The 72,089-nt window shown below is 36.8% G+C and overlaps 2 pseudogenes; both read left to right on the top strand.

Moving 5' to 3' along the window:
• Positions 1 to 34,036: 34,036 nt before the first annotated feature.
• Positions 34,037 to 34,999, top strand: LOC110259624 (olfactory receptor-like protein OLF4; annotated as a pseudogene).
• A 16,736-nt stretch (positions 35,000 to 51,735) lies between these two features.
• Positions 51,736 to 52,689, top strand: LOC100512890 (olfactory receptor 7A10-like; annotated as a pseudogene).
• Positions 52,690 to 72,089: the final 19,400 nt, after the last annotated feature.

Raw genomic sequence — 72,089 nt, 5'->3', positions numbered from 1 at the left:
CCTGGCATTGCTGTGGCTGTGGTGTAGGCCGGCAGCTGTAGCTCCTATTAGACCCATAGCTTGGGAACCTCCATATGCCGTGGGTGCAGCCCTAAAAAGACAAAAAAAAAAAAAAAAAAAAAGAAAAAATGGGAACATATGGGAACATGTTTATATAATTCCAGGTGTAATATACCAGTGGCAATTAACTGATGCTGCAGAAGAGAAGAGATTTTCTGAAACTCTATCCTTGAGTAGATGTGGGCCCATGTGGAGATTTTGACTTTCACTGTCTTTCAAGTTTTACTACACAGTAGCTAAGCGTTTTACTAGCTTCACAGCTTTATCAATTCTACTTATTTATTCAGTACTTGCATAAACTAGTTTAGATGTATTCATGAGAGAAGAATTGATTGCACTTTCCTTCTATGTCAGATTTTTATTCCTAGGGAAAGGAGATATAAAATTAATAAAAGACAAATTCCTGGACATTAAGAAAAATTACTTCTTCGATTATTAAGAAACAGATCACTTTTTGTTTGATTTAGCTTTTCATAAAAATCTTTTTTGTTTTATTTTTTTATTTTATTTTATTTATTACTCAAATGAATTTATCACATCTGTAGTTGTATAATGATCATAACATAAAAAAAACTTTCTAACCACATGCATTAATAGCAATGATGATGTTTTGTGGAGGATTTCATGTTATCATTAGGGGATTTTGATGGTGACCTGAGATGCTTAAATGTCTAGGTACTAAACTGAAGTGAAAACAGTAGTTTAATTCAGGGACAAGCACTTTCATCCTTTTCTTTACTGTCACTACTATCTGGAAATGCAATCTTAGTTTCAAAGTAGTCATATGCATGCACCAGTAGATTACATTACTGAAGAGCTTCTTTGAATTCAGAATCCAAGCCCCTCCCCGCCAGACCTGCTGAATCAAAATCTACATTTTAACAAGATCACCTGGAGTTTCACATGTACATTAAGGTTTTGGGGTTTGTTTGTTTTTTAATTTACATTTTATTGTTATTTCCCCAACACTCTTGTTTTTCCCCACTGTACAGCGTGGGGACCCAGTTACACATACCTTTATACATAATTTTTTCTCCCATCATCATGCTGCATTGTAAGTATCTAGACATAGTTCTCAATGCTACACAGCAGGATCTCATTGTAAATCCATTCCATGAGAAAGAGTTTGCATCCATCCACCACAAGTTCCCAGTCCATCCCCCTCCCCCTCCCCCTGGGCAACCACAAGTCTATTCTCCAAGTCCATGAGTTTTTTCCTGTGGAAATGTTCATTTATGCTGCATGTTAGATACCAGATATGAGTGAGATCATATGGTATTTATCTTTTTCTTTCTGACTTACTTCACTCAGGATGAGAGTCTCTACCTCCATCTATACTGCTGCAAATGGCATTATGTCATTCCTTTTTTATGGCTGAGTGGTATTCCATTGTGCATATATACCACATCTTCCTAATCTAATCATCTGTCATTGGACATTTGGGTTGTTTCCATGTCTTGGCTATTGTGAATAGGGCTGCAATGAACATGTGGGTGCATGTGTCTTTTTTAAGGAAAGTATTTTCTGGATATATGCCCCAGAGTGGGATTTCTGGGTCATATGGTAGTCCTATGTACAGATTTCTAAGGTACCTCCATACTGTTCTCCAGAGTGGTGGTACCAGCTTACATTCCCACCAACAGTGCAGGAGGGTTCCCTTTTCTCCACCCCTCCTCCAGCATTTGTTATTTGTAGACTTATGAATGATAGCCATTCTGACTGGTGTGAGGTGGTATCTCATAGTAGTTTTGATTTTCATTTCTCTAATCATCAGGGATGTCAAGTGCTTGCTGGCCATCTGTATATCTTCCTTGAAGATCTGTCTATTCTGGGCTGTGGAGCTCTCCCCAAGGGCTGCTTGTGCTGGGTGGCTTGCTCCTCAGGAGTGCAATGCTTCCCAAGGGCCAGCAGGGCTAACCAGCTGGCTCTGAGGCAAAGGAGTGCTTCCCAATGGCAGTTGGGACTGGCAGGTGTGCACCACGGTGTAAGCACACTTCCTGTGGCCAGGTAGGGCTTGTCCTGGTGCTCCTGGGCTATGGAGCCCTTCCTGAGGGTGGACAGTGCTGGGAGGCTTGCTGCACAGGAGTGTAGCACTTCCTGAGGGCATGAGGGATTAACTGGCTCTCTCTGAGGCAAAGGAGCATTTCCCAAGGGCAGGCAGGACTGTCAGGTGCACACCCAGGTGGAAATGCACTTCCCATGGCTGGTCAGGGTTTGCCCTGGTGCTCCTGGGCCATGGAGCTCTTCATGAGGGTGATGGTGCTGGATGGCTTGCTCTGCAGGAATGGGGCGCTTCCTGTGTGAGGGCAGGCTGCCCGGGGAAAGACACAGTGTTGGATAGCTTCCCGAAGGTGGTGAGGCCAGTCCACAGGGATGGCAGGCGGCTTCTGGCCAGGCCCATGTGGGGTGGGGAAGTGGGGATGGGCTGGAAAGCTCTGCTCTCTGCTAGATGGTGGGCAAGCATTCACTCTAGGGTGCAAGGAGGTGGCCAACCTCTCCTCTTCTCCCCTCTGGAACAATGGTGCCTTGTTTCTCCTGTGGGTCCGGACCTTCTCCCAGGTACCCTCTGTTGTGGCTTTCCACTCCCCAGCCCTTAGTGTATTGCTCCCTCCACCCACAACACACTGTTTCCTAATCCCTCAGGCTGTCTCCACACCACCAACCCCAGTCCGCTCCCAGGGACTAACCTCCAGGGCCTAGGTCTCAGTGCCCAGCCCCAACTCAAGCATCTCGGTTTTTTATGTCTGTGCCACTGGTTCAGATGATCTGTGTAGCTCTCACTCTGCTTTTAGATCTCAGGCCTGCTGCTGGGCTTTTCTCAGAGTCTGGAGATCCCTCCAACTCAGTTGATATTTCCTTCAGTTAGGTGACCTTCTGGGGTGTGGGTTTCACCTTTCTCCTTCACAGTTCCCTCTCGGGAATGCCAGTCCAGTCCTGATTCCCTTTCTCTCTCTCCTCTTTTCTCTTGTTTTACCCAGTTATGTCAAGAGATTCTTGCCATTTTTTGGATGTTTAAGTTCTTCTGCCAGCATTTTATTGTTGTTCTGTGCGAGTTGTTTTACATGTAGATGTATTTTTTTTTGTTGTTATATTTGTGGGAGAGGGTGAGCCCGTTCCCCTACTCTTCCACCATCTTGCTCATCTCTCTACATTAAGCTTTGAGTAGTGTTCCTCTAGAGCATCTACAGCTTCTAGTCTTTCAGCTTTTATGTCCTAACTTTTGTTTCATCAACACCTTCCAACTTCACTATTTACCATGTGGGCAAAAATAGAAGTTCCATAATTATATTTTTTATACCATTAAGTTCATATTTTGGAGTTAAGTTCATATTTTGGTATGATCTATTCCAAACACGGTTTATGAAACCATTGCTTATTGTTCAATGCCAATGTAAATAATAGTCATGATTTATATTTCTTACATAACCCTATATTACACCATTTTATGGTTTTCTTTTGTGACACTCTATTCTGTGTCCTTGGAAAGCCATTATGTCACCCATTATGCCTTTTTTCTTAACTTTCAGTGGAATTTCTTAAGGTAGAGTTTTCAAAATTAATATAAGCATTACCTATTAGGAAAATACTATATTAGGGCATCATTTAAGATTAGAGTCAGTGTTTTTGTAGATGAGAATACCTGGACACACATATTTTAAAAAGTATGGATTAGGAGTTCCTGTCATAATCCAGCAGAAATGAATCTGACTAATATCCGTGAGGACACAGGTTGGATCCCTAGCCTCACTCAGTGGGTTAAGGATCCAGCACTGCAGTGAGTGGTGGTGTAGGTCCCAAATGCAGCTCAGATCTGGCATTGGAGTGCATATGGTATAGGCCAGCGAGTACAGCTCCAATGTGACCCCTAGCCTGGGAAACCCCAAAGGCTGTGGGTCTGGCCCCCCAAAAAAGACAATAAAATAAAATTTTAAGATATAAAAAATAAAAAGTATGGATGAAAATGCAACATCTTATGCTCAGTGAAGGAAAAGGAACACAGAATATATATCATATAATAATACCATAGAGACATACATAGAACTGTGTTGCAGTAGGCTTTGAACAGTGTAGCTGATGGGGAGCAAGTAGATCTAAAGAAATAGAAGTTTGGCTAGTTATTGAAGTCTTCTATTATAATTGCAAATCCACAAGCATTGTGGTTCTTTGTCTTATAGGTATCACTTCTTTGGTTTTGACCTCCGCTCTGAAGAATGCTCAAAGAAACAATATCAGAGTCTCTGATCTGGAGTTTCTCCACACTCAAAGGGATAGATACACACATTGGCTCAAAGATGATTGAGATTCATTAAAATATATGGTAGTACCTCCTGAGCACACCTAAATCCTAAGAGCAGCCCCATGTCTTTCATGTTGATCCACTGAGGGAGGACCCCAAAAATGGGGAAATCATTTCAAGTGGGAGAGACAAAGAGAAACATCAAGGCCAATGGACTGATTCACTGGGGGTCTCTTGGAGCCTCCCATATGAGGTGTCTCATGCATCTGAAATCTAGCAACAATGTGCTTATGTCACTAAATTTACAAAATGGATGAGACAGATTTTTCTTATCAAATTCATGAAATATTGATATATCTAAATATAGCAAAGCTCTACGAAATATACAAAGGCAAGTTTTTCCAAACACTCAATTTGAATATTAAAGCAGGATCATACAGAGATATGTTAACTGGAACCACTAAGTTAATGTTAACACAGGAAAATGTCCTCTACCTAAGGTGGTGCAATAAGTCTTTACTACTCAAGAGTCTGAAATCTCTTGTTACTCAGTTTGGATTCACACTTTTAACTCTGGGAAAGGTTTACTGCTGATTTTTACTGTGAAATGCCTTAATACCTGAGCCATGATATATTGTCCCTGCCTGTCTTCTCCCACAGTTTTGGATGTCTCTAGCCTCCTTAAGAAGTAATTCAAGAACTTAAAATGTCTTTGGATTCTCTGAAGGGTATTGGCAGGGGACATTGCTCTTTCCACCACAGAGTGTGACGATTTTGTGAGAGTCAGAGAGATCAATGACTCTTTTGCCTTAGTGTCAAGAAGGGCCATGCTGCTATCAAGCAATTGTTTCTTTTCATGGTATGGATACTGTCCATCTTTTCATTGATCATTGCAGATTTGCTATCCAACTTTTCCATTCCCCTCTTCCCTGTTAAAATAACCTGATTATATTTGAGCTAAGCAGACATAAGGAAGTCTCAGTTCTTGTTAGGCAAGGAGACAGGACTTGAAATTGTGCTCCAAGATGGAAAGTGAGAAGAAAGAGTCTTGCAGTGATGTGCTGTTAGAATGCCCTTCAGACCCAGGGATATGAACTGTGAAGGATTTTGAATCTGTTTCATAATCTCATCAACCTAACTGTTCTCCCAGAAGATGTATCTGATAAATCTTTCCTTCCATCCATCCCGCCTTCCCACAGTACTTACTGGATAATGGTTGTAGCAAGTGCTTGTTCTAGGGTGTGGTTGCACATCTCAGAGAAGCACAGAGAGAATTCTCTTAGCTGGCAAGGATGAGGTGCAGGTGAACTCTGCAGAGGAGAATCCAGATGCTGAATTCTCAGAGTGCCTCATTAAATACATTGTTTTATTATTACTCAATCCTCTGAACAATTCATTTCCTTTGATGACAAGAAACCATTAAAGAAGGAGATTTTCCTGCCTATCCAGTCTCCCTGGGTTCACCTTAGCCAGATACTTATTCCCTTGGCTACTGGTCCATCTCCCCTGGAATGAAATCTCCCCAGTGCATATAACCTGTTATGCAGGCTGCATTGAAAAGACCACCCATGAGTTTCATTAATGCCTTTGAGTCTCCTCAATATAGCTATTGCCTGATAGTATTCATCCTAAATAAGATCCTCTCTGGAGCTTCATCCTGATTTTGAAAACTGGAGTTAGATTTTTTTTAAAAAATGTATGGCTAGCTTTATTTGATGGAGGGTTTTTTATTTGTTTTTGTTGTTGTCTGTGTGCTTTTTTAAAATATTTGGTCTGTAAATACATCATTTCTTCACACAGTTTCCCTGGATCTAGTTATTCAGTTTTTTCATCATGGGTAGAGGCATTCATATCTTTAAACGCACATGGGTAATTTTTTTCTGGCTGTATACTAGGTACCCGATTTATAGCATTCCTTTCCAGTGGGAAAGAATGTATGATATCACTTACATGTGGAATCTAAAATATGGCACAAATAAACTTATTTACAAAACAGAAACTGACACACAGACATAGAAAACAGACCTGTGGTTGCAAAGGGAGAGGAGAGAAGGAAGTTTGAGGTTAGTAGATGGAGGCTGTGAAGGAAGAAGAGAGGGAAGATTGAGGCTGGTAGTTTGAGGTTGGTAGATGCAAACTATGACAGTTAGAAACGATAAGCAATGAGGTCCTACTGTCAATGTTCCAAGCAATGAGGAACTGTGTCAAATCTCTTGGGTGTGTGTGTGTGTGTGTGTGTGTGTCACTGGGTCATGTCAATGTACAGCAGAAATTAGCACAACATTGTAAATCAACTAAAGTTTAAATAAATAAATAAATAAATGTTTTAAAAGGAAAGTGTATGTGGAAATAACACCAGTACCTGTTGGTGACTTAGAAAAGGCAATGAAATAACGGGTTGGATATTAAATATTTTAGGCATTGAGGGGCATCCGTTTCAATGGAGTTGTCAGTTGCAGGGAAGATAAGTGTCCTGCACTGTACTGTGGAAGCAGCTGCAGGCCATATCTACACAAATGGGTTTGACTTCAGGTATTTAATTTCTGTAGATCCTGTAACAATTAACCACTAACTAGATGTCTTGAAACAAGAACAATTTATTCTCACACAGTTCTTGAGACCAGAGGTCTAAAATCAAGATGCCAGAATCAGGAGTTCCCTTATGGCACAGTGGGTTATAAACCAACTAGTATCCATGAGAATGAGGAATTGACCCCTGCCTTGCTTTCTGGGATAAGGATCTGGCATTGCTGTGGCTGTGGTGTAAGCCTGTAGCTCTGATTTGACCCCTTCCTTTGAACTTCCATATGCCTCAAGTGCAGTCCTAAAAACCAAGAAAAAAAAGAGAGAGAGAGAGAGAGAGAGATTCCAGAAGGATTTTAGTCCCTCTAAGTGAGCCCATTCAACTTCTTCTTTTAGTGGCTCCAAGCATTTCTGGATTTTGTGACTGTATCACTCCATTCTCTGCATCCACAGGTACATGTCTTCTCATCTCTGTGTGTCTCTCTGCTCTGTGTCTCTTTTAAGGGCACTTGTCATTGGATTTAGTGTCTGCTTGTAAAATTTAGGTTGGTCTTACTTCAAGATAATTATATCTTAATGACAGTTTTTCCAAATAAGCTTACATTCACAGGTACTGTGAATTAGAATGTACACAGATCTTTGAAGAGTCCACCTTTCAACCCAATACATTATGTTCCAATAAAGCCTTTGACAAAAATAGGCTGTGAGTCGAATTTGTTCTGTGGGCAACAGTTTTCTGACCTCTGATTTATAGTATAGATTCGTACAAAGGAAGTAAGTAAATCATTAGTACATTAGAAAGAAAGTAAAGTAAATAGAAAGTAAGTAAATACAGTACATTAGAAAGAACATGAAATATGTCTTCTTTTCTGCCAGTGAGTTTCACATACCAGAAGTGAAACTGAGCAAGAAAGTGGTACAATCTCCTCTCTGTTACTTGCTTCTTGTTTGTAGGAAAACCTTTCATCTCCTAGGTTTTCCCTAAGTTTTAAAGAGTAGGCTCAAATACTTAATGATTGGAGAAGTGTAAGACATTGACTACATGGTGAGTACAAGAAGATAGAAGCCAGAGTGGTTGGAATCACAAGACTGATGACTAAGGTTCTTCAAAACATCACCCTGTTACCTCACCACCAACTAAATAATCAGAAAAATGTCCATTAACTTATCACACACTCTGCAAACTTTATTTCTGAAACTTACTTTTAAACTTCTTGCCTGCCTAGAGTTTTATGGTATTTGGCCTTATGTATAGGTCTTTTTCCATTTTAAGTTTATTTTTCTGTCTATTGTTAGAGAATGTTCTAATTTCATTTTTTAAATTAGCTCTCAAGTTCTCACAGCATCATATGTGGAAGAGACTATCTTTTTTCATTATATAATCTTGCTTCCTTTGTCCTTGATAAGTTGAACATGAGCGCATGGGTTTTTTCTGTGGACATTCTAGCCTGTTCAGCTGATCTGTATTTCTCTTTTTGTGTCAGTACCATACTGTTTTATGACTGTAACTTTGTATTGTAATCTGAAGTCAGGTAGCCTCATTCCTCTAGTTCCATGTTTCTTTTTCAGTGGAATAGCTTTATCTATTCAAGGTCTTTTATGTTTCTATACAAAGTTAATTTTTTTGTTCTAGTTCTGTTAAAAATTCTATTGGTAATTTGATAGGGATTGCACTGAATCTGTAGATAGTCATTGTGATGATATTTATTCTTCCAATCTGGGAACATGATATATCTTTCTGTCTGCTTGTGTCGTCTTAGATTTCTTTCACAAGTGTCTTGTAGGTTTCAGGGTACCATATTTGTGCCTACTTAGGTAGGTTTATTCCTAGGTATTTTACTCTTTTGGTGTGATTATAAGTGGGATTGTTTGATTAAATTCTCTTTCTTATGTTTTGTTGTTAGTATATAGGAATTCAATAGATTTATGTGTATTAATTTTGTATCCTACAATTTTAGTGAATTCAGTCATGAAATGTAGTAGTTTGCTGGTAGCATCTTTAGGATTTTCTATGTATAGCATAATGTCACCTGTAAACAATGACAATTTTACTAATTTTCCAGTTTGTTTTACTTTATTTCTTTTTCTTCTCTGATTGTCATGTTTAGGACTCCTAAAACTATATTGAATTATAGTGGTGAGAGTGGACATACTTGTATTTTTATGATCTTAGCGGAAATTATTTCAGCTTTTCACCAATGAGAATGATATTACCACTAAGACTTTCACATATGACCTTTATTATGTGGAGGTAGCTTCACTCTATGCCCACCTTGTGGAGAGATTTTATCAAAAGTGGGTATTGACTCTTGCCAAACTTTTTCTGCATCTATGAGATGATCGTATGGATCTTATTCTTCAGTTTGTTAATGCAGTGTATCACACTGATTGATTTGTGGATATTGAAAAATCCTTGCATCCCTAGGATAAAGCTCATTTGATAATTTTGTAGGATCCTTTAAATAAACTGTTCGATTTGGTTTGCTAATATTTTTTGAGAATTTTTGCATCTATGTTCATCAGTGATAATTGTCTTGTAATTTCCTTGTTTTGTGGTATCTTTGGTTTAGGTATCAGGGTGATGGCAACCTCATAAAATGCACTTAGGATTGTTATTTTTCTGCAGTTTTTTGGAAGAGTTTCAAAACTTTAGGTGTTAACTCTTTTTTTAACTGTTTGATAGAATTCACTGTGACGCCATCGGGTCCTGAAATATTTTGGATTTTTTTTTTCTTTTATGGAGGCACCTTTGGCCTATTAATGTTCCCAGGCTAGGATTTGAATTGGAGCTGTAGCAGCAGGCCTATACCACAGCCATGGTAACAAAGGATCCAAACTGCATCTGTGACCTCTGCCACAGCTTGCAGCAATGCCGCATCTTTAACTCACTGACTGAGGCCAACTAACAAACTCACATCCTCAGAGAGAAAATATCAGGTCCTTAACCCACTGAGCCACAATGCAGACTCTGTGTTTTTTTTTTTTTTTTTGAAAATTTTTAAATCAGAGCTTCAATTTTAGTGCTTGTGAGTGTCCTATTTATATTCTCTATTTCTTCCTGGTTCTTTCTTGGAAGATTGTACATTTCTAAGAACTTTCTCATTTCTTCTAGGTTGATTATTTCATTGGCATGTAGTTGCCAATGAATCTTATGATCATTTGATTTTTGTGGTGTCAGTTGTAACTTATCCTCTTTCATTTATAATTTTGTTGACTTTATCCTTTTCCCTTATATCATGATGAGTCTGGCTAAAGTATTATTAATTTGCTTGATCTTTTCAAAGAAAAAAAACTTTTGATTTTTTTGTTCTTCTCTTTAGTTTTATTTTTGTTTCTATTTCATTTATTTCTGCTTGGATCTTTATGATTGCTTGTCTTTTGCAAAGTTTGATTTTTTTCTTCTTTTCTAGTTGCTTTAGGTGTAAGTTTAGGTTGCACTTTGGGATTCTCTTGTTTCCTGAGATGACAGTGTATGGCTATAAACTCCTAGAGGAAAACATAGGCAGGACACTTTCTGATATAAATCACAACAATATATTTTTAGATCCACTGGCTAGAATAAATAAAATAAATACAAAAATAAACCAATGGCACCTACCTAAATAAACTTTAAAAAGCTTCTAAAGTGCAAAATAAACCATTGACAATGAAAAGACAACCCAGAGAATGGGGGAAAGTATTTGCAAATGGAGCAATTTATAAAGGATTAATCTCAAAAATATAAAAACATTTCTTGTAGCTTTATATCAAAACAAATATCTAAATCAAAAAATGGGCAGAAGGGAGAGGATTAAGACGGCAGAATAGAAGGACTGGATCTCAACTTCTCTCCTAAAAACAGCAAAATTCACAACTAAAAGCTGAGCAATCCCCACCCAAATGGACCAGAATCCTTAAAAAAGATACCCTACTCCAGAAGAACAAGAGGAGGCCACATCAAGAGGTAGGAGGGGCGATTTTGTGATATAAGCAACCCCATACTTCCCAGGTGGGAAGCTCCACAGACTGAAAACTAATTGGTTCACAGAGAGAGACTCACCTATAGGAGTGAGAGTTCTGAGCCCCACATCAAACCCTCATGAGTGGGGATCCATCACTGGGAGAAAGAGCCCCTGGAGCATCTGGCATTGAAGGCCAGTGGGACTTGTGCACAGGAGCTCCATAGGACTGGGGGAAACAGAGATCCCATTCTTAAAAGGTGCACACGGACATTCACATGCACTGGATCCCAGGGCAAAGCAAATTCTCCATGGGAATCTGGGTCAAACCTGATCACAGTTCTTGGAGGACATCCTGGGAAAACAGGGGTGAATGTGGCTTGTTGTGATGGTGGGACATTGAAGGCAAAACTCTCGGGAATATTCAGCAGCTGCCTTTCTCTGGAGGTGGCCATTTTGGGGAAATCTGGCCCCACCTGTCAGTCAGTGCTGAGAAGCCCCAGGCCAAACAACAATCCAGGTAGGATCACTGTCCCACCCCTAGGTAAACAGGCTACCTAAAGTCCCCTCAGGCACACAGCTGCCTCTAATCTCATGCAGAGACTAAGTCCCACCCAACAGAGGAATTAGAATCAGCTCCACCTACCAGTGGGCAGGCATCAGCCTGTCCCATCAGGAAGCCTACAGCAAGCCCCCATACAGACTTCAGCCACAAGGGGGGCAGAAACCAGAAGTAAGAGAGGCTACAACCCTTTTATCTGTAAAAAGGTCACCACACCAAAAACCTACAAAAATGAAGAGAGAAGACTATAACTCAGATGAGGGAGAAAGGAAAAACCCCAGAAAATCAGCTAAGCAATGAAGAAGTTCTTAACCTCCAGGAAAAAGACTTTAGATTATTGATGCTGAAGATGATGCAAGACATTGGAAATAAACTGGAGGCAAAGACGGATACTTAGAGGAAACACGGAGCAAAGAGATACAAGATAGAAAACTTAAACAAGAAGAGATGCAAAGTACAATAACTGAAATAAAAAATTCACTAGAAGCAACCAACAGCAGGATACAGGAGGCAGTGGAATGAATAAGCGAGGTGGAGGACAGATTAGTGGAAATTACGGATGCAGAACAGAAAAGAGAAAAAAGACTGAAAACAAATGAAGAGAGTCTCAGAGATCTCTGGGACAATGTTAAACACAGCAACATCCGTATTATAGGGGTGACAGAAGGAGAAGAGAGAGAGAAGGGGACAGAAAAAATATTCCAAGAGATAGTAGCTGAAAACTTCCCTAACATGGGAAAGGAACCACTCACTCAAATCCAGAAAGCACAACGAGTACTATATAAAATCAACCTAAGAAGGAACACCCCGAGACACATACTAATCAAACTGACCAAAATTAAAGACAAAGAGAAAATCTTGAAAGCAGCTAGGGAAAAGAAACAAGTAACATACAAGGGAACCCCGATAAGGTTATCAGCAGATTTTTCAGCAGAAATTCTGCAGGCCAGAAGGGCGTGGCATGATATACTTAACGTGATGAAAGGAAAAAACCTCTAACAAAGATTACTTTACCCAGCAAGGCTCTCATTCAGATTTGAAGGAGAAATCAAAACCTTCTCAGATAAGCAAAAGTTGAGAGAATTCAGCAACACTAAACCAGCCTTACAACAAATACTAAAGGAACTTCTCTAGGCAGAAAAGAAAAGACAGCAACAGGAAACAAAAATTCCACAAATGACAAGGCTCACCAGTAAAGGTATATATACAGTAAAAATATGAAATAATCCATGCACGATTATACCACCAAAATCTGAAATCATGAGAAGAGGTGGGTACAAATGCAGAACACTGGAGATGAACTTGCAATTAAGAGAACAACAACTTAAAACAATCTCGTATACATATAGACTCTTACATCAAAACTTCAGAATAACTGCAAACCAAAAATCTACAATTGATTCACAATCAAGGAATCTCTGAAGGGGAAATATATCTCATAGTAAATAAGTGCATAATCCACCATGAAGGGAGTCATTTGACATCATTCTTGGAATGCTGAAGTCTTCTTACATCTGATTCTGATTTCCTCTCCATCAAAGAATTTATGATAATTATAATTAAATAATACAACCATACAATTAAATAATATAGGTCTACAATTGTATTATTAATAACCATTTCTCTCCATGGTACAATGTAAAGTCTATAATGTCTTGTTTATCACATCACCTAGAATGGTGTAATGCCTTTATTGAAGAATCAATGAGATGTAACAAATTGTGAGGACATATTTATATAGTTACACTGTTTATTAACCAACTTATGCATTTTATATTTTACTTATTTTCAGAGGGTGTATTATTTTTGTTATTCTTAACCAGTTAATTTATTCTTTATATTATGCTATATAAAATATTTAATGTTATATGACTTTCGTCTTTATAAATTTTAGTTGCATAATACACACAATTTTAATATAATGCTAATTTTTAAAGAAAAATTGAAATGTAATAGATAATACTAAATAATAAAGATGAAAGCCATTCAAAATGGGATAAAGTATAGAATAAACTTCCTATTTGTCTCAGCATATTTTCCATTCCACTTCTCCAAAGGGAGTCACTTAATATGTTTCTTAAGATCCATGATATAATAATCTGTGTGAACGTAATTGTGTTTAAATGTATTTTATTTTGTAAAAAAAAAAAAAATTAAAGAAGAGGCATTCTTCCTAAACCATGGAAACCAATCGCTAGATATTATTGAACATGAAAAGAAAATTGTATACAATGATGAATATATCTGCTTTGGAATTAGTTCACTAGCTAGTTACCTATAATTATAAAAGAGCTATGAAGATACAGCTGAAGGGTGAGATTTAAAATGTTCTTTAATATCTGTATGATAGATAGTTTCTTACCACTATACACTCAGAATTCTCAATTCAAACTGTTCCCAATTTGAATTCTACCAAGGTTTCTTAATTAGTTTCTAACAAGATTTGCCTCATTTAATGGAGTTTTTATTATTGTTGTAATTAAAAATAATTATGGAATATGTGCACACTCCTCAAATAGAAAAATAAAAAATAAATTAAAAAAAATGGGCAGAAGCTGTAAATAGACATTTCCCCAAAGAAGAAAGACAGATGGCCAAAAAACACATGAAAATATGTTCAACATCATCAAATATTCGAGAAATGCAAATCAAAGCTCCAATGAGGTAGCACCTCACACAAGACAGTATGGCCATTGTTAAAAGGTAATCCCTATCAAATTCCCAATGACATTCTTTGCAGTACTAGATCCATATATTTTCAAATTTGTATGGAAATACAAAAGATCCCAGAAAGCCAAAGCCAACTTGAAAAAAAAAAATGGAACTGGAGGAATCAGCCTCCTTGTACTTAGACTACACTACAAAGCTATAGTCATCAAGACAATATGGTACTGGCACACACAAAAAGGAAACATAGATCAATGGAATAAGATAGAAAGTGAAGAAAAAAATACCAAGTACCCATGGCCAACTAATCTATGAAAAAGGAAGCAAGAACATACAGTGGAAGAAAGATAGTGTCTTTGATAGATGGTGCTGAGAAAACTTCAGACTGCATGTAAAAGAATGAAATTACATACACAAAACTAAAATTGAAATAAGTTAAAGACCTAAATGTAAGGCCAGATACTATAAAACTCCTAGAAGAAAACGAAGGAAGAATGCTCTTTGACATCAATCACAGCAACATCTTGTTGATCCACCTCCTTGAATACAACAATAAAAACAAAAATGAACACATGGGACCTAATTAAACTCAAAAGTTTTGCACAGAAAAGGAAACAATTAAAAAATGAAAGGCAACACACAGAATGAGAGAAAACATTTGCAAATAATTCAACTGGCAGGGGCCTAATCTCCAGTACAGAGGTTCATTTAAAAAAAGAAAACTAAATATAAAACTACTCTATGTTCTAACAATCCCAATACTGGGCATCTATTCAGAGAAAAGCATAAGTACAAAATAATGCACCTCGATATTCACTGCAGCACTATTTACAATAGCGAAGACTTGGAAAAAAACTAAATGTCCATTGAAGAATGAATGGATAAAGATGATGTGGTATTTGCGTGTGTGTGTGTGTGTGTGTGTGTGTGTGTGTGTGTGTGTGAGTGTGTGTATACACGATGGAATACTACTCAGCTATAAAAAGAATGAAATAATTCCATTTGAAGCAATGTCTATGGACCAATAATTTATCATATTAATGAAGTAAGTCCTGGAAAGAAAGATGAACAAGGACCTACTTACAGCACAGCATAGGGAGGTCTACTCAATGTTCCATAATAACATATATGGGAAAAATGGATATATGTATATGTACAACTGATTCACTTTGCTGTATACTTGAAGCCAATATAACACTTTAAAGCAACTGTACTCCAATAAAATTAAAAATAAACAACAAAGCATTGTCCAAAAGCCATCAGGGAGTTCAGGGATTCTGAGATTTATATGATCATACTCCTTTGTTGATGCCTACTTTTCTTCACCACAACCTGCTTGTGAGTAAACTGGCTTTGCTGCACATCAGATGAGTGAACTTGAGTTCAATCCAGGAAACTTTTATCACAGATTCTCTGCAGTCTCTTTGGGAGATATCAGGAGCTGTTGATCCTCGAAATAACAAAATACTTTAGGGGTCCACAGAACATAGTCAATACAGATTCCTTTGTTGCATAGAGGAGAAAAAAAAATAGCTCAATTTTAGGATAAATTGCAAGGAGGTTTGCACTAGCCTCTGGAAGGCAGCTGAGTTCATCAGGAGTGATTAAAACTGGACTCACTTGACTTCTAACCTGGTCTACTGGGAACAGAGTATCAGGAGGAAATATGTGGTCTTTCCCATGTTCCATAGGGAAATGATGTGTTTAAAGGTGGGAGTATCAATGGAAACAATGTCTAATGAATAGACTATAAATATCTCCCCTACTGAAGTCCCTCAGGCTATAAAATCTTGACCTGGAAGGGACATTGCTGTTGCTTTTGGAGTCCTACATTTGGCTGGGGGGACAATACTTCACTCCTTCCTTCTGACCTGCCTGGGATAAAAGTTTGACTTCACCATCACCCATCCACAAAAGAACTCAGATATCGACACAGAGACTTTGCTCTCATAAACCCCATCCAGATGAGTCTGGGAGTTAAATAGGTACTGCAGGAAAAGTTCATAGAGAATAGAATTGGCAAGATTTTATCTGAAATCCACTGTGAGCCTAATCAATCCACCACAGAACCAAGATATTAGCCATGTTTGTTTTCTAATTTGACTCATTAACATATAATTTATTTATCTTAATAGAGATGTGTCTGTTCAACTCAGCAACTCAGGGGTCATTGTTGACAAGTGACGGCAGTGGAAGTCCATTTGGGTGAGAATGAGGGAAGCATTTGGAGCACAAACTGGTTCCAGTAAAATTAGAGCATGTTAGAGTAGTCTGCAGGTAAGAGGAATAAGAAAATTAGGTTTTGCAGTATGTGTAGTGAAATAAACAGATTTTTGTCAGCTTTTAAAGATGGGATGGATATTAACTTTGTATCCTGCAACTTTACTGAATTCATTGATGAGCTCTAGTAGTTTTCTGGTAGCATCTTTAGGATTTTCTATGTATAGTTATCATGTCATCTGCAAATATGACAATTTTACTTCTTCTCTTTCCATTTGAATACCTTTCATTTCTTTTCCTTTTCTGCCATGGCTAGGACATCCAGAATTATGTTGAACAAAAGTTGTGAGAGCAGACATCCTTATCTCATTCCTGATCTTAGCAGAAATATTTTCAGCCTTTCACTGTTAAGAACGACTTTGGTTGTGGTTGTCATACATGGCCTATATAAGATTACAAATATAAATTAAATTAAGGAAACAATTCCATGTACCATCACATCAATGAGAATAAATACCCAAGAATAAACATAACTAAAGAGGAAGAAGAGCTCTACTATGGAAACTACAAGATGCTGATGAAGGAAATCAAAGATGACAGACACAGAGGGAATGATACACCATATTCTTGACTGGGAAGAACCAATGTTTTAAAAATGACTGTATTGCTCAAGGCAATCTACAGATTCAAACCCCTATCAAATTATCAATGACATTTTTTGCAGAATTGGAACATTTTTTAATTTGCATGGAAATAGAAAGGACCCTAAATAGCCAAAGCAATGTTGAGAATGAAAAATGGAACCAGAGGAATAAGTTTCCGTGACTTTTACCTATACTACAAAGATACATCATCAAAACAGAATGGTGCTGGCACAGAAAGAGAAATACAGATCAGTGGAACAGCATAGAAAACCAAGAAATAAATCTTGCACACATGGCCAATTACTCTTTGACAAAGGAGGCAACAATATACAGTGGAGTCAAGACAGTCTCTTCAATAACTGGTGCTGGGAAAGCTAGACAGCGATATATAAAAGAAATTAGAGCACTAACACCATACACAAAAATAAACTCAAAGTGGAATAAAAACCTAAGTGTTAGACCAGATACTACAAAATTCCTAGAGGAAAACATAGACAGAATTCTTTTGACATAAATAGCCATAAACTACTTTTGGGTCTACTACTTAGATTAATAATAAATAAATAAATAAATAAATAAATAAATAAATAAATAAACAACTGGGACCTAATTAAACTTAATACTTTTTGCACAGCAAGGGAATCTAGTAACAAAATGAAAAAACAAAACACAGAATGGGACCAATATTTGCAAATGAACTAACAATAGATTAATCACTAAAATATACAAACATCTCATGCAGATTTGCATAAAAATACCAACCTAATTAAAAAATGGTCAGGAAAAAAAAGACATTTGTCCAAAGAAGACAAACAGATGACCAAAAAGCACATAAAAAGATGTTCAAAGTCACTAATTATTAGAGAACTATAAATCACAACTACAATGAGGTATGACCTCACTCTGGTCAGAGTGGCCATCATCAAAAAGCTTTAAACAATAAATTCCAGGAGTGTGGAGAAAAGGGAATCCTCTTACACTGTTAGTGGGAATGTAATCACTATGGAGAACAGTATGGAGGTTCCTTTAAAAAAACTAAATATAGAACTAATACATCATCCAGAAATTCCACTCCTGGACATCTATCTGGAGAACACCATAATTTGAAAAGATATATGTGCCCCCAATATTCTTTGCGGTACAATTTATAATAGCCTAGACATAGAAGCAACCAAAATTTCCATCAACAGAAGATTGTATAGGGAAGATGTGGTACATATATACAGCGGAATATTACTCAGTCATAAAGACCATGCAATAATGTCATTTACAGCATCATGGATGGACCTAGAAATTATCATACTTAGTGAAGTAAGTCAGATGGAGAAAGATCAATCCTATATGAGATCACTAATATGACAAATCTAAAGAATTTATACAACAGAACACACAGAACAGAAACAGATAATAATTTCTAAACCAAACTTATGTTCACCAGATAGGAAACATGGTGGAGAGGATAAATTATGGGGTTGGGATTGATTTATACACACTACTTTATATGGTACAGGTAGGTAATTGGACCTGCTGTATTGCACAGGGAAATTTACTCAGCACTGCATGGTAGCTTGTATGGGAAAAGAATCTGGAAAGGAAATATATATGTATATGTAAAACTGCTTTACATTGCTTTATGCCTGAGTTTAACATAACTTTGAGAGACAACTCTATTCCAATATAATTTAAAAATTTAAGCATTGCTTTAAATATAAATTGATAGACAGATGATGGAGAGATAGATAGATAGATAGATAGATAGATAGATAGATAGATAGATAGGAATGCAATCACTAGAAGCTTGTTGAATTAGAACTTGCATCTGAACTACAAAATTGGTGACTTGTATGCAGAAAGAATTTGGAGAAGTGCTGGTCTAGAATAACTTCACAGTGTTGACATTTGGGGCAAGATAAGTATTTCTGTTGGGTGTGGTCCTGTGGTTTATATGAAACTAGTAGCATCTCTTCAGTCATAACCAAATATTCTTGAGGAAAATCACATCCAGTTGAGAGAATCATTGCTCCAGATTCAAGCACTGAGGGCATCATGACAGATTTTAGTCAAGATCTTATCCCTTACTGGGTCAGTGCCTTACAACATTAAATACCTCTAAGTCTCATTTCTAAAATAGAGGATGGAGTTTATAAAAGTACCACCTCTCTAAAAGAATTCTAAAGGAGTACATTTAAAAAAATTAAATCTGTCAATCCCTACCATATACTAAGATAGTTTATGGTGTATTACATATCTAAATATGTCTCATAATTACAAACATTTTATAATTAGAGACTAAATGACTGTCAACTTCTTCTGTAAGTATGAATCCTCTAATTGGTTTGGAAAAAATATCATATATCCAAGTAGTAAATAACATAAGGTTTTATATTAACGTAAGAGCAAAAACTAAGAGCAAAGTTACCATACTTTTTGAAAATGGGGGTAATATTTTTAAAGAAATTTCAGGGGTCATCTCTCCCACCAAAGCTTTGAAGACCCAAGCAGACTGTTCAAGACAAATCCTCAATATACTTTTTAGAAAAATTGAACTAGGGGATGTGATAATGTGCTGGGAGGCTTAAAGCTTTGGAACAAGGAAAGTTCATGGAGAAGGAGCAATAAAAACTGAATTCACCTAGCTTATAATGTAGTCTCCTAGAGAAATAGCAGAAAAATTCCATCTTGTTCATACTAGCATCTCCAAAGGAGATCATATAGTTAGTGGGTGAAGTAATAAGAGGAAAACAAGCCTAATGAGCAGACATACGAAGCTGTAAATATCTCTGTGCTGCAGTCCCTCAGCCTCTGCAACTTTTGCTTGGGCAGGGCATGGCCCTTGCTGTTGCAGTCAAAGTCTGAATAGGAGCCCAATGCTTGATCTCCTCATGTTGTCTTGTTTTGAGAGAAAACTTTGGTCTGCATCACCAGACCAACTTCCTCCAATTTAGGGAGAAATTTTGACTTCTGCAAGGAAGACTTCCTCTCAATGTCTGCACATAGGTAAGTCCAAGAGCTGAACATACACTGTAGGACAGGATCAGAGAGAATGGAAGCCAAGAATATGCACCTGAAGTCTCCTGAGCACCGATCTAGCACAGCTCAGATGCTTGAGATCACTCTAGTTTTTCGTAGCTTTTCTAATTATGTATTTATTTATGATGCTGAAAAAGTGAACATTACACTCGGCAATACAAGGGTCAGCATTGACAATTAAATAGCATTCATGGAAGCTCAATTTGTAAAATGAATGGGAAGCAAATACCACCTCCAGTAAAAGGAGAACCAAAGTCCAAGGATCTTATTAATTAACAAGAATAGACAAATAGGGAAAAGGCTCAGGAAGAAAGAAGATGTCTACCATGTCATAGAAATTATACCCAACTTTGTATTTTGTATATTTTCCAACTTAGTTTATGCCCTTGATTATGTTCTTCTTGGGGTATTCAATTGGTAAATTGTTTCATATCATAAAGATGGAATTGTGCACGACCAGTAGGGGAGAAGGACAGGTCTTCTATCCCTCTAAAGATGTGAAACACTTTACAAATCCTGGAAAAAAATACTTACTATTTTTCTAATCATCAAGAGGATATTATTGGATTTGGAATGATGTCAAACTAAGGAGTCTTTTCTTCATCACATTGTGTCAAGGGACATATGAGTTTATTAGCTTTATTATATTATTATCTTTTCCCCCCTAAAGTCCAGTATGTCCATTTCATCTCTCTCCCTCTCTTTTTTTCCTCTCTGTCTATCTTAAAAAATTCTCTCTGTCTTTCTGTCTACTTAAAAAAATTATTTCTATACTGAGCAGAAGTGCCCTACTAAAAGTAATTTCAACTTTTTTGTTACCTGGGAACCTTATGAACTGGAACTTTATATACTGTTTATATATTCTTTAGGTGAAAGGCAATCTGATATGACCATTTTGAGCTGTAGCCACTCATGGAGTAAAGAGGTTGTTTTTGAATGAGAAATGCGTGATAGTAACTCATCCCAGAATTCAACAAATAGATGGCACTGAAGGGTGGCATCCTCTTTAATTCTCAGGATGCCTTTGCACCAGAATTAATAATATGCAGAGAACAGCATGTGAACAAGAGATTCTCTCTGTACTGAAGTTGTAGCTGTAGCAGGGAGCCTACATTATCTGTCAACATCCTCTGACATCATCTCTCATCACTCCTCCTTTTGCTCATTCCTCTGCACCACTGGCTTCGTTGCTTGGATTTGAAGATATGAAACAAGAATCTTCTTTATGTCCTTTGAAGTGACCATTCCCACTGCCAGGCACACACTTCTCCTTATAGCATACTAGCTCTTTCTCTCGCTTCCTTGAAGTCTGTTCAAATATCACCTTGTTTGTTGGCCTTACCTGAACATTCGGTACAAATAACATCTCCTACCACTCTCTCCTTTACACCTGAATTTGTATTCTCCATGGCATCTGTCACCTTCTGACATGTTTCACAATATTTTTATTTGCATATCCTTTTTCATTATCCTTGGATTGTGGGATTTTTTTTCAGTACTCTATATTTATTATCAATATGTGCTTGGAACATAGTCTGTATGCAATATGTATTTCTCAAAAGCGTAGAAGAATTTCTTATTAAAATGATAAACACATCAATAATTCTGGCATATGTTAAAAATTGGACAAAAATTCCTAGTCAGAGATGAAATAGGGATTAATTCAAGGAGAACTTATCTATATCCAAAATATTAAAATCAAATTCTTGGTTGCAATAGGGAAATTGCCCCACTTAGGCTATATGCGCTATGCCCATTTGTGCAAAAATTAGTCATGTCATATTCTCTTCTCCAAGTATTCACCTCCATCTATGAAACAAGGGAACAAAACAGAAATTGCAAAATTTTTTCTCCTGGGACTTTCAGAGGAACCAGAACTGCAGCCCCTCATATTTGGGCTTTTCCTCTCCATGTATCTGATCACTGTATTTGGGAACCTGTTCATCATCCTGGCTGTCAGCTCAGACGCCCACCTCCACACACCCATGTATTTTTTCCTCTCCAACTTGTCCTTTACAGACATCTGTTTCACCTCCACCACCATCCCAAAGATGCTGTGGAATATTCAGAACAAGAGCAAAGTCATAAACTTTGATGGCTGCATCACCCAGATGTATTTTTTACATATTGTTTGCAGGCTTAGATGACATTCTCCTGAGTGTGATGGCCTATGACAGGTTTGTGGCCATTTGCCACCCCCTGTGCTACTCAGTTATCATGAATCCCAGACTCTGGATTGCTGGTTCTGATATCCTGGACACTGTGTGCTGTGTATTCCTTTTACATACCTTAATGGTGTTTTGACTGTCCTTCTGCCCAGATTTGGAAATCCCCCACTTTTTCTGTGAACTCAATCAGGTGGTACAGCTTTCCAGTTCTGACACATTTATCAATAACATGGTGATCTATTTTTCAACTATCCTTCTGGGTGGTGGTCCTTTTGCTGGTATCCTTTATTCTTACTCTAATATAGTCTCTTGCATAAGTAGAATCTCGTCAACTCAGGGGAAGTTCAAAACTTTTTTTTTTTTTTTTTTTTTTGTCTTTTTTTTGCTATTTCTTTGGGCCGCTCCCACGGCATATGGAGGTTCCCAGGCTAGGGGTCGAATCGGAGCTGTAGCCGCCGGCCTACGCCAGAGCCACAGCAACGCGGGATCTGAGCCACGTCTGCAACCTACACCCACAGCTCATGGCAACGCTGGATTGTTAACCCACTGAGCAAGGGCAGGGACCGAACCCGCAACCTCGTGGTTCCTAGTCGGATTCGTTAACCACTGCGCCACGACGGGAACTCCTCAAAGCCTTTTCTAACTGTGTGTCTCACCTCTCAGTTGTCTCCTTATTTTATTGTACTGTTCTAGCTGTGTACCTCAGCCCTTCTACTACCCAGAGGTCACAATCCAGTGCAATTGCCTCGGTGATGTACACTTTGGTCATGCCCTTGATGAACCCCTTCATCTATAGCCTGAGGAATAAGGACATAAAGAGGGCTCTGTGGAGATTCTATTTGAAGCCAGATTCAAAGGCCCAGTTACCCTGGGGGTGATCTAGTGCTCTTATTGCATGGCTTATACCTCGGAACAAGCAATTGTTATTCTTTGATAATTGTAGAATAAAATTTGTTCCTTTCACTTGTTTCCTGAGATATTCATTTTTTTTTACTATTTAACTTTTCTATACAGTTTCAGCATCTCTTTTATTGGTTTTTTGCTTGTTTGTTTTATATATTAGGCATTTTTTACTTTTTCCTACCTCAAAGCTTTCTTGACTTTTGTTTAGAAGTGTTTATAAATTTTCATTTCTTTGATAAGGCATATTATATTTATGTAGAATAATTACTTCTGAAATTAAATATATCCATATCAAATAATTGCCTCTTGTCTTTCTGAAAAAGTAATCACAAATTGCATTACTCATATGAAAAACATACAGATGACAACCAAAGTAAATTGCATTATTTTTAATTTGGTTTTATTAGTGGATATGGAGAAGGGACTAAAGTTATTATGAGGAAGTTTAATTATGCAGTGGGTTTATGTCTCAATTCCTTGTGTTAGTTAAGGGTCAAGTTTATATGTACATATAATTTTATGTCATCATGATCCAAGGATGGCTCACTGGAGAGCTTGAATGACTCTCCAGTCATGTGGTTCAGGGCTACAGTTTAAGGCAACAAACAGGTCTTCCAAGTTTCTTCTTATCTGGAATGGAAGCTAGTGGAGTCATTTTTTAATGCAATTATCTGAAAAAACTTTAAAAACAGAGTAATTAGGAATGCTGTCTTTAAATATGAGAATAAATGCCTAGAATGAGAAGGTTGTTGTAATTTCTCTCAGTTTATTGACTTTTATTTTGCAATAGTTAACTATTGCTGCATTAGAACTCATCCTAATAACAAGTATTTACTACAATGGCTCTACTATCAAGTGAGACTGTACTGAGAGGAGTTGTTCTCATCTTTGTTGGGTTGGGTGCTTCTTTAATGTACATGCACCTGCAAATATCTATGTTGTAATTTGAAAATTCATCTCTGATGTTGTATACAGCTGTATTGTATTGCTTTCTTCACTACTATGTGCTAGTTGACTCCATTTATATGTGTCGGTTAACTTAGATTTTATGTAAAAAAAAGTAGTTTATCATTCATAACGTCAGCATCATGGTAAATTAAAAACTCCCTTTGTCTTACCTCTTCAATATACTATTAGTAAAACATCTCTAACTAAAGAAAATCTTCTCTGGCCAACACCTAAGGACACCAGAGATTCATACAGTCACACATCTGAAGGTGGCTGAATTTTAACACATAAAGGGAGGTGGAAGCAGGGGAACAGTAGAAATAGTGCCCCTGATCCCAGTTCCACTGCTGAGGAAGTTGCGCCAATAGCAGCAGAAAACATGGTAGCACTGATAGAAGTGGCACACATGACTGGCCTCCTGGATGCAGTAGCACCTACAGCCATAGAGAACCATGCAGCAGGGTCATTATTGCCTTTAACCCAGGTCATCCTGGATGTGGTAATATTGCCCACCATCTTGGAGTCCCCTCCCCACCCCCAGCAGAGAAGCCATCCCTAGCATGGACTATCATGGCAAAACTGGCTGGGGCTTGGGACCTGGGACCCTTACTGCACTGCTTACACCTGGACAAATGCCTCCTACAGCAACAAAATACAAAGAAACTATAAGAGAATAAAACTATAAGTGAATAAAAACAACTGAGTGTATGCACAGTTGCAGCTAAATCTGAACAAGATATAAAAAGACCGAAAACCACACTGCCACTTCTGAAGAGCCGAGAGGTAAAGCAGGGTACTGTGCATGAACTCTGTATACAGCACCACCAAAGGGGTGGCAAGACCACCTAAGCCACCCCAAAAGCCCAACCCCTAGATCTGTCCCTAACCTAACCCTATGTAAGAAACCAGCTCATGGCCAACCCCCACAGAGAGTGAGAAGGGGAAGCTGTTCCATAAAAAAGGAATAGAATAATGGCATTTGTTGCGACATGGATAGACCTATAAATTATCATGCTAAGTGAAGTTAGTCAGACAGTGAGACACAAATATCATATGCTATCACTTATATGTGGAATCTGAAAAAAAAAAGTGTGTGATGAACTTATTTGCAGAACAGAAACTGACTCACAAACTTAAAAACTTATGGTTACCAAATGAGACAGATTGTGGATGGGATGGGATGGGGGTTTGGGATGTAAATGTTGTTTTTTCTAATATTTATTTATTTATTTATTTGTTTATTTATTTATTGTCTTTTTGGGGCTGCACCTGTGGCATATGGAGATTCCCAGACTAGGGGTCCAATCAGAGCTATTGCTGCTGGACTATGCCACAGCCACAGTAATGCCATATCCAACCCACATCTGCAACCTACACCATAGCTCACAGCAATGCCAGATACTTAACCCACTGAGCAAGGCCAAGGATAGAACCTTCAGCCTCATGGTTCCTCATCAGATTTGATTCTGCTGCACTATGACAGTAACTCTTTGGATGTAAATGTTGTAAAATTGAATTGTGATGATGGTAGTACAACTATAAATGTAATAAATTCACCAAGTTAATAAAGAAAAGTGTACCCTATATCAGAATAGACTGTTAAACAATTATAGTATAATATTTAGGGAAAAAAACATTAAAAATATCTATAGCTACTTCATGCAGCAACCAAATCACAACAGGAAAAGTAATATTTTCTGAACTGGCCAACTGCATATAAGGGATGAAACTGAGCCAGATCATTATACCATGTAACAAAAATAAACTTAACATAGATTAAAGTCTTAAATATGGGGCCTGAAACTTTAAAAAAATCATAGAACAAAATACATTGGTATTAGAAATATTTTGGTTGATATATTTCTTCAGCCAGTGGAAATAAAAGCAAAAATAAAAAAAAATGGGACTACATCAAACTAAAAAGCTTTGCACATTGAAGGAAACCAGCAACAAAACAAAAAGACAACCTACTAATAGCAAAAGATATTTGCAAATTATATATCTGACAAGAGGTTGTTATCCAAAAATATAAAGAATTTAATCTACTCAATATAAAAATGTGAAAAAAAAGTGGGTGGAGGGCCCTCAATAGACATGTTCCCAAGGAAAGCATAAAGATGGCCAACAGGTACATGAGAAGAGGCATGTCTTTAATCCATTTTAAATTTATTTTTATTTATGGGGTAAGAGAGTGTTCCAATTTCATTCTTTTGCATGTAGTTGTCTGGTTTTCCCAGCACTACTTCTTGAAGAGACGTTTTTCCATTGTGTATTCTTGCTTCCATTGTCATAAGTTAGTTGACCATAGGTCCATGGGTTTCTTTGGGGACTTTGTATCCTGTTCCATTGATCTATATTTCTGTTTTTGTGCCAGTACTCAACTGTTTTGATGACTGTAGCTTTGTACTATAGTCTGATGTTAGGAAGCCTGATTCCTCCAGCTTCATTTTTCTTTCTCAGGATTGTTTTGGTTATTAGGGGTGTTCTGTGTTTCAACATAAATGTTGAAAAAATTAGTTCTAGTCTGTGAAAAATGCCATTGATAATTTGGCAAGGACTGCATAGAATCTGTACATTGCCTTGGGTATTATAGCCACTTTGACAACACTGATTCTTCCAATGCAAGAGCATGGTATAGCTTTCTGTTTTTTTGTGTCATCTTTGATGGCATTCATCAGGGTCTTATATTTTTAGAGTACAGTTGTTTTGTCACTTTAGGTAGGTTTATTCCTAGGTATTGTCTTCTTTTTGATGTGATGATAAATGGGATTGTTTCCCTAACTTCTCTTTCTTTGTTAGCATATAGAAATTCAATCAAGCAGTTCTGAGAGGGAAGATTATAGCAATACAATCTTATCTTAGGAAGGAAGAAAAAATTCAAACAACCTAACTTTACGCTTAAAACAACTAGAGAAGGAAGAACACACAAAGCCCAAAATTAGTGGAAGGAAAGAAATTATAAAGATCCAAGCAGAAATCAACGGCATAGAGACAAATAAAACAAGAGAGACAATCAATGAAAGCAAAAGTTTGTTCTTTGAAAAGAATGACACAATTGATACATATTTAGCCACACTCATCAAGAAAAAAAAAGGGTGAAGTTTCAAATCAATGAAATTAGAAATTAAAAAGGATAAATTACAACTGAACATATGGAAATATAAATGACCACAAAAGAATACTATAAGCAACTATATGCCAATAAATGGGCAGCCTAGAAGAAATGGCCAGACCCTTACAAAGATACAACCCACCAAGACTGAACCAGGAAGAAATAGAAAATATGAATAGACTGATCACAAGCACTGAAATTGAAAATATGATTTAAAAACTTCCACAAAAAATTCCAAGAATTTATGGCTTCACTTGTGAACTCTACCAAACATTCAGAGAAGAGTTATCACATATTCTTATGAAACTCTTCCAAAAAACTTCAGAGGAAGGAATACACTCAAGCACATTCTATGAGGCCACCATCACCCAGATACCAAAACCAGACAAAGATACTACTAAAAAAGAAAATTGCTGACCAATATCACTGATGAACATAGATGCAAAAATCCTCAGTGACATACTTGCAAAACAAATCCAAATATATATTAAAGGGATCATCCACCATGATCAAGTGGGATTTATCACAGGGATGCAAGGATTCTTCAGTATCCACAAATCAATCAATGTAATACACCACATCAACAAACTGAAAAATTAAACACATGTGATCCTCTCAATAGATGCCAAAAAATCTTTTGAAATAATTCCACACCCATTTCTGATTCCACAGATTGGGCATAGAGGGGACCTACTTCAACATAATAAAAGCTGTATATGACAAACAGCTAACATCATTATCGAAAGTGAAAACTGAAAGCACTTCTACTGATATTGGGAACAAGACAAGGATGTGCACTCTCACCACTGTTATGAAGCATAGGTTTTTAAGTCCTAGCAATGGCAATCCAAGAACAAAATGAAATGAAATGAATCTAATTTGCAAAAGTAAAACAATCACTGTTTGCAGATATCATGATATTATAGCTAGACAATCCTAAAGACACTGCCAGAAAACTGTTAGAGCCCATCAATGCATTTGGTAAAATTGCAGGATACAACTTAATCCACAGAAATTGAATTTCCTATTTCTTATTCTGGGATTACTGGAACAACCAGAACTGCTTTATATTTAGGATTTTCCTCTCCATGCATCTAATTACATATGTTTGAAAACCTGCATAGTGATCAGCCACCATCTCTCATTCTGACCTCCACACATACATGTAATTCTTCTATAATCTGTTATTTTAGGATTTTTTTTCCTCCACTGCCTTGCTGAAGAAAGCAAAGGCATGACCTATGAAAGATTCATCAACTAGAGATATATTTACTTACAGTCTGCAGATATGGACCACTTTTCTCCTGATGGAAATGGCCTGTAGTGGATTTGTGGCCATCTGTCTTACCCTGCCTACTCCATCACCATGAACCACCAGCATTTTGGGTGTCTGGTTCTGGTGTTTTAATACATGAATACCCTCCAAAGATTAATGGGATTACAGTTGTCCTTCTGAACAGACTCGGAAATCACCTACATTTTTCTGCAAAATCAATCAGGTGGTTCAACTCGCCTATTGTGACATCTTTCTTATTTAAAGCTAAAGTATTCTTTGGTGGTGATCTCTTAAGTAGGGTCCTTTTCTCTTGACTCTAAGATTGTCTCCTCCATCTGTGGAATTACACCAGTTTAAGGAACTATGAGGATTTTCCACCTGTGGATCTTAACTCTCAATGTCTCTTTATTTTACTGCACAATCATAGGAGTGTACCTTAGCTCTGTGGCAAGCCACAGCTCCCACTGAAATGCAAAAGCCTTGGTGATGGACACTTGTAGTATGACCACACTCATAGTAAATCCATTGACAGCTTATGGTAAAAGGACATGACGAGGGCTCTGAAAAGCGGCTAAAAGAGTAGATCCTAAAAAGTCTCATCATAAAATGTAAGAAAATCACTTTTATTTAACTTCTGTATCTATACAATATGATGGCTATTAACTAAATTTATGATAATCAATCATCAAATATGTTAATTCAAGTCATTATGTTTTATACCTTGAACTGATACAGTGGTGAAGGTTAATTATAGCTTGATAAAACAAAGAAAAAAGTGGGACTTTAAAAAATTCTTTGGGATGGCAGCTAAAAGGGAGGAATTGATTTCTTGCAATAAGATAAGATGTGTACATTTTTCCAGGGCATAAAGCATTGGAGCCAACATTTGATAATCTATGGTCAGAATGTGAAAGTAGAACTTGCTTCCTCTTTATTACCTAAAATTTTTATTTCTTTGCTTCAACTTCCTTGTACCATTGAAAAGCTCAGATTGTGAAAGTTTTTTTTATTCCTCTGATTAATAGACATTTTTATGCTTTGTCTACTTCCCACTTTCTCAGAGTTTTCCCTAAACTTGATTCAAAATATTTAAAAGTATGATTTTTCATGGGGTAACATGGATTCCTTGAGAAGAATGTATTCTCAAATGACATACATCATCCCAATCATTTTTTCTCTTATTCCTTGAAAGAATTGACATGAGCTCTAACACTGCTTTGGGAAAAAAAAGAAGATTTTGTTGGTAAGGTAATTTATGTAATTTTATAATAGTGTAAACTGAGACTACTGGGTTTTTTTCCCATTTTTGTGTATCTAATTCATTTGTAAATCACTACATTTACTTCTTGAAAATGGGAACTTTACCTTATAGCTTGTTTTGTAGGTGGTTATTCAATTCTTCTCATTAGAATCCTACTCTCTTAATCAGCTTTATCCACATCCCCTACTATAGTCACTGACAAATGATAACTAACTGCAGGTTACCAAATGGAGTCTAAAACACACATTTGAATCCATTCACGATATATGGTATTTGAGTCTGAGAAAATATTACAGATAATGAAAACTTTAAATCACATGATGTATTACTAAGCACAATATTTCATTTTCATGCACTCTATCAATTCACCAAAGTAGAGATTTTGGTGTCCATGTGAAAGGGTCCTATTTTCATGAGTGAGAAGGATTTGTTGGTGTGTTTATGATGATAAATTATGTGTAATCATGTATAAAGTGAGTGAAAAAGTTTTCCTTTAAAATTACATGCATAAATGTTTCTTCGTGGAGGGCTCTCAATCTACACACATGTGACACTAACAAAAGACCACAGCCATGATGCCCACACTATGACACCCAAACCATCAGCTGCACCTGGGGGCTTGTTAAAAAGTCCGTCCTTGGGCCCAATAGAGATCTGATGAATCATAATTTGCATGTAAAGGACTAACCTTGGTCATTTGTATGCACAAGAAATTTATGGATGTTATAATCTAGAATAGGTTTTCTCACCATCTTACTCTTGACATTTGGGGCAGGGTAGATATTTTTATCAGGTGTTCTCATGTGGTTTATAGGAGATTAGGGGAAAAACATCTCTGGTTGAAAATCACTGCCCTGAGTTCAAGTACTGTGAGCACCCTGACTGATTCCAATCAAGACCCCATCCCTTACTTGATTTACACCTTTCAGCAGAACATCAATTCCCTATGAGTCCCATTTATTCAGTGGAGACTGGAGTTCCTAAAAGTACTATCTTTTAGAACACACTGCTATAAAAATGAAATTTGACAGTCTCTATAGTGTGCTAGTTAGTGGTGCATAACAACAGCTATTTCTCTAAAGTTAGAAAATTTTATACTGAGGGAAAAAAGTGACAGCTCTCAACTTGCAATTTAAGTGGGAAATTGCTATCTGGCTTGGAAACACTGTCATGAATCTAAGGAGTATAATACCCAAGATTTTATATTAATGTAGTCATTTGTTTTATATTCACCCCTTTCGAAGAGCTGACTAATAATTTTTAGAGATTTCAGTGGTTTTGTCCCCACACAACCCAAATCAAATTCTTGATGACCCAGAGACCGATTTCAGATAATTCCTTAATATTATCCTTTTGAGAAAACTTGAATTCAGGGATATGATAAGGTGCTGGCAGCCTTAGACCTTTGGTAGCAGGAGAATTAAAGGAGAAGGAGCAATAAAAATTAATTTCACCTAACTCATAATGCAGTCTCCAAGGAATAGAGAATCAGCAAAAAAAAAAAAAAAAATCCATTCTGACCAGACCAGTGTCTCCAAGGGAAATTATATGCTTAGAGGTTGGAGTAATAAGAGGAAAACAGGCCTAATGAGCAGACATAGTATGCTGTAAATACATCCTCTGGTGCATTCCTTCAGCCTCTGCAAATGTTGCTTTGACAGGGCATTGTCATTCCTGTTGCAGTCCTAAGTCTGGATGGGAGACTAATGCTTAATCTTCTATTGTCTTGTTTTGAGCCAAGGCTTTGGTCAGCATCATCAGTCATTTAGGGAAGAATTTTGACTTCTGCAAAAAAGGTTTCCTCTCAGAGTCTATATGTAGGTGAGTGCAAAAGCTGACCAGACACGGCAGGATAGAATAAGAGAGAGTGGAGGCCAAGAACATGTACCTGAGGTCACCTGAGAACCATTTTAGCACATCCCAGGTGCCAGAGCTCACTGCGCTTGTTGGCTGGCTTTCCTAATAACATATTTATTTATGATGCTGAAGAGTGAATATTGCACTGGGCATTGCAAGTCTCTGGGTTGACAATTAAATGATATTCATGAAAGCTCAATTTGAAAAAGGAATGGGCGGCATAAACTATTTCTTGTAAAAGTAGGACCAAAGCCCAAAGATCTTATTCATTGACAAGAATAGACAAACAGGGAAAAGTCTTAGGAAAAAGAAGTCTTCAACCTCTTCATAGAAAACACACTCAACTTAGTTGTCTGCTACATATTTCAATTTTTGTAGTGTTAGTTTATCCTTCTTGATTTTTTTTCTTTTAGGATATTCAATATGTAAATTATGTTGCATCATAAAGATACTACTGTTTCTGTCCTTGAGAAATACTAATATTTATTTTATTGTTTTTCCTGGTAATCAAGAAGATGTTGCTGGAGTTGGAATGTTTTGTGGGTTTTTTTGTTTTTGTTTTTGTTTTTGTCTTTTTGCCTTTTCTAAGACTGCTCCCGCAGCATATGGAGGTTCCCAGGCTAGAGGTCAAATCAGAGCTGTAGCCACCGGCCTACACCAGAGCCACAGCAATGAGGGATCCGAGCCGTATCTGCAACCTACACCACAGCTCACACCAACGCCGGGTCCTTAACCCACTGAGCAAGGCCAGGGATCAAACCCGCAACCTCATGGTTCCTAGTCGGATTCATTAACCACTGTGTCATGACGGGAACTCCTGGAGGTGGAATGTTTTCAAACTATGGGGGGGTTTTCATCACATTGTGTTGGGACCTGATGAGGTTATTAGATCTTTCCCCCTAACATCCATATGGCTGTTTCATTTCTCTATCAAAGTCTCTCTCTCCTACTATTTTTATATCTTTAACTACTCAACTGAAAGTGGCCTGACCAGAATGGAACCCAGAGTTTATTTGTCCATGATAAGCTTATAAAGTGGAATTTCTGGGTGCAATCTAAACATTTTCCATGGAAAAACTAATCTGATCTGACTCATTTGAGTTTTAAGGAGGGTGTATCTGGGTAAGAAATGTGTGGTAGTAATTCTGACCAGGACATCATGGGGTGTGTGTGCCTATGCCTTATAGAGTGAGAGCAGTTCTCAAAATAGAGGCATCTGACTCATATATTAAGGTAACAAAATGTACAGAAGCCAGAATTCAATCAACAGATAGTGCTAAGAAGGGGATCTTTAATTTAAATGGTACCCTTGTAATAAAATGAATAAAATGAGTAAAATGCTAGGAATGGGATGTGAACAGGGAGATTCTCTGTACACTCAAGTTGTAGCTACTGGAGGGGAGCCACCTTTTTCCTCAACAACCTCTGACACCGCCTCTCATCACTCTGCCTTTTGTTCATTACTCTGCCCCACTGGCTTCCTTGTTTGGATCTACACATAGAAAGCCAGCATCTAGTTCCCCTTGTGGCTCAGTGGCTAGCAAACCCAACTAGCATCCATGAGAACATGGGTTCGATCCCTGGACTTGCTCAATGAGTTAAGGATCTGGCACTGCTGTGAGCTGTGGTGTAGGTTGCAGATGCAGCTTGGATCTCATGTTGCTGTAGCTGTGGTGTAGGCCAGTGGCTACAGCTCCAATTGGACCCCTAGCCTGGAAACCGCCATATGCCATGGGTGCAGCCCTAAAAAGGCAAAAGACCAAAGAAAACCAGCAATTTCCTCAGGTCCTTTGAAGTGACCCTTCCCTCTTCCAGAAACACTTCTAATATCATAAAAATTATTTCTCTCTCTTTCTTGAAGTCTGTATTCAAATATAACTTTGCAGACCTCGTTTGAACATTCTGCACAAAATGAAACTTCCTACCGTTCTCCCATTTTGCCTGTTTTTCTTTTCAAAATTCATGCCTCAGACATTTTTCATCTTCTGACATAGTATGTAACATTTTGTTTGAATATCATCTTTCAAATGGTTATGGGAATCTATCATTCTATAATCATTCTCAAGGAGAAGGCAAAGGGGAAGGGATATTTGGGTTTTTAGCATAATTTATTCCCTCTGTTGCTTGGAACATGGTTGGTTCTCAATATATATTTCTTAAATGCATGCTGAAATGGACAAAAATTCCTAGTCAGTGATGAAGTGGGGATTACCTCAAGAAGATGTTACCTATATCTAAAATATTAACATAATTTTCTTGCCAGCAACATAGAAATTGAAGTATTTGGGGAGTACCCATGATGGCACAGTGGTTAATGAACCTGACTGGTATCCATGAGGATGCAGGCTCAATCCCTGGCCTTACTCAGTGGGTTAAGGAACCAACATTGCTGTGAGATGTGATGTAGGCCGAAGATACAGCTCAGATCCCATGTTGCTGTGGCTGCTGCATAGATCAGTAGCTATAGCTCAATTCAGCCCCTTGCCTGGGAAAGTCCATATGCAGTGGGTGCAGCCCTAAAAAGATTAAAAAAAAAAGAAATTGAAGTATTTCATCTATTTGAGTTATGCCAGTTTAGGTGAAATTAATTATGCCATTTACCTTTTTTTCCCGATAGTCACTTCCATCCAATGGAATCAGGGAACGATACACAAATTTCAAAATTTCTCCTTCTGGGACTTACAGAGGATCCAAAACTTCAGCCCCTTATATTTGGGATTTTCCTCTCCATGTACCTGATCTCTGTGTTTGGGAACCTGCTCATCATCCTGGCCATCAGCTCAGACTCCCACCTCCACACACCCATGTACTTTTTTCTATCCAACCTGTCCTTTGTAGACATCTGTTTCACCTCCACCACCATCCCAAAGATGTTGTGGGACATACAGACCCAGTGCAAAGTCATAACCTATGAAGGCTGCATCACTCAGATATATTTTTACATACTGTTTGGAGGCTTAGATGATCTTCTCCTGAGTGTGATGGCCTATGACAGGTTTGTGGCCATCTGCCACCCTCTGCACTACATGAGCGTAATGAACCCTGGACTCTGTGAACTGTTGGTTCTGATCTCCTGGATAATGATGGCCATGTATTCCTTGTTACACACCTTAATGGTATCGTGATTGTCCTTCTGTCCAGATTTGAAAATCCCCCACTTTTTCTGTGAACTCAATCAGGTGGTACAACTTGCCAGTTCTGACACATTTCTCAATAACCTGGTGATGTGTTTTGCAGCTCTCCTCATGAGCATTGGTCCTTTTTCTGGTATCCTTTATTCTTACTCTAAAATATTTGCTTGCATTCATGGAATCTCACCAGCTCAGGGGAAGTATAAAGCATTTTCCACCTGTGTGCCTCACCTTTTGGCTGTCCTCTTATTTTACTGTACAGGATTAGGAGTATACCTCAGCTCTTCTGCTACCCACAACTCACACTCAAGTGCAATAGCCTCGGTGATGTACACTGTGATCATCCCCATGCTAAACCCCTTCATCTACAGTCTGAGAAATAAAGACATAAAGAGTGCTCTGAGGAGATTCTATTTGATGCCAGGTAAAAAATGGACAATTATCCTGGGAGTGATGAAATGACCTTTAGTGCATGACTCAAATTCTCAGAACCAGAAATAAGGATTTTTTTTTTTTTGATCATTGTATAATAAAATTTTCCCCTGCAATTTATTTTCTGGGATTTCCATTTTAGGGGGATCAGCTTCTGCATATAATTGCAGGGAATTCTTTTTCAAGATTTTCCTTCCTCTGATATACAGGTGGTTTGTACTTTATCTCACTTCAAAATTGTTCCGCATTTGGATCAGAAATGTTTGGAAATTCCATTCCTTAGTGGGAGATTTTAGAATATTAAGAATAATTACTTCTCAAATGATATACATCATCCCAAGTAATTTTTCTCCGCTCTCCCTAAAAGAATTGTCATGAGTTTCATTAATCTATGAAAAATACAGCTGGCAACTAAGGTAATTTTTATTATATGTAATAAGATGCATTGAAGCTGTGCATATGGAGAAATGACTAAAGTTGTATGAGGGTTTTAGACTAATCAAAATGTCAGTGCCCATAAGCCTTGTGTTGTTGAAGGGCAACTTGCATATACATATCTAAATATGTATATATGTCCTCATCTTTGAAGAATGGATGACGAGGGAGCCCAAATGCCTAAGTACTCATGTGATTCTTTTGTTTCTGTATCTATGCAAGATGACAGATGTTAACTAAATTTATTGTAATAATCATTTCACAAAATATATGTCAAGCATTATGCTGTCGCTATACCTTAAACTTATATGGTGTTGTATGTCAAACACATCTTTTAAAAAAATATGTAAACAAAGCTTATGTATGCTCCATTTCTTGCCTTTTACATCCTTTTTCCTAGGCAACATTAACTCCCAGGGAAAACTTCCATTAACTATTTTTACAATATATGCAGAGTTTGTCAAATGTATCTTTATAAAACTGAAGAAAGGAGGGCTCTGAAAAGATTCTTTGAGATGGCAGCTATAAAGGGACATACTTTGGCAGGCAGTTATATAGAGATGGAAAATTTTTTTTCAGGATGTAAAGCGTTAGAGCCAGAATTTAATATTATTTGATCAGATTGTGAAGGCAGAACTTGCTCCTTGCCTGTATTTCCTAAAATTTTCATTTCTTTGATTCAATTAGTCCTTACTTTTGAAGTAACTCACATTTATAAGTTTCCTTCTTGGTCTGATATGTGGAAAGTTTTCCCCTATGTCAATTTCCTACTTTCTCAATGTTGTCCCCAAACCTCACTCAAAATATTCAAAATTCACATTTTCTTCATGGAGTCATATGGCTTTATTCAGAAAGATTTTTTTATCCAATGACATACATCATCCCAAATAAATTTTCTCTTGTTCAATGGAAAGAATTGTCATGAGCTCTTGTAATACTATGAAAAACATTTTATTGGTAAGGCAATTTATGTCATAGTACAATTGGTAATGGTATAATTGTGGAAACAGAGACTACAATTTTTCAGTTTTGTGTATAACATTCCTTTGTATATCACGTTTTTTTTTTTTTTTTTTTTTTTTTTTTTTTTTTAAGAACTGCACTCATGGCATATGGAAGTTCCTAGACTAGGGGTCAAATTGGATCTACAGCTGCCAGCCTACCGCATAGCTCAAGGCAATGCTGGATCGCCAACCCACTGAGCAAGGCCAGGGATCAAACCTGCATCCTCATGGATACTAGTCAGATTCTTTATGGCCGTACCACAACAGGAACTCCTGAATATCACTGTCTTAACCACTCTTTTTGAAAATAGAAACTTCCAAGTTACAGCTTGGTGTATAGACACTTATTAGGTTTAGTTCTCATTTGAATCATATTAAATTATTCAGCTCCATCCACAGTTTCTATGATAATCACTGACAAATGAAAATTAACTGCAGGTTTCCCAATGGAATCTACACAGAAACACAAATTTGAATCCATTCCATTTATACGGCATTTGAGTCTGGGAAAAATATTAACTATGATGGAAATTTTAAACTATACTTTTTGTCACTAAGAATATTACTGCATTTTCAAGCTCTATAACTATTCACTGAATAGATTTTGGTGTCCACTTGAAAGGATCCTATTTTCATCAAAGTGAAGGATTGGCAGGTCTGTTTTTGGTGATAAATTATGTGTAAGCTCCAATCAGGTAAATGAAAATCTTTTCTTTCAAAATGTATGCATAGAAGATTATTGGTGGAGAACACTCAACCCATGTACACACAACTCTAACAGAGTTCTACAGCCTTGCTACCCAAACTGTGATCCTCATACCAAGACCTGAAGCACCAAATACACCATGGGGCTTGTTAGAAATGCAGTTCCTGGGCCCACCTGAGACCTGATGAATCAGAATTTATAGTTAAATGAGATACCTTTGTCATTTGTATGCACAGGAGTGTATAGATGTTCTGAGCTGGAATAGGTTTTCTCCCCATCTTACTCTTGACTTTTGGGGCAGAATAATTATTTGTAATGGAGGCTGTGTCTGTGGTTTATAGGAAATTAGAAACATTCCTTCAGATATTGATAAATATCCCAAGGACAAAATCTTCTATGGTTGAGAATCTTGCCCTGGAGTTTAAGAACCTGGAACACCCCAACATATTCCAATCAAGACCTCATCCTTTACTTTGTTTATAGCTTCCAGCAGAATAATAAATCCCTATGAGCCATGTTTCTCCAATGTAGAATGGAGTTCAGAAAAGTACTGCCCCATAGAGCACCCTGTTGTAAAAATTAAATTTGACAGTCTTAATAATATGCTAACTAGTGGTACATAATAACATTTATTTATTTTAAAGTTACAAAATTGTATGATGAGGGACATGGGAACAGCTCTCAACTTCTGAATTAAGTGGGAAATTCCTCATTGGCTTGGGAAAAATTTAGTAAATCCATCGTGTATAATACCTAATTTTTTTTTACTGCCTTTCATTTTTACTTCTGTGAATTTACTTTTTTAGAGTACATACAATAAAATTCACTGATGTGGGTATAGCTGTGAATTTTGGTGAATGCATAGGGCCACATTAGCATCACTGCAATTAATATACAGAACAGTTCCATTGCCCTAAAAAAAATACACTTATGCTGCCCTTTTAGAGTCAAATCCTCCTGTTTTTCTTTTATTTATTTTTTATTTTCAATTATTATTTCCCCAATACAATTTTGTTCCTACTGTACAGCATGGTGACCCAGTTACACAAACTTGTACACATTGTATTTTCTCACATTATCATGCTCCATCATAAGTGACTAGACAGAGTTCCCAGTGCTACAGAGCAGGATCTCATTGCTAATCCATTCCAAAGGCAACAGTTTGTATCTATTAACCCCAGACTCCCAGTCCATCCCACTCCCTCCCCCTCCACCTTGGCAACCATAAATATCTTCTCCAAGTCCATGAGTTTTTCTCCTGTGGAAAGGTTCATTTATGCTGTATATTAAATTCCAGATATAAGTGATGTCATATGGTATTTGTCTTTCTCTTTCTGACTTACTTCACTCAGGATGAGAGTCTCTACTTCCATCCATGCTGCTACAAATGGCATTATTTTGTTCTTTTTATGGCTGAGTAGTATTCCATTGTGTATATATACCACTTCTTCCTAATCCAATCATCTGTCGATGGACATTTGTGTTGTTTCCATGTCTTGGCTATTGTGAATATGGCTGCAGTGAACATGCAGGTTCATGTGTCTTTTTTAAGCAAAGTGTTGTCCAGATATATGCCCAAGAGTGGGATTGCTGGGTCTTATGGAAGTTCTATGTATAGATTTCTAGGGTAGCTCCATACTGTTCTCCAGAGTGGTTGTACCAGTTTACATTGCAACCAACAGTGCAGGAGGGTTCCTTTTTATCCACACCCGCTCCAGCATTTGTTATTTGTGGACTTATTAATGCTGGCCATTCTGACTGGTGTGAGGTGGTATCTCATGGTAGTTTTGATTTGCATTTCTCTAGTAATCAGGGATGTTCAGCATTGTTTCATGTGCTTGTTGGCCATCTTTATATCTTCCTTGGAGATTTGTCTATTCAGGTCTTTTGCCCATTTTTCCATTGGGTGGTTAGCTTTCTTACTGTTGAGTTGTATAAGTTGCTTGTGTATTCTAGAGATTAAGCCCTTGTTAGTTGCATCACTTGAAACTATTTTCTCCCATTCTGTAAGTTGTCTTTTTTATTTTCTTTTTGGTTTCCTTTGCTGTGCAAAAGCTTTTCGGTTTGATTAGGTCCCATTTGTTTATTTTTGCTTTTATTTCTGTTGCTTTCAGAGATAGACCTGAGACAGCATTTGTAAGGCTGATGTCAGAGGATGTTTTGCCTATGTTCTCTTCCAGGAGTTTGATGGTGTCTTGTCTTATATTTAAGTCTTTCAGCCATTTTGAGTTTAATTTTGTGCATGACATAAGGGTGTGTTCCAGTTTCCCTGACTTGCCTGCAGCTGTTCAGGTTTCCCAGCAATACTTGCTGAAAAGACTGTCTTTTTCCCATTTTATGTTCTGGCCTCCTTTGTCAAGGCAAAGTGACCATAGGTGTCTGGGTTTATTTCTGTGTTCTCTATTCTGTTCCATTGGTCAATATGTCTGTTTTGGTACAAGTTCCACACTGTCTTGATGACTATGGCTTTGTAATATTGCCTGAAGTCTGGGGGGGAGGGTGTTTATGCCACCTGCTTGGGTTTTGTTCCTCAGAATTGCTTTGGAATTCTGGGTTTTTGTGGGTCTTTTGTGGTTCCATATAAATTTTTGGATTCTTTTTTCTTGTTCCATATAAAATCTCATGGGTAATTTGATAGGGATTGCATTGAATCTGTACATTGCTTTGGCTGGTATAGCCATTTTTACAATAGTAATTTTTTCAACCCAGGAGCTTGGGAAATCTTTCTACTTCTTTGGATCCTCCTTAATTTCCTTGATTAATGTTTTATAGTTCTCAGCATATAAGTCTTTTACCTCCTTGGTCAGGTGTATTCCCAGGTATTTGACTTTTGGGGGTGAAGTTTTAAAAGTTATTGTGTTTCTGTATTCCTTTTCTAATATTTCATTCTTAGGATGCAGAAATGCAACTGATTTCTGAAAGTTAATCTTATATCCTGCTCCTTTGCTGAATTTGTTGATCAGTTCAAGTAGATTTTGAGTTGAGTCCTTAGGGTTTTCTATATATAGTATTATGTCATCTGCATACAGTGACAGTTTTACCTCTTCTCTTCCTATGTGGATGCCTTTGATTTATTTTGTTTGTCTGATTGCTGTGGCTAGCATTCCAGTACTATGTTGAATAACAGTGGTGAGAGTGGGCATTCTTGTCTTGCTCCAGATTTTAGTGGGAAGGCTTTCAGCTTTCCTCCATTGAGTATTATCTTTGCTGTGGGTTTGTCATAAATGGCTTTGATTATGATAAGGTATGCTGCCTCTATACCCACTTTGGTAACAGTTTTGATCATGAATGGATTTGGACTTTGTCAAATGCTTTTTCTGTGTCTATTGAGATGATCATGTGATTTTTGACTGTTGTTAATGTGGTGTATGACATTAATTGACTTGCATATGTTGAACCATCCTTGTGAACCAGGGATGAATCCCACTTTGTCGTGGTGTATGACCTTTTTGATATGCTGTTGGATTCAGTTGGCTAAAATTTTTTTGTCTATATTCATCAAAGACATTGGCCTATAGTTTTCTTTTTTGGTGGTATCTTTGTCTTGTTTTTGAATTAGAGTGATGGTGGCATCATAGAATGCCTTTGGGAGTGTTCCTTCTTCTTCAACTTTTTGAAAATGTTTAAGGAGGATAAATATAATTTCCTCTTTGTGTGTTTGGTAGAATTTGCCTATGAAGCCATCTGGTCCTGAACTTTTATTTGTAGGGAGTGTTTCTTTGACATATTCAATTTCATTTCTAATGATTAGTCTTTTCAGTTCATGTATTTCTTCTTGATTCAGTTTTGGCAGGTGCTAAGTCTCTAGAGAATTTTCCATTTCTTCCAGGTTGTCAAATTTGTTGGCATATAATTGTTTATACTATTCTCTCGTGGTTTTTTGTATTTCCATAGTATTTGTTATGAATTTTCCTTGTTATTTCTTTTTTTGTTTATTTGGGTTTTTTCTCTCCTCTTCTTGGTAAGTCTAGCCATTGGTTTGTCAATTTTGTTTACCTTTTCAAAAATCAGTTCTTGGTTTTACTGATTTTTTTCTATTTTTTTTAATCTCCCTACATTTTCAAAGCATTTCTTTTATGTTCTTTTATATCCAAGTCCTTGGCAATTTAATTTTATATTAGTGACCATTGTTCATGTTCTAAATTATTATTGTTTCATATCTCCATATAACATACCTGTAGATTTGCTTTCCATTTTGATAGATACAGTTGTTTTCAAACATTACTTAACCTAGTTCATTATCTGACATTTTCCCTTAAATTCTGACTTTTGTTTAAAACTTCTCTTTCCATATTATGTATACATGCATATTCATAAAATTTTACACAATTGCATGAGTAGGATTCCATATACATCATAAATGTTCTTCAGGTTTTCATGCAGCCATTTTTCCTATTTTTGTCCCATTTTCTTTCTTACTCATTAATTTTTCCAACCACTAGTCTAATAACGATTCTTTATTTTTATGGCCATTTAACATGTTGTGTGCCTGTGCTACTCCCACTTTCACAGTCTTTCCCTGTCATTAAATTGCTATTATATCAATGCTGTAAAAATATGTTGCCGTAGTAAATCTCAAACTGTGGCTCTCACAGGATACAGTGAGCAAAGTTCAAAGACCTTTATGGATGTCACATGTGAAAACCTGAGGGAGGTTAGGGATGCTCTGAACATCCCACAATGCACAGGACACACCCACCACAAACAATAATCTGGTCCAGAATATCTATTGTTCCAATACTGAAGAAACTTGAGTTAGAGAATTCCTGTCTTTAAATATTTGTAGCAGGCTTCAGACTACTCCCTAAAATCTTCTAACAGTTTGTGTTTCTGCCAGAAAATTCAGATCCAGAGCTATAATGTGGCATGGAGTGAGCAAGGCTGGAGAATTCATTCAGCTCAGCTTTGTTGCCTGGTGAGAGAGTTGTTGGAAACCTGGTGGCCACTAAAGCAAACCTTTCTCTGCCCTGACCTTGGAGATGGCAGACTATGGGAATGTACTCCTCACAAGTGGAGTCCAGACTTCTCCGTCCTTCCATCTGTCCCAGTAATCTAAAACCACCAAAGGAAGCTTGTCTCCTCTGCCTAGGACCCCATGATGAGGTGCCCAGTTTTTGGTTGAATTGCTCACTCATCAAAGCAAGTATCCACCCATGAAATCTCCTTTTTCCTCCTTTTCCCCTCCCAAAGGCACAGATCCTGATGGATTGCTTTTCCTCTATTCCTACCTGATTGGGTATCTTTCTCTTATAGTCTACATTGTACAATAGTTCTTCTGTCATTTCCAGTTAGCTTTCAGTGAGAATTATTCCACATGTAGATGTATTTTGGATATGTTTGTAGGCAAGCTGAGCTCCACACCCTCTTACTCTGCCATCTTGATCTCCCCCAAGATTTCATCTATACTTATGAGTGAGTGGTCATAATACAGCCCTGGGTACTTATACCTTCTTCTTTATCCATTCATCCATTGATTGGCACACAGGTTGTTTCCATATTTGATATTGAAACTAATGTTGTGATGAACTTAGGGGTGCATACATCTTTTAAAACTGTGTTATCACATTTTGGGGATAAATACTCAAAACTGGAATTGATGGATCATATGGTAGTCCTAATCTTAACTTTTGAGCAATATATATACTGTTTTCCACAGTGGCAGCACCAATCTACATTCTCATCAAGAGTGAATACATATATGGACAATTCCTTTATTTGAAAAGAGCAAAGTACTTACAATGTGGAAAAGACAATCTCTTCAATAAAAAATGTTCACTTTTATCCACATTCATGCCAACACTTATTTCTTAATTTTGGTAATAGCCATGCTAACAGGCATGAGGCAATATCTCCACTGTTTTCATTTCCATTTCTCTAATTAGTGATAGGAACACATTTACATTTGTCTATTAATCATCTATATATCTTCTTTCAAAATAAGGTCTATTAAAACTTTTTGGAAGTATATTACTTGGTGTGATTCAAGTATCCTTATGTAAAAGAATTAGAATTTTTCACATATCAGGAAGGAACACATTCACTTTTTATTCAAAATTTCAGACAAAGATAATTTGGGGTAGAAAAATGTAATACTATGTACTCTAAAACATAACCAGAGCCTTGCTTACTCAAAGAGTTGTCCACAGTTCAGTACCTCTGCCATCAAGATCACCCAGGAGCTTCATGCCTCAGCTGGGAAGAACTGCTGAATAAGAAACTGCATTTGGGAGTTCCCATTGTGGCACAGTGGAAATGAATCTGACTAGGAACCATTAGGTAGTGGGTGCAATCCTGACCTTGTTCATTGGGTTAAAATTCTGGCATTGCTGTAAGCTGTTGTGCAAGCCAGATGCTGTAGCTCCTATTCAGCCACTAGCGTGGGAACCTCCATATGCCACCAGTGCAACCCTAAAAATTTTAAAAAAATAATCCAAACAGCAAATTTAATTGGAAAAGTAAGAAAATCCAGAAACAAAGGAAAGCAATCAAGCAAGAAAAAATAATCATAATTTATCCATAAAACAAAGTCAGGGACTTTAGTTCCTCCTCAAAGGCTATGGATATTTCCTGGACCATATTCTTGAGTTGTTTTGCAGAGAATAAAATACCTACTGTGTGGAAAATGTTAGCTCCATGGAGAAAAGCCACCTCTGGTTGAGAACCACAAATCAGAATCTGAACACTGAAAGCATTCTGATAGAATTCCTATCAAGACTCCATTCAAGGATCAGTTTTTAATCTTCAGAAGAACATTAAATTCTTCTGAACCGCATTCCTGAAATGGAGGATAGAATTATAATAACACAAGCTCACAGAAATAACATCTCTAAAAATTCAAATAATCCCTGTAATGTGTTAAAGTAGGTGGTAGTACTCAAAAATATCTAAATAAGTCCCATAACTTACAAATATTTTATAATGAGAGGCAAAATGACAGCTCTCAACTGCAAATATAAGTATGAAATTCCTAATGATTTTAGCAAAAGTGTCAGGAATCCAAAGAACACACTGTTCAATATTTTACTTTAAAGGAATGAAATTGTCCCTCTTACAAGAGGGCATTAATGTCATGGGCTGTGTACCCATACCCACCACCAGTCAATAACTAATGATCCAAGGGACCTAGTCAGGGAAATTGCCTTAGTCTCACATGTTGGAGAAAATTTAAATTCAGGATTGGGATAAAGTGCTGAGAGTTTAGCCCTCTGGAAGTAAAAAGAGTTAATGGAGAATGATTAATACAAATGGAATGCTGGAAAGGGTGTGGAAAAAGGTAACACTCCTACACTGTTTGTAGGAATGTAAATTGATACAACCACTAGAGAAACAGTATGGAGGTACCTCAGGAAACAAAATACAGAATTACCAAATGATCCAGCAATCCCACTCCAGGACATATATCTGGACAAAACTTTCATTCAAAAAGATACATGCACTCCTATGTTCATTGCAGCACTATTCACAGTAGACAGGACTTTTAAATAATCTAAATGTCTATTGACAGATGGGTGGATTAAGAAGATGTGGTACACATACACAATGGGATATTACTCAGCCATAAAAAGAAAGGAATAATGCCATTTTCAGCAACATGGATGCAACTAGAGATTTTCATGCTAAGTGAAGTAAGTCAGAAAGAGAAAGTCAAATGCCATATGATTATCACTTATATGTGGAATCTAAAATATGGCACAAATGAACCTATCTACAAAACAGAAACAGACTCACAGACATAGAGAATGGATTGTTTTTGCCAAGGGGGAGGCAGGAGTTGTGGGATAGACGGGGACTTTGTGGTTGGTAGATATAAACTATTACATTTAGAATGGATAAGCAAAGAGATACCACTGCGTTAGCACAGGGAACTATATCCAGTCTCTTGGGATAGACCAGCTGGAAGATGATATGAGAACATGAATGTACATATATGCATGACTTAATCATTATGCTGTACAGCAGAAATTGATGCAACACTTTAAATAAACTCTTCTCTACTTTTTAAAAAATTGAATTCATCTGGCTTGTAACTGGTATCCTGGGAACAGAGAATCAGCAGGAAAAATCCTTCTGTCCAGACCAAGTCCCACAGGGAAGTCATGTGCTTATAGGTCATTGTAACATAAAGCAACTATACCTAATGAAGAGATGCAAAGAGTTTTAAAATCCTCTGCTCAGTTCCTGAACTTGTAAAACCCATGCATGGATGAGACAGTGTGTTGCTTTTTAGAGTCCTATGTCTGACTAACTGGCTATTGCTTAACCCCTTCCTGCTGGCTTGCCTGGGGACAGAACTTCACTCTCCATCATCAACCATCCAGGAAGACATTCAGACTTCCACAGGGAGACCTTCATTCTAGAGTTCCCATGCAGGTGAGTCCAAGAGCCAAAAAGACATTGCAGAAATAAGTTAGGTTAAATGAAATCCAAAAATTTTTCTATGAGGTCACCAGAGAACCAACTCAGCATAACTCAGAGCCCAAAAACCACTAAGATTGTTTGCTTCCTCGGTTAAATAACACCATATTTTTATGGTCCTAAATACAGAAGTAAACATTAAACTCACTAAGGCAACATTCAGTGATGCCAATTCAATGGTAGGAATGGAAACCCAGTCGGAAGTGGGATGAGAAGCATGAAGTGCTTACAATAAAAGTAGAACATGTGTCCAAAATTGTATGAAATAACTTGTGTAGAGAAACAGCATGTTAGGGATGGAAGGATATAATATATATTGAGGATCATTTCTTTCTAATTTTTGTGACTGAGCTTATGGAACATGTTTCAGTATTGATGAATAAGATGCACACCAAGAAATGACTGAAAATACATCCTGCAACAGTAGTTGCCAGAGACATACACTTCACAATTTCTTAGGAAAAATATGAAAAAAAAAAGAAGCGTAAAGAGGGGTTGCTAATGAACTCCTTTAGCAATTATTTCCTTACCTCTGCAGCCAAATATGTAGGTGGATTTGTTGCCCTTTCATTTTTTTAAAATTTTAAATAGGGAATTTTTGTTAATTATGAAAATACTTCTAGGTTTTAATGAAATAAAATTACAGTTAAATCAATTAATCATTGAAATGATCTGAAATACTAAAATCTTACCCAGTAAGCTGTTTTTCTAATTCATTATTTTTCTTCATTTCTTGATCCAAACTACTTTCCAGACAATGTTCTAACTCAGTAAATTTATTTAATTGTTTCTTTGCATCCTCAGACAAATTTGTACTTAACAAATTTTTCTGAATGTTGGCCATCATTTATTTTATTTCAAATTATCTGCATGAGTTTTCTGATTTTGTATAGTGGGATCAGAACATTTTATTCCTACTTTTGGGTAAATTTTCAAACAAAGAATTGAAGTTCTTTTTCATAAACTAGCTATTTGATTATAGTTATTTTATGTCTGTACAGATGTATTTGAGAGAAATTGTGGGTATACGTAAATTTTGGTAGTCACATCTACATTTCAGGCATATATGATCTCCATTGCTTTTCTATTTTTTCCTATCAAATTAACTAACATTTTAATATTCTTCACTTGCAAATCACTATTTTAAGCAAAAAATTCTGCAGCATTACAACTAATATATCACCCTTTGTAAGTTTCCAAAAAAAAATTAAAAATAATACTTTTATGACTATCCCTGCAAATATGGAAGTTCCTGGGCCAAGCATCAAATCAGATACAGCTGAGACCTATGCCAGAGCCACAGCAACACCATATCTGAGCTGTATCTGCAACCTACACCACAGCTTGTGGCAATGCCAGATTTTTATCACACAGATGTAGGCGAGGGACTGAACCTGCATCCTCACAGACACTATGTCAGGTTCTTGACCCACTGAGCCAAAACGTGAACAGCCAACAAGTTTTTACATCTTGGGCGTTCCCATCGTGGCGCAGTGGTTAACGAATCCGACTAGGAACCATGAGGTTGAGGGTTCGGTCCCTGGCCTTGCTCAGTGGGTTGGGGATCCGGCGTTGCCGTGAGCTGTGGTGTAGGTTGCAGACGCAGCTCAGATCCCAAGTTGCTGTGGCTCTGGTGTAGGCCGGTGACTACAGCTCCAATTAGACCCCTAGCCTGGGAACCTCCATATGCCGCAGGAGTGGCCCTAGTAATGGGAAAAAGACAAAAAAAAAAAAAAAGTTTTTATATCTCACTTTCTCCTTCATCTTCTTTTTAACCCTTTCCAATTAGCTCTATATCTAAAAGTTACATCATGTCCAGACATTTTTGGAAAGCATCCTCCTTTACTGTTTGACAGAAGATCATCTGTGTTCTCCGTATGAACACTGAAATCCACAAATCTTCATCTAAGATGAAATCATAACTTAGACCCTGCTTTATCTCCCTGCTTTATTTCCTGGTCATTGGCAATATAATTTTATGTTGTGACCCAAGTTTATTTTGTTAAATTATATGTCTTTATATAACTCAGTTATAGATTTTCATTCCACTTTATTACATACAGTTTCTTCAAAACCACTCCACTTAACCTCATTTCATTCTCACTGGCATTTTTCCCATAAGGCCTTATTTTCTTGTAATACTTCAAAAGAATGTATTTATATGTATGCCTGGATCACTTTACTACAGCAGTGATTGGCACAACACTTAAATCAGCTATACTTTAATAAAGAATGGAAAAAATAAGTAAAACTTCTATGTTATACATACCCACATACTCATACAATTTTACACTGATGAATAATAGGATCCTATGCATGTTTGAATGCTCTCTAGGTTTTAGTGCAGTCACTGTTCATGACTTTTTTCCTACCTTCCTTCTTACAAAATAATTCTTCACAGACTTGCCTCCAATCACTAGTATAATAAAGAATCACTTTTTTATTTATTTTTTATCTTTTAGGGCTGCACCTGCAGCATATGGGATTTCCCAGGCTAGGGGTCGAATTGGAGCTACAGCTGCCAGCCTCCACCACAGCCACAGCCACAGCCACAGATGAGCCCCATCTGCAACCTACACTGCAACTCACAGCAACACTGGATCCTTAACCCACTGACTGGGGCCAAGAATGGAACCTGCATCCTCATAGATACTAGTTGGGTTCATTACAGTTGAGTCACAATAGAAACTCTAAGACTCATTATTTTTATGGCTGTATAACAGTTTATGTTGTGCTTATGCCACTCTCGTTTTGATGGTCTTTCATATCCTTTATCATTAACTCACTATTATATCAATGCCACAAAAAATATAGATTTTGGCATACTATTATTATTATTATTATTATTGTTATTGTTATTACTATTATTTTGGGCAAGCTCTCAGCATATGGTGTCCCTGGCCAGGGATCAAATCCAAGCCAGAATTGCAACCTATGCTGCAGCTGCAGCAACATCAGATCATTAACCCACTGCCTAGGCTGGGTAGAACCTGTGTCCCAGTGCTCCAGAGACTCTGCTGACCCCATTAAGCTATAGTGGGAACTCACAAAAATATGCTAAAATAGTGAAGTTCTAACTGTGGATGATTTCCCCCCTGAGCCCATTAAATATGGCCAGGGTTTTTTGTCTGTCCACACATGGAGGGTTCAGAAGAGGTCTGAGATCCTCCAAACCTACTACACTGCACAGAGCAGACTCTATCATAGCCAATAATCTGGCCCAGGATGTCCATTGTCCCAACACTGAAGAACCCTGAGTTAAAGAATATCCTGCATATTGAATCCCTATAGCTGTCATCATATTTTCCCCTAAAATGTTATAATACCTCGCATTTCTGCCAGAAAAATAAGGGAATCTCCTTTGCTACTGGTTCCAAAGTTCTCAGTCCACATTTGACAGACCTTTAATTTTTTTTCCCGTAGCCAAGATATGAAAGAGATTTCATGTAGTTTTCTTTTCCTTTTTTTTTTTTTTAAAGAGCTGCACCTGCGCATATGGAAATTCCCAGGCTAGGAGTCCAATCAGAGCTACAGCTGCTGGCCTACACCACAGCCACAGCAATGCCAGATCCTTAACCCACTGAGCAAGGCCAGGGATTGAACCCGCATCCTTATGGATCCTAGTCAGGTTCATTAACCTTTGAGCCACAAAGGGAACTCCCTTCACGTAGATTTCTTAAGCCAATATTGAGTTAGAGCCAATATTGAGTTAATATTAGACCATCATATAGATTTGCCTATAAGAACTATATGCTCATATCACATATATCTATGTTCTACAATTATCAGCCTTTCAAATATTTCTTACAATTTGATTGTTTTTCAATTGACTTGTGAGGCATATTTTTGGCCCTTAATTTTTTAACTTTATTTAGTTATACAGGTCTATTGCTTCTGTGATTTTGCAATATTTAAGATAGTTTTGCCCACCCATTGATTTTATATATTTACTTGTCTTTGTTCACCTAAAATGGTTGGTTATTCTTACACCAAAGTTGTAATCTCTCTGATTTTTTGTAAGATGTGTAAGGAGAGTAAGAAAATTTTTTGCAAGATAGATAGACAGACATGTAGGCCCACTTTTATCAACAATTCAACCTTTCCAAATAAATTGAAATACAACCTTTCCATATATTAAGTGTTCATATATAGTAAGACAAGTCCTAATTCTTTCAATAATAATAACTGAGCATGTCTTGCATGCCAGAGCATTCTAGGAACATTATATAGTGTATGATTTGCATTTAGGTCATTGTCAATTTAATTAATCCATATTGACATCACAAATTTTTGCTACTATATTTCTTGACCATTAATTTTCAATGCTCCATTCAATACATTTGTTTTGAAACCATTCTACTTAAGCTGGTTTCATTTTTCTTGTGATTCATTTTATTTCCTAACTTTTGATTTGTCTAAATTTATTTTTGTCCAGGTGCACATGTACTCACATACTCAGTTAAAATATGAAGATGAACAAAACAGTTATTTAAAGTCCTAGCATGTTCGGAGCTAGCATTATTACTGAAGACACAGCACAAAGAAAGAAATGTGTGTATAATACAATGTCCTCAGATAACTAAGAAGAAGAAAGTTACTCGGTGAAAAGTTAGAATTGTCATGGTGTTTATAGTTTTGATGTGTATAGATTTTGGAGGCCATTGATGGTCAGACAATATCAGAATAAGGATTAGACTGTGTCCAGAAGACAGCAGAAAAATGATCAAAACCTATGAATAGCAAAGAGAAGATACCACCTATGAAAAGGGAGAAAGAGGCTTGCTTCCTCTGCTTTCAGACCATGTAAAAGGAATTAGTCAAATGAAGAGGAAATAGTCACAGGAAAAACAATGTTCCTGCCTGATCAAAAAGTGAGTAAAGTTCAATTCATATTCATCATACTTAATACACCTTCTTTTGTGAAGTTTTGGTTTAATTCCTCTGGCTCATTTTTCTCCTGGGCCATACAATCCATAAATATTTCAGACCATAAGATATTTATCTTTGGATAAATTTATGTTTTAAATTATCTCTCCTGGGCATCAAAGGAGTATAACAGCACCTGAAAAGTCACAAGAAGAAAAGAAGATTTTTTTGGCTATTATCTCTCAAGGGTCATTTGGGTTTATTAGATCTCTATTTCTTTTATGTCCATTCTCTCTGCCTCTGCCACTCTCGCTCTCTCTATGTATATATAGAGAGAATATGCATACAGGCATATTGGTTCACTAAAAAAATTCATGTATCTTTAATGCAAGGCATAAAATGACCATACTCAAATCAAGCACCATGTTTATCGGCATCTGGGAAGATTACAAACTGGAATGTCTGGATGCCATTTATACATAATCTGATCAAAACAACTAGAGTTGTATCAACCTCTAATTCATTCAGGATAGTTTAGGGTGAAAATACATGGAAATAACACAGCCTAAGGAGCCAGGGTTTATTATGTGTGTGTTTTGAATTGTAAAGTTAAGTCGGATTCTTATACACAGAGACCAGACCTCATTCAACAGAAGGTATTAAAGACGACATGCAGTTCAACATGCAGGACAGCCTTGCAAAACTTTTATAAAGTGATGGAGAAATATAGATGAGGGACTCTTTGTGACTTGAAGTCTAGCATCAGAAGGAAGGTGACCTTGTTCCTATCTAATCTCTGGCAGCATTTCTCCTCACCCTCCCTCCTGCCCATGATCCTCCCCACTTGAACATCTGAAACAAGTCCCTTCCTAGGGCTTTGTCACTGGCTGTTTTTCCTGCCTCGCACATATTTTTCCTAATATTCATGGCCCTGCTCTTTTTCCTTGGAGTCTCTTTTCATATATCACTTTATCTGCATGTCTTATCTGAACACCTTAAAAAAAAATACCGTCCCAAATTACTCTTTCCATCCCACTAGCTTTTATTTCCTTCATAGCATCTGTCACCATATGACAAGATGATAGATAGATAGATAGATAGATAGATAGATAGATAGATAGATAATGCCGTTATTTGCCATATCAATACCTCATAATTTCATTTTAGGAAATTTTGATTTCCAAAACAATATACTCATTGTTAAATCCAAGGACAAAATATTGACATCAATTTCCTAGCAACAGAATATAAAAAGTAGCATTTCAATAATGTGATTAATGTCTATTTGCATGAAAATTAGTCACATTTTTTTATCCTTTCCTTGTAGTCAAATCCACGACATGACACTGAGAAATATAACAGGTGTTTCAGAATTTCTTCTTCTGGGATTTTCAGAAAGAACAGAACTTCACTCCCTCATTGTTGGGCTTTTCCTCTCCATGTACCTGATCACTGTGTTTGGAAACCTGCTCATCATCCTGGCCGTCAGCTCAGACTCCCACCTCCACACCCCCATGTACTGTTTTCTCTCCAACCTGTCCTTTGTGGACATCTGTTTCACCTCCACCACCATCCCAAAGATGCTGGTGAATACACAGACAGAGAACCAAGTCATAACCTATGCAGGCTGCATCACACAGATGTATTTTTTCATATTGCTTGCAGGGTTGGATGATTTCCTACTTACAGTGATGGCCTATGACCGCTTTGTTGCCATCTGCCACCCCCTGCACTACACAGTCATCATGAATCCTCAGCTCTGTGGAATTCTGGTTCTTATTAGCTGGATCATCAGTGTCCTGTATTCTTTGTTACAAACTCTAATGGTGTTGAAGCTCTCCTTCTATAACAAAGTGAAAATCCCTCACTATTTCTGTGAACTCAATCAGATGGTCCACCTTGCCTGTTCTGACACTTTTCTTAATGACATGGTGATGTATTTTGCAGGATTGCTGCTGGGTGGAGGTCCCCTCGCTGCTATCCTTTACTCTTACTCTAAGATAGTTTCCTCTATACGTAGAATCACATCTGCTCAGGGGAAGTATAAGGCATTTTCCACCTGTGTGTCTCACCTCTCAGTTGTCTCCTTATTTTATTGCACAAGCCTAGGGGTGTACCTTAGCTCTGCAGATACACACAGTTCACACTCACGTGTAATTGCCTCAGTGATGTACACTTTGGTCACACCCATGATGAACCCCTTTATCTACAGTCTGAGGAACAAGGACATAAAGAGGGCTCTGAAAGCATTCTTTAGAATGGTACCTATGAAGTGACCACTTGTCCTTGGCTGAAGAAGGCCACATGGTTGAAGATTTCAAAGCTTCAAAGCCAGAAATCCACAGTTTTTATCAGATTCTTTGATCAGATTGTGAAAGAACTTGCTCCTTCTAATTATTTCCTGGAATTTTCATTTCCTAGACTTCAACTCCTCCATAAAATTTAGGTCACTCACTTGATTAAACTGTGATCTCATTCATATTCAAGTGTTTCTCCATTTCATGTTCTTTTCACACTCTCAAATTTATTCTCAATTTTTTTTTTTTTGTTTTTGTCTTTTTAGGGCCACACCCATGGCATATGGTGGTTCCCAGGGTGGGGGATGAATCAGAGCTGTAGCTGCCAGCCTATGCCACAGCCACAGCAATGCCATTTCTGAGCCATGTCTGCTCATGGCAACTCTGGATCCTTAACCCACTGAGCAAGGCCAGGGACCGAACCTGTGTCCTTATGGATGCTAGTCAGTTTTCTTTCACCTGAGCCAGGACAGGAACTCCTAGTCTAAGAGTTTGACGTAATGTGTCTTTAGAATCGTACATGGGCTAAATATAGACCAGTAAATTTTTAAAAATATGTTTTGTATTACTGAGAAAACATTTATTTTTCATGCTGTATATCTATCCCTTAAATTATGTGATATAGATATTCAAGTCAAGGGGGGTTTATATTTTGGAGTTGTAGCCTTGTTCTATGTGTTTTTATTGATTATGTCCTGTGCATGCTTAAAAACTTTCAGTGCTGCCTACTAATGACTACTTCCATTGCTCTTAATGAAAATATCTCACTCTTTCCTAACGATACACAGAATGGTAATAGGAGAAATGTGTACATTGTAAATATCATCTGTGTTATGTCCTCTTTTTGATCAGGAATCACTTTAATCATTATGTTCAAGGCATGATTTGCTAGATTGCATGAATTCCCACCCAGTCATGTGCTTGATGATCACCAATGTTTCTACACAAATATTCATTTTCTTCTAAAATTTGCTAGTTGCCTGGAAGGGAAACTCCATTAAGTCATATTCCACTATTGTTTTCTGAAATATACATGAAATTAGAAATGATCATATTTTTCTCTTAAATATTAAAGCAAATACCAAAAATGAAAAACGATTTTTAAAATGGTCTTCTCATTATTTCATTTTTATCATTGTATCAGTAAACTATTGCTATACAAAAATCCGTCCTGAAAGTAAAAGTTTTGTCTTTGGGAATTCCCGTCGTGGCACAGTGGTTAACGAATCCGACAAGGAACCATGAGGTTGCGGGTTCAGTCCCTGGCCTTGCTCAGTGGGTTAAGGATCTGGCATTGCCGTGAGCTCTGGTGTAGGTCACAGATGCGGCTTGGATCCCGCGTTGCTGTGGCTCTGGTATAGGCAGGTGGCTACAGCTCTGATTCAACCCCTAGCCTGGGAACCTCCACATCCCATGGGAGCTGCCCTAGAAAAGGCAAAAAGACCAAAAAAAAAAAAAAAGTTTTGTCTTTGTGCCTTTATTACAAAACAGAATTGTATAGTGCTGAATTGTTCTGACCTTTGCTGAGATCCTCATAGGTGTCTTTATTCACCTATACTTCACCTGGAGAGACTCTGTTGATCCTGGATGAGCATTCTCATATTCTGGGTGCTCAGCTATCTGTAGGCGGATGTATCATGGCCTTGGCTGGGATGGTCAGGCTCTGATCCACATGCCTGCAGTCCTCTGAATGGGCCATATGGATTTGTTCCCATTTCTGGAGTAGAGTTCCAGGAAAGTTCAGGTGAAAGGCACCAGTTCCTCTGAAGGCAAATCATTTTGAATATATTCCTGGGGGGCAAATCAAATAAAACATCCCACATCCAGCACAGATATAAAGGTGGAAAAACTGACTCCACCTTTTCATAGAAGGTACTTCACCATCACATTGCAAAAGACATGGTTACAGAGAAAGGTGCAGAATTGGGGACGTCTCTACAAACAGTCTAACACAAGTATTACTCAGTTGAGTAAAGCTTTACTTTCACTTCCACTTTCAGCAGATGAATAATTCTAGAAAAGCAAATGAGACCAAAAGTATACAGGTTTTTGGTTTTTTCACTTATTCTTTATTGCAGTGTTGGTGGTTTATAATATTATTCAAGTTTTATGTGTCCAACCTTATGTCTATATTTCTGTATACAGTAAATTTTGTTTCCATCAGTTACCATATAGTTAATCCCCTTTACCAATTCCACCCTCCCCACCTACCACTTCCTCTGATAACCAACTCAGTTCTCTGTATGTACATGTTTGATTTTCTTTGGCTTCTTTGTTTATTTACTGTGTGTGTGTGTGTGTTTTGTTGTTGTTCTATTCTTCATGAGTGAAATAACATGGTATTTGTCTTTTCCATCAGATTTATTTCACTTAGTGTAATGCACTCAGGGTACATCCATTTAGCTGCAAATGGCAAGATTTCATCCTTTTTTAAAAAAAATTTATTAAGCTATAATTGATTTAAAATATTAATTAGTTTCAAGGAAACAGCATAGTGATTGGCATTTTTTACATATTATGTTCCCTAAATATTTATAATTCCATGATGTATTCAGTACAGTTTTGTTGCTTTATTTCTTATATACCAATTTGATTTGTTAATCATACATTGAATTAGACCATCCACAATACCCTCTCCCTTTTGATAAGCAGAAGTTTGTTTTCTCCTTCTTCTTCTCCTCCTCCTCCTCCTCCTCATCTTCCTCCCCCCCCTCCCCCTCCTCTTCCTTCTCCTCCTCCTTCTCCTCCTTCTCCTCCTCCTTCTTTGGCCATGCCCAGGGCATATAGATGTTCCCAGGCCAAGGATCAAGCCTGCACCACAGCAGTGATCAAAGCCACAGCAGTGACCACACCAGATCCTTAACTGCTAGGCCACCAAGTCACTCAACAAGTTTGTCTTCTAGATCTGTGAGTCTATATTTGCATCCACATTCTTTTTTATTTTTTTACATTCTAAGTGATACCATAGTATTTATCTTTCTATGACTTGTTTTGGTAAGCATGAAATTCTCTAAGGTCATCCACATTGCTACATATGGAAAGATTTTTATTTCCACTTATGGCCAAGAAATATGCCATCCTATATGAACAACTTCTTTCTCCATTTATCTGTTGATAAACATTTGGCTGTCTTCCATACCTTAGTTATTGCAAATAGTGCTACTATGAACATTGGGGGTTACGTATCTTTACAAATTTGTATTTTCATTTTTTCACAATATATAGCCAGGAATGGAATTACTGAATCAGATGGTAGTCCTATTTTTATCATTTCTGGAATCTCCATAATGTTTTCCATAGTGGCTATACCAATTTGCATTCCCACCAACAGTGTACAAGGCTTTTCTCCACACCCTCTCCAGCATTTGTTATTTGTAGACATTTTGATGATGGCCATTCTGACAGATGTGACTTTGATTTGAATTTCTCTAACAATTAGTGATGTTGAGCATCTTTTCATGTGCCTGTTAGCCATTTGTATGTCTTTTTGGGAAAAATTTATTTTCAGATCTTCTGCCCATTTTTAACTGGTTGTTATATTGAGAGGTATGAGCTCTTTATCTATTTTGGATATTAACCCCTTTTCAGTCTTGTCATTTGAAAATATTTTCTTCCATTTACTAGTTTGTCTTCTTATTGTTGATGGATCCTTTTGCTGTGCAACAGCTTTTAAGTCTAATTAGATTGAATGGTGGGGTTGATTTTATTTCTTTTGTTTTAAAAGCAAATTAAAAAAAAATTGATATGATTTATGTCAAAGAGTGTTCTGCCTATGTTTTCTTCTAGAAATTTTCTGGTTTCTGGTCTTACATTAAGGTCTTTAATCCATTTTGTGTTTATCTTTTATATGGTGTGAGGAAATATTCTAATCTCATTTTTTACATTTAGTTGTGCAGTTTTCCCAGTACCATTGTTGAGAAGAATGCCTTTTCCAAATATTCTTATCTACTTTGTTTTAATTTCAATTTTATTTTTATTAAATTATATTTGACTTACAGTGTTGTGTCATTTTCTGCTGCAAAGCATAGTGACCCAGTTATACATATATATACACTTTTTCTCATACTATCTTCCATCACGTTCTATCCCAAGATATTGGATATAGTTCCCTGTGCTGTAGAGTGGGAGCTCATTGTTTATCCATTCTAAATGTAATAGAATGACATTTATGCCAAACTCCTCCTCCATCCCATTTCCTCCTTCTTCCTCCTCAGAAACCACACATGTGTCTGTTTCTTCTGTTTTAGATTAATTGATCCCTGGTGAGTGGCTGTATTTCTGGGCTCTCTAGTCTCTCTCATTGAGGTGCATGCCTGTTTTTCTGCCAGTATCTTGTTGTTTGTTTGTTTCTTTCTTTCTTTCTGATTTTTATGGATACACTTGATATATACAGAAGTTCCCAGTCTAGGGGTTGAATCAGAGCTACAGATGCTGGCCCATGGCATAGCCACTGCAATGCAAGATCTGAGCTGCATCTGTGAGTTATACCACAGCTCACAGCAATGCCAATACCCAATCCACTGAGTGAGGCCAGGGATCAAACCCACATCCGCATATACTATTTGGATTTGTTTCTGCTGTACCACATGGGAAATCCTACCATGCTGCTTTGATTACCATTGCTTTGTATTAGAGTTTGAAGTTTGGGAGGATGATGAATCCAGCTTTGCTCTTTCACTTGCAATTGCTCTAGCTATTGAGAATCTTTTCTCATTCCACATTATTTTTTATATTGTTTATTCTAGTTCTGTAAAAACATCATAGATATTTTGATAGGGATTACATTATATCCATATATTGCTTTCAATAGTATGTTTGTTTTACCAATATTAATTCTTTCAATTCAGGAATGTGGAATATCTTTCCATTTTTTTAAATCATCTTCAATTTCCTTCATCAGTGTTTTATAGTTTTCAGAGTATAGCTTTTTCATCCTTGGTTAAGTTTATTCCTAGGCATTTTATTCTTTTTAATGCAATTTTCAAAGTTTTTTTAACTTTTGGGTAATTTATTATTAGTGTGTAAAAATGAAACATATTTCTGATCATTAATATGGTTTCCCATGACATGCTGAATTAATTTATTAATTCAAATAGTTGGAGGTGGATACCTTAGGTTCTGGTATATAAAGCATCATGTCACCTGCAAACATTGGCTGGTTTAACTCTTCCTTTCTAATCTGTATTCTTTAATTTTTTCTTATCTGAATGTTGTGGCCAGGACTTCCAGATACTACGTTAAGTAGAAGTGGTGAGAGTGGGAACCATCGTCTTATTCCTGAAATTAGAGAAAGTCTTTCAGCTTTTTACCATTGATTATGATGTTAGATGGGTGCTTATCATAAATGACTTTTAGTACATTGAGCTCTGTTCCCTCTATATGCACTTTGATGAGGACTGTTATCATGAATGGATGATACATTACATCAGATCATTTTTCTGCATCTATTGAGATGATCATGTGACCTTATCCTTCATTTTGTTAAGGTGAGGTATCACATTGATTGATTTGCCAATGTTGAGATATCCTTGTCAAACTTAAAAAAAACCAAGTTGATTATGCTGCATTTTCCTCTTCATGTATTGTTGAATTAGGTTTGCTAATATTTTCTTGGAGATATTTGCATCTATAGTCATCAGTGGTATTGGCCTGGAATTTTCTTTTTTGTAGTATGTTTAATTGGTTTTGATATCAGACTAATGGTAGCCTTGTAAAATGCATTTGGGAGTGTCGCATATGCTTCAGATTTTTTGAATTATTTGAGGATAGGTATTAGTAATTCTTTTATGTTTGCTCGAAGTCCCTTGTGAAGGTATCTGGTCCTGGGACTTTTTTTAATTTTATTTATTACTAATTCAATTTCATTACCAGTGATCAGATTGCCTGTTTGCTCATGATTTGATCTTAGCTCGTTGTATACATCTAAAAATTTGTAATGTCTTCTAGGTTGTCCAATTTGCTGGCTTATTACATTCAAAGAATTGTCACATTTTTAACCTCTGTGGTATTAGTTGTTACTTCTCTTTCATTTCCTTTGTTGCTGTCATTTGTTTGTCTGGGTCATTTCTCTTTTCTTCTTAGTGAGACTGGCTGAGTTTTTATCAACTTTGTTTACCTTTTTAAAGAATCGTGTCTGGATTTATTGATCTCTTCCATTGTTTTTTGATCATCATTGTAATTATTTCCTCTCAGATTTTTATTTCCTTCCCTCTGCTGAATTTGGGCTTTGTTTGTTCTTCCTTTTCCAGTTCTTTTAGGTGGTAGGTCATGTGGTTTATTAAGGATGTTTCTTATTTCTTGATGAATACCTGATTCTAATGAACTTCCCTCTTAGAACTGATTTTGTTGTATCCCACAGATTTCAAAATGCTGTATTTCCACTTGAACTTTTCACGTTACTTTCTGATTTTCTTTTTGATTTCTTCATTGACATATTTGTTTCTTAGCATTTTTTTCAGTTGCCACATTATTGTTCTTTTCGCTTTTTCTTTCTGTGGTTATTTTCCAGATTCTTACTAGTGTGGTTTGAAAAAAATGCTTGATATCATTTCCAAGCCCCCCAAAATTGTTGAGGTTTCTTTTGTGGCTTAACGTGATCTATCCTAGAAAATGTCCCCTGTTCACTTGAAAAAAAATGTGTATCCTGCTTTGGGGGATGTCATTTCCTGTAAATTTCTAAGTCCATTTGGTGTGTTGTGTCATGTAAGGTTACTGTTGCCTTATTGATATTCTGCCTGGATGATCTATTCATTGATGTCAGTGTTAAAGCCCCATAATATTATTGTATTATTGTCAATTCCTTCCTAAAATATCTCTTAGTATTTGCTTTCTATATTAACATACTCCTGTTTTGGTGCATTTATGTTAATGAATGTAATACTTTCTTCTGGTTTTGATCCGTTTATCATTGTAAAATCCCATACTTTGTCCTTTGTTGTAGTCTCTCTTTTCTGTCTCTCTCTCTGTCTCTCTAGCTCTCTTTTAATGGCTGCACCTGTAGTAGATGGAAGGTCCCAGGTCAGAGGCTGAATCTGAGCCCCAGCCGTGGCCAATGCCACACCTGCAACAACATTGGATTCTTAACATACTGTGCCTGGCTGGGAATTGAACCCACACCACTGTAGAGACAACATCAGATCCTTAACCAGCTGTGCCACAATGGGAACTCTTGTAGTCTTTGCTTTAAAGTGAATTTTGTCTGGTATGACTATGGCTAGCCTCACTTTCTTGTTGTTTCCTTTTGCATGAAATGCCTTTTTTCATCCCTTCACTTTCAGTCTGTGTGTCTTTAGCTCAGAAGTGAGTCTCGTGTAGGCAGCATATTAAAGGGTCTTTTTATCTTTATCCAATCAGCTACCTTTTGTCCTTTGATCAGAGCATTTGTTCCATTGACATTTAAAATAATTATTTATATTTCTGGACCTATTGCCATTTAATTACTGTTTTCTGGTAATTTTGTTGTTCTTGTATGTTCATTAATACTTTTTCTTATAGTTTGATAAATTTCCTTAATATGATGATTGTGTTACTTTCTATTTGGGTTTTGCATCTCTACTGGTAAACTTTTATTTGGGGATACCATAAGGTCATGTATGTTGACCCATAAACATATCTTCTTTTTTAAACTGGTTGTGATTAAACTTCATATTCTCACAGATACATTTTTACTCTTCTCCCCTATATGCTGTGTTTTTGATATATTTTACATCCTTATTCCTATCCCTTAACTGTATAGTCTAGTTCAGGTTGATTGTATAATTTCTTGTCTTTTAAACTATGTACTGGCTTATTTAAGTGGTCTTCAATCCTTACCAGTAATATGTGTCTTTCCTAGTGGGGTTTTCCTATCATATATAGTCTTACTTTTTCCATTTAGAGAAAGACCCTTAACATTTCTTTTAGGAAAGCTTTAGTATTGATAAATTCTTTCAGTTTTTACTTTTCTGAGAAATTATTTTTCCTCTTATTCTAAATAATAAGTTTGCTGTGAAGAATATCCTACATTGCAGAATTTTTCCTTTCAGGATTTGAATATATTATGCCACTTCATTCTGGCCTGAAAAGTTTCTGCAGAAAAATCAGCTGACAGTCCTATGGCAGTGGGTTCTCTTGTATATGATTTTTTTTCTCTTGCTGCCTTTAGAATGCTCTGTAACTTATAAAATTTTAATTATGTGTATCTTGGCATATGACCATCTGGGTTCCTCTTGTTTGATGTCTTAGTCTTCCATCTTGACCTCCTTGTCCAATATTCCATCGATTTTATGACTGAATAGTATTCCATAGGGTATATAATTCTTCTTCTTTATCCACCCACCAATTATTGAGCACCTTGGTTTCTTCCATGTTTGTATATTTATAATAATTTTTTGTTAAAATTAGTGGTGCATACGTAAGTGCCGATTTCTCTTTTCATATTTTGGGGATAAATACTCAGAAATGATGTAATTCGTTCGCAAGGTAGTCCTAACTTAACTTTTTGAGCAATCCCCATGCTCTTCTGTAGTGGCTTCAAAAACTCACATTCCCATAAACAGTGCACAAATACATGAGCCTTTAATTTACAAGAAAGGAGCAAAATAAATGCAATAAAGAATGAAGTGTCCCTTCCATTAAGAACGTTCAATTTTCTCTACATTCTCACCAACACTTAGTTCATATATTTTACAAAACATTACCCATATTTAACTTTATTCAAGAAATACATGATATTATAGCAAATTCTTCAGTAATTTCTTCCATACTCTTCCTATTTTTCATTTAAAGTTCTTTTTTTCATACTACATTCTATCAGGTTCTAACCCAAGATAGTGGACAGAGTTCCATATGCTGTGAAATAGGACATTACTTCTCCATTCTAAATGTAATTGTCTGCATCTACCAACCCAAAACTCCCCATCCACCCCACTCCCTCCCCTTCCCTCTGAAGAATCAATACTATAAAAATGAATATATTATCCAAGGCAATCTACAGATTTGATGTAGTCCATATCAAATTACCAATGACATTCTTAACAGATCTAGGACAATATATTTTAAAATTTGTATGAAAATACAAAAGACCCCCAAATAGCCAAAGCAATATTTAAAGAAAAACTGGAACTTGAGGAATCAGGCTCCCTGACTTCAGACTATAGTACAAAGCTATAGCCATCAATGGAGTATAGTACTAGCACAAAAAAAGACATATAGATCAATGGAACAGGATAGAAAGCCCAGAAATAAACCCAAGCACTATTGGTCAACTTATCTATGACAAAAGAGGCAATAGCATACAGTGAGGAAAAATATCCCCTTCAGTAAGTGGTGCTGGGAAACTGGACAGCTATATACAAAAGAATGAAATTAGAACATTCTCTGATACAACACAAAAATAAACTCAAAATGGAGTAAAGATCTAAGTGTAAGGCAAGATACTATAAAACCCCTAGAGGAAAACATAGACAGAATGTCCTGTGACATACACCACAGCAACATCTTGGGTTTTTTTGTTTGTTTGTTTGTCTTTGAGTTGTATGAATTGTTTGCTTACATATTTTGGAGATCAGTCTCCACAAACCCCATTTCTGAGTGGCAAAATGGAGTTTGCAATAGTACTACATCACAGAATGGAGTTTTATAAAACTTAAATCATGCAAGCCTTAGCATGTGTTAAGATACATACGTCTTTTATTTATTTAGTTTTATGACTGCACCTGCAGCACATGGAAATTGCCAGGCTAGCCATCAAGTCAGAGCTATAGCTGAGGCCTACACCACAAAGCAGTAACACTGCATCTGAGCTGCATCTGTGAACTACTGTGCAGCTTACAGTAATTTGGGATCCTAAAACTTACAAAGCAAACCCCATCCTCCCAGAACAGCATCAGGTCCTCTGTCTACTGAGCCACAATAGAACTCCAAACTATATAGATAGCTTTTAAATTAAAAACACTTTTAAAAAGGAGCCAAATGAGCTCTTAATTGTTGTACAAGTGTGCAGTTCCTAATTATTTTGGCAAATCTCCATGAATCCAAGCAAGGGTTTATATTAAAAAAACAAAGTAATCTCACTTTTCAAAGTAATTTTCTACATATATCAGGAGACGTGGCCCACCAAAAATCAAAGCTTTGTCTAGGACTTAATCAAGACAGAATACTTAAACTGATAGTCTGGAATAAACTCAAACTCAGGGTTGGGATGAGATGCTGGAAACTTGTTTATTCCTCTGCAAGAAAGGAGAGTTCATGAAGAGGGGTAATAAACTCTGAATCCATCTGCCTAGTAATATTATCTCCTACCCACAGAGAATGATCAGGAAAATTTTCTTCTCTGTCCAGACCAGTGCCCTTTCAGGAAATTGATTACTACAGGTTGGAGTCACAAGAAGAAACATGCTAATGAGCAGATATAGGGAACTACAAATATCTCCTCTGCTGCAATTTCTCAGCCTGTGCAGCCTTGGACTGCACAATACATGGTTGTTGCTTTTGGAGGCATAACTCTGGCTGGGGGACAAAGGTTTGACTCAAACCCACTGTCTTATCTGTTAACATAGTTTCTATCTCCATTATCAACCACCCAAGAGGAATGAGGACATATATGTTGAGACCTTTCTCTCAGAGAATCACCCAGGTGAGTATAAAAGTCCACTAAATACTGCAGGAGAAGATCACAGGGAATGGCTCCCATGAACATTTACCTGAGTCCGCCTGAGAGCCAATCCAGACTAAAGTACAGGCACAATCACTGAGGTTGTTTATTTATTTGAATGATTGATTAATTAGTGTATTATTTTATGATATTAAGAAATATGAATGAACATTTAATTCAAAAATGTAAGAGTCAATGTTGCCCCTTAAGTGATGGACAAGGAAGCCCAAATAGAAGAGGAAATGGGAGGTGTAAAGTGCTTCCAGTAAAGGTAGAACCTAAGCCCAGAGATCTTTGCCATTAACTGGACTAGTATTAGCTGTGGAGAGATGCTTCTTTTGAGAAAGATCATCTTTGACGATGATGATCTGTAACAACAGTTCAGGACACACACATTTCAGAGTATCTTCTCCCTCTAAATATTCAGATTTAATTTTGTATGGTTTATTATGTGAAAATGAGTATGCTAACGAGCTTACTTTGAAATTATTTCATTGCCTCTAAGATTGAATGCATTTTAAAATTAATTAGGACACTGCTTCCCCATGTTAAATTGGACTGTTCAAATCCTTTGCTTTCCTACAGTGAATTGAGCATGTTTTTGTTCCTGTAATTGATTGCATTATTTCAAACTAAGAGTTGAGATTTTATTATATATAAGGCTTGCTGTTTTCCATTTAGAGATTGCCTGTGTGTATACAACTATTTATGCAGGATATCTGAGAGGTTAAAATTTTGTGTGGTAAAACCGGTCAGTCAACTTATGTTCTCTCTATTGTTTGTTGCTGCAGTTAACTGAAGGAATTGAGCAGTCACTTAAATATTCTTCCTTGCCTTAAAAGCATGAAAACAAATGTTCTTCTGACTACTTGGGGTCAAGAGGTTACCCTTTATGCATATTTTTATCTTTCCCCATCTCTTATTCCGTATTGTCTTTCTATTCTTCTCAAATTAGGTATATTTCTAAAAATTGCATCCTGTTCAGCCTCCATTTGGAACGTGCTCTTATTTACATTTGACTAAATATTATCTTATCTTCCATATATATAATCAAATCCCCACACATTGATATGTAAGAGGAAATCATAACTTGCTCTCATATTTTAAAAACTCACTGTCTTATTCTATCTTCCCATATCTTTTGTAATGACAAATTGAATTAGTGATAATATTAAATTATAACTGTCATATAACTGATTTTAGAATTTGTTTTGTTTTGTTTCTCAATTTTCTTTCATACAGTTTTCTTTTACTAATGAATTTCATAAAGAGGCAAAGAGTCATACCACAGACTAGGGAATGCTTGTGATTTAAAGATTAAACAGTAGCAGAAGGGGCACATCAATATTCAATATTCTCGCATACCATCTCTCTTTACTCACTCACATGCTCACTTTCCTCACGAGACTGAGGGAAACATGTCTAAGAGTATGAAAAGTGGTAAAATTAAAAGACTGAGGGATAATGAATCTAGCTTAAAGTGATTTTCCAAACTCTAGTGAGCAAACTGAGTGGGAAATTAAACAGTAACTGAACCATGACATGAAATGGCAATAATTTAATTATGTCAGTAGGATTAATAAATAATAATTTAAAATAGATAACATGCCTAGAATGTATGAAACATTGTGATTCTCAGTTGTGGTTTGTTGAATGAATCAAGAATTAGGTCTCAATATATATATTGACATTTGCAGTATGGCAAGGTTATATTTCAATGTAATTGGGATATTTCAATTGTTAAATGGCAATCTCTCTGGAAGACGATGAAATTGTTCCTCTCCCTCAGACATCATGCAAAAAGAGGTAGTATATAGAACCTCAGTGTAAGAGTAACTAATACATCTTAGATGGAATGGACATCTAGAACTGCACATACAATTTAGAGGTGGCAAGACCATCACCAATAAAGAAAGAAACCTGAGACGTGAGAAGATAGATATATTTAAATAAAATAAAAACTTACGGTCAAAAATATCCTCCAATGTCAATTGAGAAGCAATGATCTGTATAAATCTTTTGAACTGATAAAAACTACAGAAAAATAGGCAAATGATATATGGGCATATAACAGTGACAGGTAAATGGAAATATTGATCAAATATATAAAGTTTGCTGAAACTGAGCAATAGATTAAGAAAATAAGAAATGTCTTTCACATTCATTAGCCTTAGGGGAAAAAATTAAGGAGCTGTCATACGGGTTGGTGTTGAAAATGGCAACAGAAATTTTACTCTAATTTTGTTGACAAAACATAGTGTCACAAGATGAGAAAATAAGCTGAAGACAGCTATAAATAGTTCAAATGATTTTATTCCTTAACTCAGGGTTTCTCAGTCTTAGCCCTCTGCTTTTCTAGGCTAGATTATTCTCTGTTTTGTGGTCTGCCCTGTACATTGAAAGATGTTTACAGCATCCGTGCTCTCTGCCCACCCCTCTCCAGTGTGAAGTAAAAATGTCCCTGGATGTTGCTTAATTTGTCCCCTGGAGGAAAACATTTGTACCACAATTAGAACCAAAGTTCAAATTTAACCATCTAAATTTTTTAACATTGACATAATAGTGATTTATTGATGAAGAATATGAAATGTGGTTAAAAGTGTGCATAGCATACCCACATAATGAAATACATAACTGAAATAAATTATTAATCAAGCAAACAAACAAATAGCAATCTCTTGTTTCTGGGCTAAGTTGAACAGGATCTCAAGTAATTGTCAAGTAAATGACAGGTAAATATGGTGGGGTTTATTACTCTCTGACCTCCTCCGTCACAACCAGTCTGGTTATTGGACTCACCTGGGTGGGAACTCTGAGAGGAAGGTCTCTGAAAAGTTGTCTGAATTTGTCTCAGGATGGTGATAATGGAGACTAAGGCTCTTTCCACAGAAAGTCAGCAGGAAGGAGTGAAGCTATAGTCCCTCAGCCTGAGTTAGGCTCCAAACCAGCCAAGTAAACAACCCAAAGACAGATCTATACCCTTTCCAGCCCTAATTTACAGGGGCTGAGACTGTAGCTGTGGAGATGCTTACAGCTCCTTATAGCTGATCATTAGGCTCATTTCTCCTTTGATATTTCAACCTATAAGCACATGAGTCCCCTGTGGAAAGCTGTCCTGGAAGGAAGGAAAATTTTTCTAATGATCACTTCCAAGAGACCAGGTAAAGTCAAATGAATCCAGTTTTTTCTTTTACTCCTTATGAAATTGCCTTCCTTGAAGATCTCTGAATTTCCCAGAATCTTGTTTAAATTCTGAGTTAGAGCTTATCTCTAAGTCTAAGACTGAGAAATCTGCCTGGATTAGGTCTCTTGTATCTTCAAAGGTTTGACTCCTTGTGACGACCCAAACTCTGAATCACCAGAAAATCTCTTCTTTTCAACAAGAGAGAGAAATGAGTTCTCTTGGTAATAAACCCTGGGCACTACATGTTGTCTCTCTGACACTTTTTCCATATCATTTAGGAACTCCATGCTTATATCTCTAGTTCAGACATGTCACTTAATCCTTTATTATATAATGGTTGTTAATGCTAAGGGATATATTTAGAGCCTTTTTTAATATCAAAACTTGAGCTTAGCACCTTATATGGAACATCCGATTTAATATTTAGAAATGTCTTAATGAGGAAGTACATTGAAGAACTTCATTCTCAATAGCAGAAATGAGGCTTGGAGTGGTTTAGGGAACTGATCATAGTTAATAACTGAGTATGTGATGGGCCATGATCTATCAGGGTGCTTCTAGTTTTCAAAATCTAGGCCAGTATTTCTCAACCAGGGAAGATTTTTCTCTTGGGATGTTTGTCAATGTCTGAAATGATGCTCCTAAACATCTAAAATCCATAGAAAACAACCTCAAAATAATATAATCCTGGCCCAAATCTCAAAGTCAAGAGTAGGAATCTTATTCTAGCCCAGCTCGTCTTTAATTTCAGTACACCTGCAAATCAACAACAATTCTACTGCAAATGCAGAATCATTCAGCAGGTCCTGGTGAGCCCATAGTTTCTGCATCTCTACAAGCTCCTAGGTGACATTGATGATGGAGGTCCTGGTCTATGAATCAATCTTTGAGTAGTAAGGTTGTGATCCTGTAATATACTTAGTTGTAGATAGTTTTAGGTATTTTGAATCAAAAGCTGTCTTTTTCAATAATTTTTGTGAGAATGGTTACTCATTTCAGAGGTTATGGAAAATCATGATTTTTAATGTAATTGTTCTCTATTTTATTTTTATTAAAGTATAGTTGATTTACTGTGTCACATCAATTTCTGCTATGCAGCATAATGACCCACACACTTTCTCTCTATATATATATTCCACTTCTTATATTATCTTCCATCATGTTCTGGCTCAAGAGATTGGATATAATTCCCTGTGTTATAGAGTACAACCTCATTGCTTATCCATTCTAAATTCCATAGTTTGGGAGTTCCCATTGCTGCTCAGTGGAAATGACTCTGACTAGCATCCATGAGGATGTAGGTTCAGTCCCTGGCCTTGCTCAATGGGTTAAGGATCTAGAGTTGCCATGAGCCATAGTGTAGGTCACAGATGCAGCTTGGATCTGGTGTTGTTGTGACTGTAGAGTGGCCGGTGCCTAGAGCTCCAATTTGACCCCTAGCCTGGGAAACTCCATATACCATGGGTACAGCCCTAAAAAGACAAAATACATCCATCCATACATACATACATAAAATACTTTACATCTACCAACCCCAAATTCTCCATCCATCCCACTTCCTCTCCCCTCCCACTTGGCAACCGCAAGTCTGTTCTCTATGTGAGTCTGTTTCTGTTTTGTAGATAGGTTCACTTGTGCCATATTTTAGTTTCCACATACTAATGTTGTCATATGGTATTTGCCTCTCTCTTTCTGACTTTACTTAGTATGAGAATCTCTGCTTGCATCCATATTGCTGCAAGTGCCATTATTTTTTTCTTTTTTATGGCCAAGTAGTATTCCATTGTGTACATGTACCACATCTTCTTAACCCATTCATCTGTGATTGTAAATCTATGTTTAGCTTTTTAAGGAACCTCCATAACATTTTACATAGTGGCTGTACCAATTTACATTCCCACAATAAATGTAGGAGGTTTTCTTTTTTCCTCATACCCTCTTCAGAATGTATTGATCGTAGACACTTGATGTTCGCCATTCTGACTGGAAGTAAAATTTGAATTCAGAACAATGGTGCCACAAGATTTGCTCTTCTTTCTGAAGATTTCCCTGGCTAATCAAAGTATGTTGTAATTCCATACAAATTTTAGGATCATTTCTTCTAGTTCTGTAAAACCATGGCATTAGGATTCTGACAGGAAGTGCTTTGAATTTGTTGATAGATTTAGGTCATTTTAGGAATATTAATTCCTTCTTTCCATGACACAATGTACCTTTCCAGTTATTTCTGCATTCTTCAATATCTTTCATCAATGTTTTATAATTTTCAATGTGCAGGTCTTTCCCCTCTTTGGTAAATTATACCAAGTTATTCAGTTTTTTATGCAATTATAAGTGGGATTAGAAAAAAATTCTCTTTCTGATAATTCATTAATAGATTCTAGAAACACAAGAGATTTCTGTATATTCATTTTGTATTTGAGATTTTATGAAATTAATTTTTTAGTTCAAATACTCCTTGGTATAGTATTTAGGATTTTAAAAATACAGTGTATCATTTTGTCTATAAATACTGAAATTTTAAAATGTTCCTTTCTAATTTTGAATTTTTAAATTGCTTTTTCTTGCCTAATTGCTTCGGCTAGAGCTTCCAATATGTTGAATGAGGAGTTCCCATTATGGCACAGTGGTTAACGAATCTGACTAGAAACTCTGAGGTTGCAGGTTCAATCCCTGGCCTTGCTCAGTGGGTTAAGGATCCAGCATTGCTGTGAGCTGTGGTGTAGGTCGCAGACACAGGTCAGATCCTGTGTTGCTATGGCTCTGGTGTAGGCCGGCGGCTACAGCTCCGATTCAACCCCTAGCCTGGGAATCTCCATATGTCCTGGGAGCAGCCCAAGAAATGGAAAAAAAAGACCAAAAAAAAATGTTGAATGAAAGTGGCATGAAGTGGAATTCTTGTCATTTTCCTAATCTTAGAGAAAAAGCTTTCATTTCTTCAAAATTGAGAATGATGTCATCCTTGGCCTTGTCCTATATAGCCTTTATTATGTGGCAGTACGTTTCCTTTATACCCACATATCTTAAACAAATGTTGAATTTTGTCAAATGATTCTTCTGTATGAATTCAAATAGTCTTAGATATTATCCCTCATTGTGTTAATTTGGTGTATCACATTGATTGATTTGAGGATGTTTAACCATTTTGTATCCCCAAATAGTGTGGGTTTGGGCCAAGGTCTCCAGTTTTTGTGTTTCACGGAAATATGCAAGTTCAAGGAAAGCCTACAGGCTCCACAAGGCCAAGGAGAACCATGGGGTGTGGCATTCCTGTGAGCTCTAGAAAGGTAGTGGAAGTGCAATAATGGCATCTGCCAGTGGCAGTGATAGGGCAAGGTGGATTGAGGGCACAAAATGGTGCCTATCAGTGTCCCTGTTCCCAGAGAAAATCTTAACATGTGCCTGAACCCCCAGAAGATGCTTTAACTAATGGATCTCCTTTGTGTATGGTCTCAGCACTTTACAAACTGATGCTTTGTGCTGGGTCCTGGGAGTCAGTCTGTGCATGAGCTCTCTAAGAGCAGGCTTTCCCCTTCCCATGGACTTGGGCTCTCCTGGATATAAGTCCCATAGATTTTCAAATCCATATACTTTGGTGACTTGTCTCTCTTTTGCAGGTCCCAAGGGTTTGTGTGCCTGATATAAAGTGCAGACCTTTTGTCACTTAGAATAAATCTCTGTAAATGTGAGATCCTGCCCACTAGTGGATCACCAATGCCAGGGATAGTTTTTTTGGAAAGACCATTTTTCTGCCTCTCCTACCATCTTCTGTGGTTCTGTCATCCCTTTGTTGTGGAGGAGATATTTAGCTAGGTTTCAGGTCTTTTTCAGAGGAAATTGATCCCTATGTAATGGTAGATTTAGTGTGTCCGTGGTCAAAGTGAGTTTAGGATCTTCCTATGACACTGTCTTGAGCTGTTACCCCAATATTTGATATCAGCTTGATGAGAGTTATTTATTTCAAGCTTCTGGAAATGGAAGAGCATATATTTGCTTTTTGTAAGCAAATACTGTGTGGGAATATTTTACAATATCCATAGGAATGTAGTAAGATATTTATTCAATGAAATTTGTTTGCAAAACTTGAGTTTAAACCTCTCAATTCATTCATTAGCAGACCTTAAGAGCATTTTATGTTGAAAACCCACATTAAATAGGAAAAAAAGACTTCAATTTGAAGATATTCCACCCCATTAGCTGATACGGTAATTTCCTCTTTGCATAAATGTGTAACCTGACTATGATATTTCTGTGTCATTAGGAAGGAAAAGTAATTCATGATCAAAATTGAGGTATTTTACATTTAATGTATTTTACATTTAATGTATTTTACATTTTTGTGTCTATATTTCTATATTCATTTATTTCATGTTAAATGAAATTTGTTTATTTTTATTTTCTATTTATTTTAATGTATTTACATTTAAATGTATTTTACATTTTTGTGTCTATATTTCTATATTCATTTATTTCATGTTAAATGTATTAAATGTATGTTACATTTTTGTGTCTGTATTTATATATTCATTTATCTCATGTTAAATGAAATATTGTTTATTTTTATTTTCTATTGCCTCCAAATATATCTTAAGTTTCCTTTCAACATAAAAGATATCTCTGTGTGTACATATATGTTTATGACTGTGCTTATTTGAAAGAAAAATGTACATAAATACACACATAAATATACACAAACTGTATTCTTTTGACTTAAACATAAACAAAATTTTTAGTTTTGCCTGAGAAATGAATTTCCATGCATTTCATTTATGTCTCACAGCATCCCCATGAAGTTCTGGTTAACCCCACATTACCTTCAGAAATAAGGAAATTAAGCCTAAGAAAACTTAAAATTTTCAGTTATATACAAAGCATTTAAACTTATGTGCAGTGTCAAATTCTAAACAAATTGAATTATGTACTGTACTATTTTAGTTTTTCTATAGCTGCATTATTGTATCAAATTGTACACTTTAAATATAGAGTTTATTGTGTGTAATTATACTCAAACAATTAAATGGGAAAAAACCTAATGGTGTATAGCTGAAGGGTAGAAGCTAGAGCATAAGTAACTGATTCTCACTTAACTTCGGCAGAGGAAATATCTTGTAAATGGCTTTCTGGGGAGAAAGCCAAGTGTTATTTAGAGATGTAGGAACAGAGAAATTAAATTTAAGTCATTCATATAATAAACTCATTTCTTCTGCAAGTGGAAGATATACCTAGTTATAGAAATGACCATAAATTTATTTAAGACAGAAAACTACTACAGCCTTACCCAACATCATGGAGAAGACACACAACATAAGAGACCGACAGCTGACTACACACTCATGAGGAGGACAATAGAAATCAGTACAGCTCACCAGGATATAATTTCATTTGAGAGTAAGTGTACTATGGACTCCAATTTGCCATAAAATGAATGGTTATGCAGCAATAGCTGATAAAATAACCAAAATGAACAGAACTGAGGGCAATGATAACAATCTGCACCTCTTCATTTTGGTCATTTGTTCTGATATTTGAAGAGAACATTCATGATCATTTTGTTATTCAAGTTTAGTTCAGATAACTATT

Source organism: Sus scrofa, chromosome 2 (assembly GCF_054392235.1).
Source record: "Sus scrofa isolate SSC_HxYL_T2T_F1_AM1 chromosome 2, Sscrofa_HxYL_maternal_Yorkshire_Landrace_v2.0, whole genome shotgun sequence".
In the NCBI taxonomy this organism is placed as follows: domain Eukaryota; kingdom Metazoa; phylum Chordata; class Mammalia; order Artiodactyla; family Suidae; genus Sus; species Sus scrofa.
Note: the sequence above shows the minus strand (reverse complement) of the source record. Positions and strands in the feature narration are given on the sequence as shown.